We start from the raw sequence: 72,089 nt of genomic DNA on the forward strand, positions 1-72,089 counted from the left end.
TGTATTAACACCATGGGTAGCAGACTTGATAGTATCCCAGTCAACCTTCAAAGCATTAACCACATGGTGTGAACATTCCGCGTATCCGTGGGCATAACCATCATTCCGGGCAGCAACCAACAAGCGCGCAACCGTTTTGTCTAGCTCCTCAGAATTCAGAACTGATTCAACAACCTATACAAAAAAGAAAAAGCGAATAAGAAGAAGCGCAAAACATTTCCGAAAGTTACCAAAGGAAGAAGAAACTTACACTTGCAGCCACAACATATCACTTTTCAGCGGTTCAAGCTCACTCTCCGACGTCGCCCGCGCAGTTTCAGAATTTTCTAACTTTTCTTCGGTTTCTGAAAGACGGCGGGGAGTTTCAGCCTTCTCAAACCGCTCAAGCTCCAGGGTTTTTTTAGCGGACTCAAGTTCCGCCTTCAGTTGTTGCTGCTCAGATAGTAAAACAATAAGTTCTTCTATCACCTTATCCCTAAGGGCAAGAGTAGCGCAGGTATGTATCTCTCGTTGTTCACTTCTTTCCCTATGCGAACGCGCTTCGTCCCGCACGGCTTCAGCATCATCTTTTTCTTTCTTCAATTTTTCGATCTCCACATCCTGTTTCTTCAACTTTTCATCTTCCGCTTTAAGATTGTTGATAACATTGCGAAGACCCATCTTCTCAGCATTATCCTTCTCACAGATCTTTTTCCAATTTTTGCGCTCCTCGGAAAGAAGGGCAGCTTCAGCTTTCGCCTTTTTCTTTCATCCCGCAGCAGACCATTCCTCAGTTTTCCGATCATTCTCAAATTTGGTCTGATCAGCTTCTAGTTTAGCCCTCAACTGGGCAGCTCAGGCCTCATCCTCAGCAGCTTTCTTCTTAGACGCCTTAAAAGCAGCCCACTCCTTATGCATGTTATGCCATTCACGCACTATACGGTGCTTAGTGGATGTATAGCTAGCAGCCTCCTCAAGGTAGGCATGATAAGTTTGCTCATGAGGGCGCCCTTCTTGGAACTTGATCTCCCCGGGGGGAAGGTCCCCTGCAACCATTCTCGTCACACATGCCAATCAGAAAAAAAGTGTCTCCTTTCTTCAACTTCCAAACCGGAACGTGAACTTCATCAACTTGCTTCTCCGAATAACATCTATAGTAGTAATCCCCCGGAGTTTCATCCGGGCGGATAGTAGAATTTTCATTAGATTGAACAAAAGAACCTTGGTTCCCACCAGGATTCTTTTCAACATTCTTAAAACCAGAAGCCGCAGAAGGAGACATTGTTACAGGGACCTCTTGAGCAGACTTCCCTTTCTCCGCGTCTTGGGCGGCAAGTTCAGGAGTTTGTGGGCAACCAACACCAACATCCACAACCCCCGGGCTGGTAATTTTCTCCGCATCGACAGCAGCATCAGCTGGTTTTTCAACCTCAGGGTTTTCTGTCCCAGTAGTCTTCTCTGCCTCATTCTCAGGAACTTCAGCGCTCCCCAAAGACTCGTTAACTGGGACGCGAGGAGGAGAGGGCGGAAGCTCCTCATGGATCGCAGACGATGGCTCCGTTTGAACAGGAGAATTTGGTTTTTCTGTAGAAGCAGAGATATATGTTACAAATATTCAATACACACAAAAGAAAACAAAGAAGAACACTTACCAAGAAGCGGGTTCGCGGTAAAGGCATCAAGATTGCCCTTTCTGGTGATTTTCTTCCTCCGGACCTTCTTATCAGACTGACCTGCAGCTTCAGCATCAGTTTGCTTTCTTTTTCCCGCCTTCCTCCTCAGCAGATGCTCAGGACTCGACTCTAAGTCGATAGGATCACCTGGGTTCGACAGAGGGATGTCAGCAGTATCCCTCGGTTCTGGTTTAGGTTTCCTCACAACTGCAGGTGCAAGACCATCCAAGGAGTTAGATACCACCACATAATCACACCAGGAGTCAGAGGAATGGCGCATACCTTTCTTCTCTCCTCCTAGATTTTTGGCTCTAGAAGATTGAGTTTTCTCCACGTCACTCTTTTTTGGCGCAACAGTAGCAGCGAGCGCACATCTTTTCTTTTCAGGGCCTATGCCCAGGTTAGACAGCTCACCTACTAAAAAGCAGAAAGATTAACTTATTCAATCACGCAAAAACAGCAGAAACAACATTATGATAAAAAAATTACCAGCAACAGCAGCAGGTTGCGCGGCCAAATCATCATCCCGCGGAAGAACAAAATTTCTCACAATGCGGTGATACCAGAGCTCCTCATCAGGTTTCTTGGGAATAGTAGCCATCTTCCCACCTTCTCTCTCAAACGCAACAACATACAAAGAAACAACTGCAAAAGAAGAGAAGCGAAGGTAAAAAAAGGGAAATTGGCATGTAATAGTCCCACCTAGACCTTATTGGCCATTAATAATCCCACCTCAGAATATTCCCCCCACCAGTCCCACCCTTCACCTATTTTTCCTACAATGGTCCCCCGTTAAAAAAACTTAACGGAGTTAAGCTTTTTTCCAAATTGCGAACAGATTTTTTAGGGCTTTTGATTAGAACAACGGTACAAGTCCATTGATGTAAAACTTGCCTCGAAATGGTGCTCCAAACGATGAAAACGACGCTTCAATTCGGGTGTTTAAATTTTCAATTAACCAAAATCAAGTCACTTGGAGCACCATTTCGAAGTAAGTTTTATATCAATGGACTCGTATTATCGTTCTGATCAAAAACCCTAAAAAATCTGCTTGTAATTGGGAAAAAAACTTAACTCCGTTAAGCTTTTTTAACGGGGGACCATTGTAGGAAAAATAAGTGAAAGGTGGGACTGGTGGGAGGAATATTCTGAGATGGGATTATTAATGGCCAATAAGGTCTAGGTGGGATTATTACAGGCCAACTCCCCAAAAACAAGAAGAAAAGAAAACACAAGAAAGGGAAGCAAACAGGGCAAACCCCAAATCTTACTTTTGCCACCCTCCATATAAACCGACTTCTCTTCACGATTCATCCGCCAGTTCAAACTTATGCTAGCACCAAACAGGGCCTTTTCCGGCAAAGCAATTGACAGAACATCCTCTTTCCCCCTAAAAGTCATCCTCATCGGGATAAACCCAACTTTAATAAAGAAGAATTTTTGTTTCCAGTCATGAAACGGCTTTGGGGGTTGAAGCAAGATCTTTTTCGCAGATGCCCTTTGAACAAAAGAGTAGAATCCCTAAGAATAGTGCATTTGATGGAACACTCGAAATCGAGGAACCGACAGTTCAATATGGATTGTGCGACAAACAAATTCGAAATGACGAACCCTAATCATCCCAATAGGGTGCATCTGGGAGATATGAAACTAGTAATAATCCAGAATATCGAGAAAAAAAATCGTTGCAGGCAATCGAAAATTGCCTGCAGAGAAAAAGTCCCAAAATAAGGTGATATACCCGGCCGGAGCATCCGCCGCCGTCTGACCCTCGTCAGGGTACCGAGCACCCCAACTTTCTGGAAATTTAAAGTTTCGAATCAAACCATCGAAGGTTTCCTTAGACCACTTCAACGGTGGAAGTTCGACAACCACTTCATTAGCAGAGTCTTCGTGATGATCTCCGGTTAACATAGAAGGAAGACATTACAAATTCTTTCAAGAAACTAATAAAGGAGACGATGAAGAAAAGGGTTTTCAAGAAAGCAATGATTAACGAAAATGAGCAATTGAGAAGATTTATATACTCACCGCCATAAATAATCTAGGTAACTGCACCAACACCTTTTTCGGGGTTGGCACAGTTATGCAAACGTCAGGGGCGAGTGGGAAAGAACAATAAACGCGAGTTCACGCGCGCGTGGGAAATACGGTCAGTAACGTACAACTGACAATGACAGCCTGTCACACGTCAACAGTCATGACTGTACCTTTAGACAGGCCCAAAGTCAAGATTTTCAAAATTAGAATAATGAGCAAGAGTATCTTCTCCAAAAAGATTCTCCACTTTCGCGCCAAAAAACTCTACAACAAAAAAGTACCTATCTCTCATAGTCCAGTGCTCCACTTATTTGCATAAGAGCAACACTAGACTGGGGGACTTGAAGGGGTAAGGTCCCAAAAACCTTGCTTTAAGTACTTAGAACCATACCACAACCTCGTCCTTCTAATCCTCTTTAGATATTGCGCGGCCGCGCACTGGTCCTATAAAGAGAACTTAGAAAGAAAACGATATCTTACACTTGCGCGCCAAAAGGAAACTAGCTAAACCTTGCGCTAATCTCTATAACAGCTAGGATAAAAATCTTAGCTGACACTTCCGCATAATCAATATCCAGACTTGGATAAAAACAACTTCTCTGCTACCACAGAATTAACATGAAGAAGAGCCACACAGGATTACAGCTGTATCCTTCTAGAAGGCTCCATCGTGCACCACCAGTCAGTTATAACCGAATGGACACGTGGCATCATCCCAGGCTCCCTTGAAGTCACGATGATGGCACGGAATTGAAGAGAGATCTTCACTCGCCCATTTTCCACGTGGCAATACCCCAACCGTTGATCAAGATCGCGATCCGTGTGCTCTCACACTCGTTAGTGATTAACGGAAGAAAAAAATAACCGCTAACGAAAATAGTACTTTCCGTCAACTTTTCACCAACAGGTTTTCCTGCCCAAACTTCGGCTATAAATAGAAGAATAATTCAAGTATAATCCTCAAGTTACATTCACTTCACTTACACTTCTTCTTCTTCATCAAACCTGTACTTATTTTCACACCGGAGGGTGGTCACGGAGAGAACCCCCATTCTCCCCGTGGCGAGTCTAACGGTGGTTGTTTTGCAGTTACTGTGAAGAGAAGAAGATTAGTCACCCACGAACCTAACGAGAAGAGATAAACCCTTTTTATGCAGATTCAAACCCCCTAGTTCAGTTGATTCCGGTTAATTAAACCAGTGTTTCTTCATATTCAATAGTTCAAAAGAACATATCCAAAATAAGCTCAACCTAATACATACATGCCAAAATCAAGTTCAATAACACAAAATAAGTTTTAAATTTTAACGAAATACCATATAGAGTAAATTGCAAGTTTTGTCCTTTATGTTTACAACAAATTGCAGGCGGTGTCCTTTACTTTTAAAATTGACGGGTTTTGTACTTAATGTTTCAGAATCTTGCACGGTATGTCCTTTGAGCCTAACCCAATTTATTTTTTTGTTAAATCTGGTCACCTAGGGGTATTTTAGTCTTTTTACCCAATTTATTTAATATCATTTTAAAAAATAAAAAAAAATACCCCCAATTATGAACCCACTCGTTCTCACCTTCTTCTCCGTTAACTCCCCTCTCCGTTCTAACCTTTTCCCCGTCTCCGTTTTACCGGCGGTCTCAAATCAATGGCTACAAACTCTAGCGGAAACGATACCCCCCTCAAATCCCAACCTGAACCTACCCCTGCACCGTAAAATCAAAACCCCTAACCTTTTGATTCGTCCCCAAACCCTATTCCAGCCACCGATTCCAACTTTCTGACTACTGCCACCGTTAATTCATGGCCAAAGGAAGTTAATTCGGTGCCTGAATCTGATGTTGCTCCGTTCCGGTGTTCTTCGCCAATCCGACGACATCGATTTGGCCACCGGATGGCTCTTAAACCAGCTTAACGACCTCGATTTGTTGCTCCGTTCCGGTGTTCTTTGTCAATCCAACGCTATTGTTCTCTCACATCCTGCTCCTGGATCTGCTAAAGAGGATTTGAGTTTGTTTATTCGAGATGTGTTTACACGGTTGCAGATCGGAGGTGTGGAGTTTAAACGAAAGGTTGCGACGTTAGTTGCCAAGGAAAGTAATATTGGATATTTGATTAATCTGTTTGATGTGAATGCTCATCGGGAACAATCAGTAAAGAGTGGATGGATAGGGTGGCAGGGAGGAGGGTGGAGAGGAGGGTGGTGGTTAGAGTAAGAGAGAGGTGTAGAAGAAAGAGGTAATTTTTTTTATTTTTATAAAACAGTCCATATCTATATATTATTTACATAATAACACCTAGAATGGTCAAATGACAAGAATGTCCTCATGTGTATGGCACATGACCAGATTTGACAAAAAAATAAAATAAATAAACTGGGTTAGGCTCAAAGGACATACCGTGCAAGATTTTGAAACACTAAGTACAAAACCCGTCAATTTTAAAGGCAAAGGACACAGCCTGCAATTTGATGTAAACATAAAAGACAAAACTTGTAATTTACTCTACAATATAAGTTCATTAGCATGGTAATCAATCTACAAATATGCTATAGATAACAAATTATATTCCTAAATATATGTAAATAATATTTAGTTTTTTGTAATATATTATAATGTGTAGAGTTAAATGCCTGGCTGGTCTCTGTGGTTTGTAGATATTGCAGACTTAGTCCTAGTGCTTCTAGTGGTGGCGGTGGTTTGGGGAGTTGGTGATGGGTGGGTGGCTTTAAAGGGTGGGGTGGGGAAGAAAAAGTGAGGGATGGAGTGGGGCCCACTTATTTTTATTTATTTATTTTTTAATTTTAGGGGTAAAATAGACATTTCACACACACTTAACTGGAAAACATAACATGGGTTAGTTATAAGGATCACCGAGTGCGAAAATTACAACCACTAGGACCAAATCTGTAATTATTGAAATAATGGGACCAAGTATGCAATATCTGCAAATCACAGGGACCAACCAGACATTTAACTCTAATGTGTATAGAAATAAAATATATTAAAAGAAAAATAGTTCGAACTAAGCCGATCCGAGCTACCAAGCCAGCCAAACCGAGTCAATCTGGCTCGTTATGAGCCGAGCTGAGCTAGGCTCGCTTTCTAACCGTGGCTTGGCTCAGTTTCAAACCAAGTCATATCAAACGAGCTTTTTTCGAGCTAAATTCAAGTAAGTTTCGAGCCGCAAAAATTTATAGACAACCCTAATTATTGTCGACGGCTTTCGTAATGGGGGGCAATTCCTTCTAAGATATATAAAACTTAACAGTAACAATTATATGAAATTCTATAAAACAAATTCTCCTATATATTAATAATCCAAGTTAACGAACAGTAACCAAGTCAACAAACGAAGGTAATCTATATATCTATATATATAATATATGAATAAAATGTGGGACACGTGTCAAGTGGTGGTGCAACCACAATAGATTTTTGGCGGGAAAAATGTGAGAAACCTTATATTTTCACACGGGATCCGCATGTGGTATATCCATACCCGTTTTTTAGCCCCGGGTATAAAAACTATCTAATTAGACTAGATCTCTCAAACACATCATTCTTCTCATTCACGCTTTCATTCAAGCGTACAAAACCCTAATTTTGTTCATCGCCGACAAGCAAATCTACCACCATCTCTTTCGATTTCATTAGCATCTGGTAAGTCAATGAATCTATTCTTTTTTCCTATGATTTCTTGTATCTTTCATCGATGATTTCGTTCAATTTCTTATGATTCTTCTATCATTCATCCATGATTCGTTCGGTTTCATCTAATCTTAGTGTTGATCGAGTTTTTTTTATGCTTGAAGCATTGTTTTGGGTTTTATCTCATCTTTTGTGACAACCAATCTATGGTGCTGAGTTGATTGATTCAGTTCTGGATTTCCAACGAGCGATATTGAAGTAGAGGTAAACTTGCAAAACCCTAAATCTAAGGTCTTCATCGTCGTTTAACCCATAAATATCATCGCTGTTAATCACTTTTTCCTTTTTCACATCTAATATGAAACCCTAGATCTCTAAAGCAATGGTGTGGTAACTCAAGTGGCGGCGGCGGTGGTGGTGTAATTATTTCGATTCAACCAACCATCTGGTAAGCAAAGCATCTTTGGTTAATTTTTTTTAGAGAGCTTGAAAATAAATGTGTTTTGTTTTCATACAGGAAAGAAAATATCTGAATCATTTCGATTCAACCAACCATGTGTTTTGATTAATATGATTTTTTAAGAGTTTGTTAACATATTTTGTTGGACTGTGTGAATAGAGAAATTGTTTTTTTATAGTAGATTTGATAGCAGGTTCTGGTATTGTTATTACTTGCTATTGTTGTAGATTTTGGATTGGTGGATTATAACTGATGTTGTTAATAAAGAAATTAAAAGTAGGAGTTATTGTTTTTAATTAGTAATTTAATGATGTAAACTAACATAGGAAGTAAATATACTATACTGTCAACTGGAAACAAACAGATCAAAGCTTAAGAAATAGCTTCTTTGAATGTTGTGTCTATTGAAATTATATGTATGATTGTTGGACTGTGGTTTATGCAGATTGGGGGCTCTTTATGGAATGAAATATTAACTGACTTCAATGTTAAGTTTACTGAAAGGTACTATTGCTAAAGGGTGTTCATTTCTTAAACCAGACTCACGAAACTGAAATTCAAACAACTGATGATTCTACCGCAGCTTTTGATGGGAGGCATTAGCATAAAAGCTTCTGGTGGTCATTGATATCTTTTAGTGTTGGTATGCCATTGGCTTGCTACTTTCTTATTTTAAAAAAGTAACTATAAGTGAATTTACCATCCTGCTTTATCTGTTAATCATTCGGCAGGTAATATCATATTCCTTTTCATTCCTAAATTTTCTGATGAGCTGAAGGAGGAAAAGCTGCCCGTTTACCTGGACTATTTTTAAGGATTTGAATGGGAATTTAGATTAGTGAGTCGGAAGAGACAATGTTTGATTTGTTATATGATTCCAGAGTAAAAAAAAGTATGGGGGACCACAAACGTGGGCGACATTGGCTTAAATAAAATCAACTGGGGTTCCGCTGTTGGATATGTATCGTGCTGAATCGTCAGGACAACATGTGAGAGCTCTCAATAACCAGTTTGCTGATCTTTCTTTGATAATTTGATTGGTTATATGATAGTGTAGGCCAAGTCTATATTTTGATTGTGTTATTGTGAGCAATTGGGTTCAGTCTTAGTTACATAGCCATCCTGATGAACTTTGATTTGGTTGTAGCAGGCTCAAATTAAAATGGTTATAGATAGTGTAGGCACTTCTGTTTGTTGAAATCCGTATTATTTGTGTAAAATGATACTTTGCCTTGTGTCAATTAGTTCTTGTTTTAAAGATACTGCGACATTATAAATGGTTTCCGTTTAAACCTGCCTTATTTTCAGGGAACTTGATGAAGTTGCGCGTTTGGACAAAGAAAGTAAAATACGCCCCAGTCCTGAAATTGGTATGTTTATTAAGGTTACAATTCTAAGATGACTCTATTTCCATGCTAAATACGTTATAATCTGAAAGTATTTTTTTTCCTTCAATTAGGCATACTCTGTTGATGGGGAAATGCATAGCATCTCAATAGATTACATAGTGATATGCTCAGGTGGTCAGAGAAAGAGATACTACAGGCCAGTTTCTCTCTTTTCCTATGTTGCATATATGTTTTCTGCTTGGGGTGTTTTAGGTTTTAACATCCAGGCCTCATTGTACATAGGCAAATCTGTCATGCATATTTGGTTACTGTTGTGTCCGCATGGGGTTATGTTTTTCTTAAACAATAGCTGATAAAAACATGTAATTGTAGGTGAGATGGTGGTTGGTCCAAGACCCTTTTTAATGGTTGAGATATCAACGAGACTAACTAGCTCAACTAGATACCGAAATGTGAAGATAGTTTTTTGAACAGATTCAATTTTTTATCCCCTTTCAGGACTTCCAGAGTGATTGATTTTTTCGTTTCTTAATGGATAATCAAGGAAACCCAGATTAAAAGCACATGTCTCTAGAAAGAGAGAACTCTTATTTTACATGTCACCCGAATGTATTGTTCGCATTCGCATTTACAGTCAGAAGCTGGATGTCTAATGCTTTACTTATTTATTGATCAATATGCATAGAAATATCCCATCAAGTAGCATCTGGTCCTTCAAGTCACCTGTTTTATAACTTATAAACATGTTTTGTTGTGCAGCATCGAGATAACATTAAAAAGTATGGCAAGATGCCTCTTGGACTACCATCAGATGGTAATAAGAAGAAGCCATCTCAGGATCATCATGTAAGCCATGCTTTTTGAATATCCAGAATTTTTTTAAATTAATTAATTAATTAATAATGAATCAGAAGAGGAATTTAATCCTTAATTTGCCTTGCCTTCAGCTTGAGGACAGGTTCGCCAAGATGCGTCTTACACCATCTGGTACGCATTGATGGATACATATGAATTGATAAATGATAATTAACTAATAATATAAATTCTCTTTATACATACATACATAGATGAAATTCCACTTCCTGTATATACCAAGGTTAAGAAGGCAGTTGACATCATGAGTGGTCCTAAGGAAGCCAGTAGTTATCTCGATGATTTGGAAAGAGCTGAGTATGGAATTCGCGTGGCTACTAAGGTCTATAGATGTTTTCTTCCACTTGGCTGGAAATAGTATGTCCCCTTCCTAATTACTCATATTTTTATTATTTTCTTATGTTTAATGATCATTCTATTTTCCTTTTCTTTTTGCAGTGATCGAGAGAGTGCTAGCTTCTTTATTACCGGCTATGACAAGATTTATACAAGGAAGGACGGGAAAAAAATCATTATGCGTTTAGCTTCATAAATGTCAACAAACTATGTTTTTTAATCAATGCATGTCTTGTAGTTTTCCAGTCACATTCAATAACCGACAACAGGTATTATACCATTGCTAGAAAGGTGCATACTTTTCACATGAATGAATTATAAATTAACTTATATTTTTAGTGGTTTCGTTTTAGGCCATAGAAACTAGAAAGGTGGGTACTTTTCACATGAATGAGGTTCTAGCCAAGAAAGGTGGGTACTTTTCACCTGATTCGCCAAGTGGAAGTGCATCACTACTGCGGCCATCTGAACGAAGACACGTGACAATGTCTGGTCTACGACTGGCCCGATGCCGATGCGCGGTTGATCGGGCTGGAATAAATAGTAACTGAAGAACAGTTTTTAACTCTTCCGGACACCAAAAAACCGATGTGGCATAGCCACGAGTGTATGGTGAAGAGCGGCGTGCTCTTCCTTCCCGGTGTTCCCGGTCCGGTTGAACGAAAAGATCTTGAGAAAGTGGCGAAAACATATGGGAAGACCATACACTTTTGGCAGGTGGATAGAGGTGATGAACTGCCGCTCGGGTTACCACAGGTGATGATGGCGCTAACGCGAGACGGGCAACTCTACCCGAGCCTCGCCATCGTTTCGTTTATTCCAACTATAGGGGTGTTTGTTTTTCGGTTTTAAACCGATTTAACCAAAAACTGTTTAAAACCGAAGCAAATTACATATTTGGTTTTGTGGTTTGGTTTTCGGTTGCAAAAGTCTGAAACCGTTATAAACCCGAACAGAATTACATGTTTGGTTTTCTGGGTTCAGAAATCTAAACTGAAATCGACCAAAACCAAACAATATTACATATTTGGTTATGGCGGTTTGGTTTTTGGTGGTTTTCTGGTTCAGAATTCTTAACTAAAACCAATGTGGAATATCTCAATACGTGACTCAAGTTGGTACGACCATCGGGTACACCATTACTTCGGCGATCAGTATGGCGTAAGCGATAACTAAAAACTCAGAACTTATAGTTTAAATGTGTTTGTTTAGCTAGCTAATTTTGGAATATCTTGTGGTTAACCAGGGCGGTTAAACAGATATTTGTTTCTCATGGTAGAAAAAATCCGCGATCTTTTGTTATGAGAATCTGATGAAGAACTATCATCATTTTTGCAGGGTTTAACAGGGTTTAACGAAGATAAAGCGATGTAGAAGTGTATCTTCAGTACACGCAAAAATCTCTTGAAATGCTCATCAAGATCTCAAAGATTTGAGAGCTTTAAAGACCAAAGGATTAGAACAAATTTATATTGTATTTTTTGATATCGTATATTGTGAATATTAAATTCAGTTACTAGCATGTTTTAATAAACCTTTGGAAGGAGTCACCTTTGGTATAAATATAGCAATTGTTTTTTACTTTTTAGCATTTCATAATTTTTGTTTGGTTTATGTTTTCCATCAGTTTTGTTTTTGACTTTTAAAAGTCAAACTCACAGGCGGATCTATTGCATTGTGATAAATCATAAAAGTGCAAGAAATCCGAGTCTCAAATCTTTATGGAATGTAGTCAAAAATGCTATAAGATGGTATATAGAAACCGATATGTTTTAACTTTTATGGCAATTTGTGGGATTACCCGCACTCCGCAGCGGGTTTTGGGTCGGTATCGGTATCTGTTCGGTTCGGGTGGGCTCGGCTGGGTATGATACAGAACTAGATACAACAATGGAATCGGTTCATCACGTACCATTACCGTACCGGTACTAACTATACTTTACAGTACAAAAAAACATTCAACTGTGCATGCAACTTTGTATTCAACAACATGTCGAGAAAACCATAAAACGAATATGATACCGATACTGATGTTCATACGGTATTGATTATGTCCTCACGGTAAAGAAAAAAATCACATGCATCTGACCCTTTCAAATAAAACTTTTATTGATTCATAGTAAATAAAAATAAGCCCGTCACAATAGTACTTTCGAAATTTTTTTACCATACTTTATTACTAAAATAACAAAAAAGATAAACGACGTAATTGTATATTTAAAAACCACGAGGAAACTTTTGACTTGTACGTTTGTGCTTAGATCACTTGTACAATAATATTTACAACTTGACGTAGACAAAAATAGTCACGTTACAACAACATAGTCGGAATTTTATAAAACATTACATTTTTAAAAAAAAAATTGAAAAAGTCTTAAGAAAAAACAAAATATGATTAAATATAATAATAATAATAATAATTTGAAAATAACCAACTGGAATTAGTGTTGGTTATGCTTATGGTGGAATGATATGCACCTGATCACTCTTTCTTGTGCACATTGACATGGAACCAAATAAAGAATAACTAGAAAAGGTCACACTAATGGCTGGTGTTCTTTATTTTGTAGGTTGTAGGTTGGAGGCAGTCTTGGTTGGGGCGCTATATATGCCACTACAAAGTTGCTGAAGTAGTCAATGATGGTTGTACAAACTTATTTAGTTAGTTTGTCAAATATGACTAAACTTTAGTAGAGTTGAATAGAATAGAGTTGGTGGACTTTTTTCGAATGGTTTAGAATATGAAAGAATGAGTATTATGACATCAAAAGATGGTCGATAAGAAGAAAGAACGATTGATACTTTTTGTTGAGAGTGCATAAGGCTAGAACCAAATTCACAGTAGCTTTACGTTTTTTCATTCTCTGATTGAATAAAAGTTATAATTGGTTGGATTATTCAACTTCAACTCATCATTTTTGAACTAAACCGACATGAAAACTCATCATTTAGATTACAAAAGTAATAATAATGCAGTGTGTGTATATCATGTAAAATAAATGTTATGTATATACTTTATTATTTATGTTCAGCTACTTCGATTTCGTTAGTGAAATGGGTTTTTTATTAAGTTTTGAAGTTTTTTTGCAGGTGAAATCAAGAGTAATGGGAGATTCAAGCTACACAAGCACGATTGATTGTTTTATTAAGACTTAAAAAATGACTTAAGTTGTTATGTTCTTTTTTTTTTTTCCAGGTTTCGTGTTTTGAGGTTTTCGGGTCGGGTTTTCGCATGGAAAAAGTGACCCGATGACCAACCCATATAAGGTTCGGGTTGGTTGGGTTTGGGTTTTTTGGGTTTCTCGGGTACTATCTAATTCGGGTTTTGGTGGCTTCGGATTCGGGTCGGGTCGGGTTTAGGATAAAAATGAACAACCCTACTCATGTATTTGGAATCTTTATATGCAAAACCAATATGATCAATGATTGATTAGATGTTGATATATTGTCGTTTTGTGATAGTTTTAGAATAGTTGTTGATATATCACCTGCTAAAGGAGAGTCATGTGTGAAGGCCTGCAATGAAATAAGATCAGAAAGAATTAAAGTTGAATTTAGAAGTCTAATTTTTTTGTGCAGAAAGAGTATGTGACTTCCAAGGTCCATTTGGCTATTCATCCACCATGGCGTGTCTTCTTAGGCGTATGCGTTCGAAAACATTCTTATACAGAGATCTCATTATGATTCAAAGGGAATTAGCTTTACTTGGAAACTTTCAATACATATTGAGAAGGGAAAGAGGATACTTTAGAGGTTCAAAGTGTTATTTATGTATTTTTGTTTATTGTAAATTAAATTATCCTAGCCCGGGATTTTCCCGGGTGATAGCCTAGTAATAAATAAACACTTAAAAAAGACACCTGGCTTCCTTTTGTCTTCACCTACAAAACAGATTAAGAGAAAGTGAGAAACGAGACGAAAAGAGACGAAAAGAGAAGAAGCTGTAGAAGAAAGAGCGGGTGTTCAGGAAACGACAGGTCTCCGACGAATGGCCTTACGAATGCTCACCTACCACCCATGGAACCTAAGATGCACGGGATGAGAGCGGTCATGAGGTGGTGGCTCGAAGTCGAAACAGAGACGGAGACGGAGAGGGTAAAGACGGCGGCGGCTCAAGGGTTTTCCGGTGGTCTCCATCTGTTTCCAGCAAAGATGGTAAGAACCAGAACCTTAGTTCTTTTCCCGGTGAACTAGATTCTGTTAACGATCGATCTATGGACTATGGTTGCATGTCATTATTTGACTCGGACTTGAAACGAACGTGTTGCGTTATTGCTATCGGCCGTCTTCTCCGACGCATCGGAGGATTAAGGAGTCCCCTCTTAGCTCTGATGCTATTTTCAAGCAGGTTTTGTTTGTTTATTGTTTAGTTGATACTTGATAATAATTACTCTTGAAGTCATTCTTGGCCTTTTTTAGGTTAAGTGACCTGCGTTAATTGAATTTATGTATATTTTTTGTTTTTAAAGTTTCAAATTTAAACCCATTATGTGGTTTTTTTGTGCTGGTAGAAAGTGCTATGGTAAGTGGAGTGAATTATCCGGTCGTGGTAGCAGGTGGTGTAGGTTGTCCGCTCACAATGTTTTCTGAGGTGAAGTTCCCCTCCTTATTTATAAGATGAATTTGTTAATTCAATCGGTCCGAAGCCTTTAGTGCAGTTCTTAATCGATATGCAATTTTGTGCTCTTCCTCTCCACCGAATTGCAGGTTCACTTGGATTATTTAGAATGTTTTCATCGACCTGAATGTTGGGCTTTTGCTTTGAATGCTTGCATTGGACAATATTTCATTTGTGGTATGTTTTGAAGGTTTGAAATTGCTTTCGCCCAGGTTTGCATTGTCATTTCTGAATATCATTTTTGTTGCGACTAATGCTGCAATTTTGTCGTTTGTAGAATGTGTGGGTTGTTTTTCATATTCTATGTGTAGTTTGTAGAATGTGTTGGTTGTTTTTCATATTCTATGTGTAGATTAGCAACTTATGAATGAATCATCTGATACCGTACATGAACACCAAGGAAACCACCTGAATAGCAGCTATCAACGTCAATTACATTTTTATAGGGAAAGCAACTCCAATTCAAATGGACTGAACTGGTTGCCTGATCCACTAAACTATTAACTGTTTTCTTATCTTTTTAACATGTAAATAATTAATACTTTAAATATTATTTCAAAAACTATGTTATTGCATAAATATATATATATTCAACCTTTGGTTGGTCCAGAACGACTTCAACGTATTATCGAAGATTGGTTTTCAACATACAAAATTACACTTTGTGTTTCATTTGTTATCATGATTGTTGCTATTTACATGTATGTCCCTGTGCATCCAGACTAAGACCGTGAGGTATGGTGGGGCGGGGGTTTGGGGCATGGGTTGATACGTTGACTTCGAGGGGCACCGCTGGTCAGTTGCATGTTGGGTCGATATGGCGGGGCGTGGCTAGCCCGCGTGGGTTGGCCACCACGTATTATAATTTTTTTTCAATTATTATAAAAATACACACAAAATAAAAAAAAGCCTAGCCACCTATAGCCTAGCCAACCCAGCCAATGAGAGCCGGCCACGGAAGACCGCTAGGCCCGCCCAACGCCCGGGCTGGACCCCCGCCCAAGGGGACACGCCGAAACCCAAGCCCACCCGGGGTGGTGACTTGGGCGTTTGTACCCAACCCACGCCCCAACCCCCGCCTCATACCCCATAGTCTAAGTTCGCACAAATGTGACTATGTACGTTATTGTTTTTTTAGTTTGTTATCATTATTGTTTTGCAATTTTTGATGTTCTTTTTGATGTTTCAGTGGTGGTGAAAAAGGAAACACCAACCTGTTTCCTTTTCCTAGGCAGAGCCCGTTGTTGCTCTCTTTTGATCCCCGCCTAAGGATTGTTTACGCTGCTTGACGTTGTGGGATAGCCATTGGGTCTCACATGAAATGTGTTGTTAACAAATTTTTTTACACAACCATCGAAGCCGATACAGCAAGTTCCTACCTGCTGAAAAAGGAAACGTCAAAATCGCAGCGAAACAACAGTTGGAATTCATTGGTAAGCAAACTGAAAAAAAACCCACACAAACAACCACAACAAATATTGACATCAAGCATGTACTTACTTGACTTAGATGGTATTGGTGGCTAGGCGGAGTAGACCTCAACTCGCATAGGACAGCCCTTTTGTCCACTTATAGGAAGCAGCGAAGCGAAGGTGTAATTGCAGTCAAGAACTAAAATCACTGGAAGCCTTCCTTTTGTTCAGATCATCCTTCGACAAAAAGCACATCTACGACTGCCCATTGCCTGCATATATAACCACGACAATGTGGACTGTAGATTAACAAGTTGTATGCTCAGACATACCCGATTTTGTTTGTTGCATATATAAACTGCAGTATGATAAAACTAATGACAAGTGGTTATTAACGTAAGAAATGCATCCAACCGAATGTTGCGCAACGCGCGACAACGAATACCCCTAGTTGTCTTCAATAAAAAAAATGTATCTGCTAGACATTATAAATCATTTAATTTATGTATATGTATATATAATTTGAAAGTGGGGTAAGAATAGTGAATGGAGTTTTTAAGCAATTTTTTTTTTAATTTGTTTATAATATTTTATTCACCATATGAATATAAAGTACCCATCAATAGTGAATGTATTTTTTTAACTAATTGTTTTAATTTTTTATAATATTCTATTCATCATGTATTTGATATTTTTTCTAATAACATATGTTTTGTATTTATGTTTTTTTTCAACATTGCGATATAAATTTTATAGAAAACGGATATTGTGTCACTATCATACCAAACCAAATCCTACCGAGCCAAACAAACAATATATATTGGGGAACCGAGAAACACTCTTAAAAATTCAACTTAACATGTTAAAAATCAATTTTTTAATTTTTTCGGCGCTTTTCCTTATAAATACATGTAGAAGCATTTTTAATAAAAAATCAAAAACTAAAAATATAAAAAAAATGTTTAAAAAATAGTTAAAAACTAAAAATATAAAAAAATGTTTAAAAAACAGTTAAAAAAGGCTAAAATATTTTTTTCTACAAAAATGAATTTTTATTGGAATAGTTTCTACCCATTTTTATAAGGAAAAGCGCTGATTTAAAAAAAAATTGATTTTTAACATGTTAAGTTAATTTTATAAGATATTTTTATTTTAACTGTTTTAAACATTTTTTTATACTTTTAGTTTTTTATTAAAAATGCTTCTACATGTATTTATAAGGAAAAACACTGATTTAAAAAAAAATTGATTCTTAACATGTTAAGTTGGATTTTTAACATTGTTCTCTGGTTCCTCACATTTTTAGTATTTCCCAATGAACCTCACACTATATATATAGATACTGTATCGCTACCTTACTGTACTGGTCAACATGGTACTTGTACTTAGAGGTGTACAAATCGGTTAATCGGTTTTTAAAAAACCGGTTAAAAAAAACCGGTTTTTTCACCCAAAATAAAAACCGGTTTTTTTAATAACCGGTTCCGGTTACTAACCGGTTTTTGAGGTCCAAAACAATAACCGGTATAACCGGTTGGGACCGGCTTTTAACCGGTTTTTCCCAAAAAACCGGTTTTTTTCCGGTTTTAACCGGTTTTTTAATAACTGGTTCGGTTAATAACCGGTTTTTGAAATCAAGAATAGTAACGGGTATAAAAACCGGCGGTTAAAAAAACCGGTTAAAAAAAAACCGGTTATAAAAAAAACCGGTTAAAAAAAAAACCAGTTTCGGTTTTTTTTCCGGTTTCGATTCTAAAACCAGTTTTTTTGTACACCTCTACTTGTACCCGTATTCATTTTTATGGTTTCCTCTTTAATAACGGATTTCGTGACACTACCGTAATGAACCGAACCAAAACCGAACAAACAACATCGGTACCAGTACCTGTATTTTATATTGTTTTTGTGTCCGATAAACTGTCACCGTATTACTACCATACACTATCGAACAACATCGGTATTGGTACCTATATTCACTTTTATGCTTTGCGATTTCGATGATTTTTGTTAATAAAATTTTGTCTGCAATGAAAATGAATATCGGTACCAGTACTGTGGCGATATGAACCATTGGTATGGTTCGAACAACATCGGTGTCGGTACCAGTGTTCGTTCTTATCATTTTCGGTCGATGTAAAACAAGTGTTGATTTCTATACCGAATGCATGTGTCGCGCCAATTAACAAACCGAACTAATACCAATCAGATGCCTGCGATAACGTACTGCCGTAACGCACGGGCAAATAATCTAGTATATATATTGTTTACAAACAACCTTGAATGGTAATTTTAAATTCATAATTAGATATAGTTTTTAATTATTTATTATTTTAATATTATAATACTTAACTATTATATTTGATTTTAACTTTTTAACATATTTTCATTTTTTTTCTTTTCTTAAACCATATTTCCTCTATCACTTATTTTCTGTTTTTAATAATTATTTTTTTCCTTTTTCAAATCATATTTCCCTTTTTAGTTAATTTGATATTTTTTAATAACTTACGCTCGTTAATTTTTTTCCCTTGACATTCCCGTATAAGTTTTGTTAAAAACAAACATGTATTTAAAATATAATATTTATTTGTATCATAAAATGGTACGATGATAAACTGAACAGATTATAACGGTTTGGCTTTCTAAACATGTTTCTTTTTCAAATAACGTTTGTTTTACGTTATCATTTGTTTCGTTTCACCGCAACACACGACATCAACACTCAATCTATTAAAATACAAAGGTTAGGAATAGTAACTTTGATCATCCTGACTGGCCAGTTGATCTCTTGATCTCATGGTGATAGCCATTATTATGAAAAACTTCACTGTGCACTAGTCAAACCTAATGACGACTCAAGTCAGTTAGTCAGATGAAACTATTTTTGTTTCACAATTCCAATCAGATAGAAGAATATAATGTAAATATTAGAAAAAAAAGTCAAAAGTATACATAACTGAATGTGAACATGACAAATTGTTTGAATGTGTGCAATATTCCGTAGAGTTGTAAAATTAATTGAACTAGCTTTATGCGCAGCGCCGCGTTACGGCGCACTCAACCAAATCATTCTTTGCTAAACCGGATCAATCATTCTTAGTGTTTACGCTTTACATCACAACTCATAACACGATGATGCTAAACTTAATCATTCTTGGTGTGTACGTTTGACATCACAACTCATAACACGATCATGCTAAACCAAATCATTCTTGGTGTAATCACATGATATGTCGCCAATAATACTCTACGACTATGTTAATTACTATGAACACTTCAGTTCTTGAATGTATGTTCCTGATCATGTTATTCCTTTCTTCTTGGCAGTTCCTGGAGTTCCACATCTATACTTTATGACCTAGAATTTTCATAAACCAACTATATTAATATAACAAAAAATATGTTCGACATCACGTGTTTTTTGTCTAAAGCATACAGTTATAAAATCGGATGATAAAGACCTTTGTAAAGGCAAAACTTTAATGAAAGGGAATATAGCATACCACAGAAAGTTTTCAAATTATCTTGGTCAATCACTGCCTCGCCGGAACCCGCAAACTCACCATCATACCGCCCGATGACCATCCCTCCTCTTCTGTCGATTTTAGTAAAGTAATCGGCTCAGTAACAATATGATTATCAACAATCACCCCCTCATAAGTGTAAATCATACCTTAATGTCTTTTCAGGACATGTAACTCTAGTAAAAGCTCTTTTCTATCTTATGCAATATCCATATACTTTTTCGTTACATTGAAAGAACAACACTCTTCTAAAGTTCATGATCAACTACCAAAGACTTTTCTTACTATAAACACATTATACAATAATGCTTTACTCGAATATCATCAACTACTTAGGTTTGCATATACATCTAACCTTCTAATATAATATATTTTTGATTGAAGCACAGTTACTTTTCAAGACTCTTTGTAGATTTCACATGAAATCGTTTAAAAGAATTATAGAAAAAAATTATAGATACTTTATTCTTTTACTTTATGTGGAAATCAAGGTGCCAACAATACACCTAAGAAGAAAATAAGGATCAGAAGCATGGAATCTTCATATCAATAAAAGCAAGAAGAAAATAAGGAAGTTAAAGTTACCTAAAAACTTGGCAAGAAGTATCCATTGAATGACACAGCGAAAACAATCTTCCCTGTTGTCAAGGAAAAAAACACTAATCAAATTTCACATATCTTAGATCTGTAAGTTGCTTCATCGAAACATAAGTCAAAATCAAAACACAAACTTGACAAACAAACTTATCAATCCATTCTTGGTGTTAGGACAGTGGTAAGTGGATTCGGTGTTTTTGTGTATTCTCATTTGTCTAAGAACTTGTTTAAAGGACAATTTAGTTCTCATGAGAGTATGAGACATCCTAATTCCCTAACAAAAACGTGCACGTCTAAACACTCGATATGCCAAAAATTTTTAAAAAGTTAAAAACTTGCAAACTTGACAAACTGAGAAAAAAAGGATGCTTACAGCATAAAGTACTGTCGAAAACTCAGATTCAGTCAAACTCCAATCAGTTGACTCCTTGTTGATGACAAATGCTGTTGAGACCAAAAAATAACGCACAATCTAGGGGTGAACAAGTTTAGGTCCAGACCGAAAATAACCGAGAACCGAACCGAAAATATACCCAACCCGACCCGGACCCGAACCCGAACCCAAGTACCTAGGTATTTAGATCGGTTCTAATTTTTCATATAAAATAGGGTCGGGTCGGGTCGGTTCTCGGTTCTTTTCATGGTGAAACCCGACTTGCACCTATGGACCAGAACCGACCCTATATTTAGGGTAGTGAATCGGTTCTGTATTTTGTCAGGTCGGGTAATGGTCTGATCGGGTCGGGGTTTTCATTTTGCTCACCCCTAGCACAATCTCTGTATGTTGTTCATGAAAAATGCTGGAAGCATCATTTTTATTTCCACATCACGCACAACCAATTCAGAACATAGAGACCAAGCAACAGTGATGCACACCGCCCTAAACTATTGAACACAACCAATCGATTGCTTTAGTACCGATTTCACTTACCACTGCCCTAATAGACAATCGAACACCACCGATTGATATGAACACCGCCCTCTAGATGCACCACAACCTATTGTGCTTGCCGGATGCGTTCCCCTTTTTCATAAACACTAATATTTGAAGTCCCAAAAAAAGCCTAACTTGTTAGATATGAATACATGGAACGCCCACTTTGACTATAAAAGAATACATGCATACCTGGTTCAGGAAAGCAGGTTCTCACCGGAGCTAAGCTGACTCGTCGGAACCCTAAAACTTTCAGATCTCTCACCGGCAGAGATCCCGACACCCGTGGTGTCGTCTGTTCATGTTGATCCCGACACTCGTGGTACCGTAATTTTGCCCGACCTTCACCGAAACCCTAGCATCTTCTCTACGCCGCTAATCACCACCGGAACCGCACCCTGATTCCATGACCACCGGAACCGCACCGTGAATCCGGCAACACCACACACTGATAATATCTCTAGTCACCACCACACCACCAGTGATAGGCAACGCCGCCGTTCCGACACACACCGTTCTCTCTCTCCTTTCTGATCTCTCTCATCGTTCTCTCTCCATGTAATCGGCGGTGTGTGTGGAGGTGCAGTAGGTTTGGGGTTTGCTTGAATCACGTATCAGGCGTGGAGGAGAGGTGTACCTCTATTTACTGATATGCCCTCTGTTTACTGTTCATTCAGTTTAATTTTTATCAGTATATAATTAAATTAAACTTGTAAGATTAAATATATTTATTCTATATTTAATCTAGTAGCCATTATAATCATTTACATTATATGGATCAAAATATATAACAATCCTATTAAATAATTAGTTGGTAATTGTTGATGGGCCTAATTACCCTTATTAACTAATTAGGGTTTCCTCCTGGGTGCATATATAAGGAGAATAATGTGGAGGTTAAAGGGTTAGACAAATTCACAAACCCTAATAGCACATAACATCAATCTCGCCTCCCTCTCCATAACCGATTCCCTTGTCGGTTTATTATCATCACCATCATTAGATTGCACCCTAAGGAGGAACCAGACCAAGATGACAATCATGTCAAAACTTATTGCTGTGTCTCCATCTGGATTCTCTGTTGGCTTGTACTGCTGCAATCAGGTATGTTTTCATGTTTTCTATTATGCCTAAAACAGAACTGAACCAACATGTGGTATCAGAGCATATGTTGATTAATCAGTTCTGTTTTCGTATTCATTAATTCTGGGATTGAAATCTGGAAAACGGAATTTTGAAAGCCTAATTAAATTCATAGCCGGTTTCGAGTCACATAACCCGAGTCCACTGTTTCGCGGAAAAAGAATGTTTTTAATGACTCGGAATCATAATGGTAAATCTTAACTGTCCGAAATCTGTATAAAACTCTTAAAAATTCAGGTTTCGGGTTCCAGAATTATTATTTTATTTATTAGGGTTCTTCATGTTCTTAGTGAAATTCGAATAAATTCCCTTATTTTGGAATGAATTAAGGATTAGAAGGTGTTTTTCCTGTATTTGATTAATTTTTATCCCTTAAGATTTCGAAAAATCTGTTAATGTTATTAGATATAATTTTCGGAATTATTGAATAAATATAAAATATCTTTTAAAACAGGAAATAATATATACCAAATCCCTTAAAATTCGAATTTCAAACTTATCACACTAACAGCTGTTAACATGAGTTTCGAGATCATTTGTTTAACGACTCGAGACCATAAGGTCTCTACTCGAGACCATAAGGACTCTACTCGAAATCATAAGTGTTCTCAAATGTTTATAACTCGAGACAACGATTTCGACTCGAGATCATATGGTCTCGACTCGAGACCACTAAGGTTTCGACTAAGGGCTTAAATCTGTACAACTCGAGACAAAGGTCTCGACTCGAGACCATAAAGGTCACAACTCGAGACCATGGTTGCGACTCGAGACCTCATAAGGAGTCGAGATCTCATAATTCACAGCAGTCGAGACCATGATTACGACTCGAGACACTGAGGTTGCGACTCAAGACCATTAATGAGTCGAGACCTCATAATGTTATAAGCTGAGTCGAGACTTGACTCGAGACCTCATAACTGACTCGAGATCTCATAACCCAGTCGAGATCTCACTCGAAACCTCATTATTTTAGGCTGTTTAATGTGAATTAAGATTTAGCTCGGGGCTCTGCCCCGAACCCCGTGCAGGGGCACGCTGTCCGCCTGCACCCCCCCAGCGAACTCACCGCGGAGTTCAATCCGCGCTAACAGGTGGTTTGCTATTAAATGATTGGTTTTTGTAATTACTTAGTTAATTAATGAGGATCAAATAATGTTTTACAAAACCAAAATGGCTTAACTTGAATGAGCTTCTGATGTATCACTTCTGGCCAAAGCTGATTTGATGCATCTACTTATCGTTCAAGTATTACGAAAGCTATGTTAAGTGTGCATCATAAACATGAATGTCTTAATATCTGGCCAAAGCTGATTTAATTCCTTCATAGATGGCATACTTAACAAGTGCATAACTAAAGTGATTGTCTCAATTTCTTGCCAAAGCTGATTTGTTACAACCACTTTGCACACATGCTTAAATGATTACACTGCTGGCCAAAGCTGTTTTGTCTTCGTTTAAGTAGAACTTTAAGTAGTCTATTATTTTGATATTAGTAATGGACATATCACAACCTCTTCACATAATGATCCTTATATTAATGATCCTCAATTAATTTTTGTGATCATTTTGTCTGCCTTATTCTTAGTACCCATAATTTTACTCACTATGATTTTCTTCTATAAATCTATATCTCATCCACTCTAATTCCTAAATCTAATATGTTTTGCTTAAAGTTTCTATAAGAATTAGCTCTTAAATTAAATCCTTGATTATCTCTTAAGACACGATGATCCTATTGCTCTCTTCTAATAAAGCACTACAGAAGAAAAGTAGAGCATGATGAATAGGACAAATCAAACATGATGTCTCTTATGATAATCAAGAACTCTGTAACATAAGTGCTGTCACTAAAAGGTTATTCCAGATTAGGTCTTTCCTAAGACTAATCTATAATTGTGGAATAATCACTAGAACTCCTAAGATGCATGCCTTCATTTAAAATTATAAATTATAAAGCTAAGTGGTATATGTGAATACCTAACAATGTACAATACCATGACCCATAAAGTTAAGGGCTTACACATGGAAATAAGTATATTTTTCCAGTACATTACATACTAAGATTTTCACTTGTACAATTTGATGCCTTATAAATCAACTATAACACTCAAAAATACCAAAGTATAACGAGTGTGTTGATAAGCAACATATGTACATAGAAATAAATGTTTGAAACTGGAAAGTAAGATGTTATTCACCTTACAACCACTAAAACCTTAAGAGAGGATTGTTCTAAGGTCCATAGACAAATTACAAGTGCTAATCCCAACGTTAAGGTTCTTCAAGGGAAAATCTCACTGTATAATTATGTCATTAGACTAGGCATAAGCAACGAGACTATCCATTATTCTAAAGAACAGTTGGATAAATTAATTAGATAGTAACTTACTAATGATATTTAAGTCTGATAATTCTTTAATATTCCTACTAGTCTAAGTACCCGTGTAATACACGGAAGGCTAAACAACAAAAAAATTTATACTTTAATACGTAAATACTTTATTACACGTTCGTTCTAATATTAAGATAAATCATAGAAAGTACGTGAAATAACGAAAATACATGATAAACATAAAAATTTCACAAGTTATTGAAGATCTCTTTATATACAACATTCATTGTTTTATTTGTAGGTCTGCCTTCATTGTCAAGTATTAGTAGCTTGATTCCATCTGGTCTTGTAACCCTCGATAAAGCTACGTACAATTGACCATGTGTGAAAACTGGTTGTCTCAAGTACAAAACAACCTTAGATAGCGACTGGCCATGGCTTTTGTTGATCGTCATCGCAAAACATACAGCTATCGGAAATTGCCTTCTTTGAAATGCGAAAGGAATCTTTCTGTCCGAAGGTACCAAATTAATTCTAGGTATGAATGTCCGAGAACCAATATTTCCACCTGAAATTATCTCAGCTTCAATAACACGGCTGTAAAGTTTTGTAACCTTTAACCTTGTACCGTTACACAAACCATTTCGTTGGTCAATATTTCGTAACAACATTATTGAAACACCAACTTTAAACACCAACCTATGATTTGGTAAACCAGATACTTTAAGACCGTTTAGCACACCGAGTCAGTATATTTTTTGTTGATCAGCATTGGCATCTTCGGTAGGGCATAGACTGTTAGAACTAAGATACTCTTTTTCTTCACCTGGGAACAGTGCCAACAATTTGTCATTAATCTCGTGCACAACCCCATTCTTAGGCGCAAGTATAGCCCTATTACTAAAGTAATTACGATCATTGTAGTTTTCCATGATTGATGGATAGACAAAATCAATCAGGCTAGAAATTGTGTCAGATGTGCTGTCAATTAAAAGATCGGGTGGTATTCCAATTGTTGCTTCTCCATCATTCGAACCACCAACATTTCCCTCACCCACATCCAACAGCCATTTAGCAAAATTATTTACCTCTTCAACTTCAAATGTAGGTCTTCCAACGGTTAACCTCATGTTTCTAGTTAAACTCAACAACTTACATTTCCTCCATAGATAAGACGAACATAATGAGGCATTCACAATTTCTTGTCGTCCACCATTTGGAACAACAGGTAATATTTGTATAAAATCACCACCAAAAACAATAACCTTACCTCCAAACAGAACATCAGATCCACATGAATTAGAGATATTGAAAATGTCATGCATCGTTCTATCCAAAGCCTCAAATGCATGTTTATGAACCATAGGTGCTTCATCCCATATAATGAGTTTGGTCTGTTGTAGTAATTTAGCTACATCATCGTCTGGTTTAATGTGACAAACGAAACCCTCATTAATATTCAAAGGTATATCAAACCTAGAATGCGCCGTTCTTCCTCCATCCAACAACAATGATGCAATTCCGCTAGATGCGGCGGGAAACATATCACTTAGATTGGTGATTTGGGGCTATGTACGGGGCATTTCGGTTTTGAGCCATAACCAAAACCAAATTCATGATGCAACAGAAAACACAACACTTGTTAGTAATTCTAAGGGTGTGCATGAGAAGGTTCAGTTCAGTTGGGTATTAACTAAAATCAAAATTTTCGGTTAAGGTACTTCAAAACCGGCGGGGTTATAATTTATGACGCGATACTCGTTTTCTGTTAGTTTATCAATCCTCTTTTGATATATTGCTTACTATTTCTATTGGCTTACAAAAATATCATTTTCTATTATGAACTTTTAGTTAAAATTGAAATGTGATCTTCCTCCAACCATTCTTCTTCCTCTTTCTCATTGCATTTTTTTTCTTTTACGGGGTACGTAATCAAGTAATCAATGCTTTAAAATAAAAGGTTATTTTTCATTTTGTAGGAATTTATTATCTAGCCTCTAAATCATAAAACTTTTAATCATTACCCACTTATATTAGGAGCATTCAATCCACCCATGCAGGGGCGGACCTAGGTGAAGCCTAGAGTGGGTGGCCGCACACTTTGAAAAAAAAAATGTAGTGTATTTTTTTATTCATTAATTACCCTTTGTATTTTATTGCTAGGCCCACATTCACGGTTAACCGACCATAACCGACCCGCTATAACCATCAAAACCGATTAACCGAAACCGCTATAACCGATAAGGTTATGGTTATCCATTAACCCAAATCACGGTTATGGTTATGGTTTTTTGACCAAAACCGACCCATACACATCCCTAGTTGGTTTTTGGCAACATTATTTACAACCATGATGAAAGAATGCAAATTTCAATGGAAATAGTAAATTCTTGAGTGCTAACATATTACATTAAGTTACTATCATATGTAAAGCTATTATTGTCTAGCAAATATTTATAGTACTAAATCAAATATAATTAATGTAGATACATACTAACACGTCCCAAATGGATTAAACGGGTAAAAATCTACACGGAGTATATTTTATTATTATTACTAATGATATAGTTTGGTTATCATGTATGCCAAACACCAGTAAGAAGGTTATAATGTTTGGTTAGACACTACATCGATATAATATAAAATTACCTTGGTCACGTAACTTAGGAAAAAGGACCCAGACACATCAAACTAATGGCTTCAATATTTCAAGTTTTAACCGGTGGCATCCTAATCCTTAAAAAGAAATACTTTTATGTTCAAACAGTGATGATTATTAATTTTATATATAGGTCCAACTTCTTAGAATTTTATATTTGTTTAAGCACATGTATTACATAAAAAAAATAGGGTGTTAAGTATAAAAGAAACCATATGGTATCCTATTTATGTTAGTGAAGCTTAGTAACAGTCAAGAGTATAAAAGAAGCCATATGGTATCATATTTATGATAGTAAAGCTCAGTAACAGTCCTTATTCCAATGAATCTATCCACAAATTACAAAACAATACAAGGTAACTTTAGAAGTCCGAATTAGGGCCCAGGCCAATTTCACAACATTAAGAAACGAAACCGAACTCTGATTCAAAGCTGCAAAGTCCAACTCCTTCCACCTACAACACATCACCCAAATTTTAGAAGAAATAAAAAAAGAACACCAACTTTGATTTTGACTTTTTTAGTCAAAAAAAATCAAATTATTACCTAAATTGGTGTAAACTGATATAATACCCAAATTGGTGTAAACTAATCATAATTACCCAACAACAACACAATCTTCTAAATTTTTTCATCGATAACTCTTGTATATTTTCTGAATTGTATTCGCAACAATATTGAGTTCGCTAATGGGTCGAGGCGATACAAAGAAACTGACCCATGAAAAGTCAAACCATCTGTTTTCAGATTCGACTTTGATAATGTAAATATAATCTGATACTACGACAATATAAACATTAGTTCTCCGCAAGAATAATATAATGAGCTATACACACACAATTGCAAGCACACATACAATTCGACTGCAAGGGCTGATGCAATAGAAGCAAGTCTAGGACATGTAACCATACATTGTTGTTCCAAACTGTGGTTAGCTGTTGACTGCATGAGTTTGGCAGTTAGCAAAAAATTCAACAAATTCAAGAATCAACAGAGGCAAAAAAAACCCTAAAATGTTGCACTGTACGTCTTGATACTCTCGAATTCATATATGTCCAGCACTTATAGAATGTATTTTGAGTCTGGGTCCTTACCAATTGAGCTATTATTCCTATTAACAGGTCTACAAGGCAATATGTGTAATATAACCAACAGTGGAAAACATGAACATAAGCTCAGTAAGCGGTTTTTAATGTCTGAATAAGAACATTATTCCTATGATTATCGAGCTATTTAAAGTTCAAATAATTAGTTTCATACAGGCTACAACAAAACTTATGATCTTACGACAAACTGAAGTTACTTGTTTGCCCATTCTTTTACTCACATTTCACAAAATGTTCTGTTTTTTTAAAATAAAATGCCTTCTATGATCATTTATTATTATTATTATTACAATTTCAAGTGGAAGAAGCATATCCAAACACCTTAATCTGCTTCTCATTTATAACATCTGAAACTATTTTTTCCATTATATTTACCAAGTATCACATAATCACTTATAAAATGTGCATCTCAAACGCCCCTACACTCGTTTAATACCTAGTTTATTACCACGTAACAACTCTATAGCAGGATATAAACTTACCAATCAAATAACCTTGAGTGACCCGTAAGGATGTACCCATTTATGAAGTGATGATAACATCTGCTCTCCATGAGTTTCGGTAGATATTGGAAACTCTCCACCTTCGAATTATAAGCTTCAACCAGATCTACATTACACCAACCAAACATGCTTTTGTTTGTTGAGAATATATTTTCATGGTCAGCTTTTGACCAGTTAACTGCCTTTGGTGCACAAGGTTCAGAAGGTAAGCGGTAAGCTAGTTAAGAGGGTTGGTTTTATGAATCGGTAAAGGTGGCAATTCTGACTCACCTAATTATGAATGGGTCGATTTGAGTCACATCATATCTCAGATGAATCAAATATATATATACTTAACATATTATTTTAATGGAAAAAATGTTTGTGGGTCAACCCAAACCCAACCGCCCAGAACGGAAAGCTATAATTCATAGGCTTACTATATTTGGAACCCGCATGACTCAACAACAGGACGATTCAGGTATTTGGTTCCTTCACCACAGAAGCACATGGCTCGTGTCGTGTCGCAATGTGCAGAGCAGATGGACACAACCCATCGACCGTATGGTTGCTCCTCTGTTGCAAGGTAATTGCAACTAAATTCTTGTCTTTCAGAGCATCCATCTCCTTTGACTCCTCGTCTCTGATTGAGTGCAGTCTAAATCTACCCTTTGTGTCGTAAAGAAAACCAAAGGCTTTCATTGGTCTTGGGAATAGAAACAACATCTGTTCAAACAAAAAACACCAGCATAAAGTGAACAAATTAGGGCACAAAAAAGCTTCCATTATAAATATGTGTTTATATAAAAATGACTGTGAAGCCTAAATATTGTCAAATACACTGACCCATGAAACCAGCAGGGTACGTCTTGTCAGACCTGATCTTGTTGTCAACAATCATATGCCGTTGGAGCTTCCAATATGTTTTGTCAATTAGTTGTGATATAAACCAACTTTTAGATTACTCAGAAGCATATATTCACACAAATCATCAGAAACTATTATAGATTAATATCAAACACTTCCATGCAAACCCATTAAACACATGACACAAGTTAGAAATATTTTATTAAGAGATAACCCAGCGACGCATTTCATCAAATACCTTATAGACATGATCAAAGATTGCGAAAATTAAGTTACAAAACACAAAAATTATGGAGAAAATCAGAAAAATGAAAGAGGAAATGTTAACCTAGTTATAAAATTGGCGGGGAAGCCGACATGCAGTTCTGTATTCTGAACCAGGTGCCTTCCATCCTCACGGTCGAAGTCAAAAACCATGCCGCTAGTCAACACACTCACCAATCTGTAACCCGGAGATCGCGTTTGGAACCCTAGTTGCTTGTCACTGAAAATCAACTATCACCAAAACCAATCATCTCAAGCCGCCGCTGATTCGCTGAACACCATCACCGCCTCTGGCTTGGCTTGAAACCACCAAACCATCGCCAGTGTTGTAACAACTAACAAAAAACATGTATTTAGAATCCTTTATAGCTAACAAAGCACGATTTTGTTCAAGATGTCAAAATAAACTAACCTTTCGGTCTGATGGCAACACCATCTTGCCTGATTTTACCAAATTTCCATCAGTCATCCCATGTTTGACGAAATTCCTATCAGCATTTCTACTTCCAACTATCACAAACTTGAAAGTCTCGAGCAACCAGGTCAAAACTTCTTGTTGTTACAACTTACAACAGATGATGAGAAGGCAATGGATATAGAATAAATGATGCAGTTTAACCAGACCTGTAAATATATATTTTTCCACTCGAGTTGAGTCCGTTGATGGCCTAAGGCTCGAGCAACCAGGTCAAAACTTCTTGTTGTTGTTGAGATCTGCACCAGTATAAATAGCATGGTCAATAAGGTCAACATTGACCACCATTTTCATTAGCTTCTCCACATTCATATGCAATAAACACATACATAACATCAACACAACAATCAAAATAGTAACCAATATGAATAGACATCAAAAAAGGGGTATCACAGTTCATCAGTTAAATCAAATAAGGATTCAAAATAGGGGGAAACCACAATTTAGCAAATAAAACAGGGTTCTTGACCAATTCAGATTTATGATAACGCTATACAACCAGAATATGATAAAGATGTGAACATCAGTAGGCTTACAAACTTATAGCACCTCAACTACGACACTCATTATTGCGAAACAAAGCATTTGAAAAAAGAAAACCCCAAGTAAACCAAGCTGCCAGCCGGTTTGTTCACATAATCTTAATCAACAACTCTATAAACTCAATGAATTGATCATAACTTCAAAATTAAACAACAAATTTATTGTTCTCAATAAACAAAAACCACCATGTTACCAGCGAAAAAATAACTATTTGCATCAGTAATTTAGGTTCTAATAAAAATAACATATCACTTCACAATATTGCATCCACTTAAGAAACTATAATATATTAAAAAAAAAAAACAAAAAATCACTACTAAATCAAACATAAACCCTAAAACACAAATATCAACTAAATGATCCATTGGTGAAGCTCGATTTCGATATAAACAGAGATGAAAAGTGTACCTTTTTCCATCCGGGTTGAATGCCAAAGCATTAATTGGCCCGAAATGTCCTTTAACGCCTCCAATCTCTTCTTGCAGAACCTGAGTGATTTTACATACACCATTAACTTAGAGCTATTATATATAGACGGATATAAAAAATCAAAACTTGACAAAAGATATTGTTTACCTTGTCATAAAATTTGGCTTCAAACTTTCCCGCACGATGATCGGTTGTGGTAACAGCAGATGCATCCTGGCCACCCCCAAGCACCACCTGAAAAGCAGAGACATAATCTTTATCTTATTTCTTAATGACTACAATCTTCTGGAAATTCATCTAATTAGTTTATGTAAGTTCAAAATACTCTGGCATAAGTTTGACCGCAAAATTATAAAAAAATATTATATAAAATGAACTTTATTGAAAGTAAATTATCAAACTTACGTGGTTAAGAAGCGGGGACATTGCAACAGCGTTGATGGATGTTCAGTAACATATGTCTTGATCAGTGTCAATGTTCTGTTGTCCTATAGCTAATAATTTTGAAGAAAATGGGGCAATAAGAATGTTGTTTTAATGACTATGAAAACCATACGAAATGAAAAAAATACCTGTGCAGACTTGTCTAGAGACCCTGTGATAAAATGTGAACAATCAGTTGATTTTTGCAAGTGATGTGACTGTCTTCTTGGTGCCAGTTTTGCAGCATTAATATGAAGAACATAAATACCAAGATTGTGACTTTCCCGAAAGAAGAACGAATATTGGCTGCAAAAGGTTTGTTAATTGAAATTTCAACTAAAAACAATTTTAATAGTTTCTCCAGATCCAGACTTTCAGGCCTTGAGCCAACAAAAGGTCCACCTGCTGCGGAAGATATCCTGTAGAAGAGCTGCATAAATGGTATAGCCCAAACACCAAAGATGCAGAAATCACAACCCTTTTGATGCAGAAATCATAATAGGGTTAGTGACTGAAGCTAGAAACTCTTTGGATTCATTGGTTTCCAATACATGAATTGTAGGAGCAGATGTCTGCATGCCAGCATCAGATGCAAAAGTCAGCAACATCGATCACAAAAATCATCAGTAGAGAACTGCATTTCATTTCCCTCTCCACTATATGTTTCGATTTCAATTGGAATTGCTGACAAAAGATGGTCTCAGGAATGAGGCGGAGGAAGTCGGTCAGCATCAAGCATTAGATAGCATGCTTCACATAAATCAAAATCAGGGTAGACAGTACAATACCATCTACGCCTGAGTATAGGGACAGTGGAACAACCATCACAACAATACTGAACATATGAAGTGATGGAGTCTTCCTCAACCATAATCCGAGCATTTCCACCAGTGGACCTGTGCAAGCATTACAAAACGGGTGTCATAAAACTGTTAATATTTACCCAATCTCTGACGCCACGCACTCCCTCAACGCCATACTCCATTCCAACATATACTCCAGCTATAGTTCCTGTCAAGGTGGGATGATATTAATTTTACGTTTGAATCAAAAGAATTGCATCAGAGTGGTGTATTATGAACACTTACCCCAGTATGCACCTTCTTTACACATCTTTTTTAACTGTGATAACAACAACAATTGTTAAGAATTCTGGTTTTAACCGAATATATATGTATCTATAACCAAATGAAATGTTTGGCAAGCCCGGCCAAACTGATTTGATGAAGTCTTGCAAAAGACTAATAACATGACAAATAAAACAGATAAGATCTACAGTGTCTTACCGAGTTCTCCAAGTTATGTTTTGAAACACTCCCTGAAAGATTGAGATCAAAACACAATCAAACTTCAGTTTAGATGGTGAAAAAATAAATGCAAAATCGAAACAGCAACCAGATCTAAAATAAAACACAAATGAGAAATCAAATTAACCTAAAATTGAAATCAAACCTGGGAGTTTTAACGAAGCTGACACTCGGCTCCATTCATGGCTCATTGAACGTCATTTCTTGATTTGACTGGAATCAGGGATCCTCTTGTGTAGCCGCTATTGAAGGGATTGTTGGAGAGCACAGCGGCGTGGAATCAAAACAATCGATTATAGAAAATAAGAACAAAATATGTAAATAAGAAACTTACAAAGACATGAAACACAAATCAACATAAGAAACTTGCGTGAATTAGATTACGGATTGAGAAAAAAAACTTACCAGGTGATGTGGCAAAGGGTTTTCAGCATCTGTATTCATTCAGCCATATCTTGTAATTGTAAAATCAACCAATCGATCACAACATCATGGTTCAATTCGAACATATTAGGGTTTCAAGGTAGAAGAATAACCCTTTTGACTAATTGCAAAAGATTGGAAACGCTTCCATATGACGTTCCAGTAATTGAAGAATTATTCAAGTTTACATATATAATCCAAGGAGCGTGTGAAAGAAGAATGAGGGAATTGTAAGCGGTAAGGAGAATTGAATGAGAATAGAGAGAATAGAGAAATGGCGCTCAAAAAATGAATTCTCTGGCCAAAGAGAGTTGCCACATCATGGTCAAATAGTCAACCATTATTTTGCTTTAGTATAATAGATAGATTAACACATGATTAGTTGACTCTAGTTTTAAACGTTTCCTTACCAGAAGTCAACAAATAACTAACATGAGAGTTAGTGACAAAATTAATTGTTAAGGCTATAAGAACCATAATAAGCAGTCTTCTAACAACGCCTTTCGATACCTTATATATTCTGAAGATTAATCAGAATATAGTATCATGATTAAGCAATGTTATGAAGGTTGTGAGGTTTGCATAGTCAACATAAAGTCACACTTATCTTAAACTCACCTCTTATTTGTTCTAAATATCTGAATAGAAACATTACTAAGATGAAACTAGATGATACCTTACTTTTTCACAACTTTTGTCATCATGCAAATGAGAATTTGACAAAAGGAAAATGAGACTTATAAATTTCATCCATTATAACCAAAATTCATGAGAAATCAGAACATGGTTAATGAGGATGATTTTTTCATCTAATCTCATTTTAAGTGATTTTAAATCATGACGTTAAAGCCCTAAAATATGACTTGGCTTAAGGAATAAGCATGGGTCAATCATAAGTCATTCATTGACATTCGTGGAACTTATTCCAAATGGAATATTCAGACATAATTCATTTATCATTTAACAGACTATCAACTTGTATCAAAATTTTGTTGCATATGGCACACGGTCTTAGAAGAAATCTATTCGTGTATATACTTAATAAGATTTCTATTAAATATGTCCCTAAAGTTTCTTATGATATCTGGACATTAAAGAAATCAAATAAAGTCTAACGTATATGTGATAGGTTCCTACATCACGTAGCTCATTGAAACTTCTCTTGTAGCATTCTAGAGATATTAAAGATCAGTGGGAGCATTAAGTGTCTTAATAATAACTTGCAATAGTTGCAAGAGGTGGGGGAGTGAAAATTTTACATTACCTAAATTTGCACCTCTTGTACAAGACACCGCTCCATCATGACACTGTTCCATCAATACTTGTCTCCTTAAAATCTAATGCTACTCTTACAAAAGTTTCATTGTTGCTTAATTGTGGGCACACTTAGATTTCTTGCCTAAACTAACATAATCCTCAACAAGAGAAATCACAATGACTAACGTCATTAACTTGTTTCTCTATTAGAATTTGTTGGTCGTTACATACTGACCCTAAGCATGCTGAGTTTCTAAAGATTTCTAAGGTCGGTGGGAGCAGTTAAAGTTCTTATCATGACTTGCAAGGAATACAAGAGGCGGGGGGAAGAGTGTCATTAAATTTCACTCCGAATTTAACTCCGATTACACCTCTTGTACACCATACTGCACCAACTCTTACAAACTTAGAATGAAAATGATAGCAACCTAACCAAGAGCTAATCCATAAAACTGAAACTTCTAACAAACCCAATAATCAACTCAGGAGGTCATCTAGGTTTAAAAGCCTACTAACTTTGATGATTACATAACCTCCCTAATGAAGTTGAAATGGATTTTTGGACATGTTTAATGATCTTATCTCTTAAAATCAAGCCATTAGCGTAAATCAATCATCTGAATGGAATAAAACAGTTTTCTAGTAAAACTGATTTTATGTGTTCGTGTAACGTTTGGGATTTGATTGAATTACCTAAGAGTGTTCATATCTAAACCAAATCCTGATATAAGCGTTAAGACACTAAGAAGCATGATTGATTGTCAAAGGTTATACTTAGGAAGAGATAAATTATCAAAGATTTCTTTGAGGATCATCACTGTTCTAGTAGCTTATAATGGTTTAAAGCTACATTAGATGAACATTAAAAACAATTTTTCCTAACAAATGGCTGACACATTTACATGTTCATTAGATAACAACCTAAAGTTTCAAACTGAAGGTTAAAGAACACTTTATTTGTAAGCCAATAAAATCCATGTATGGGTTAATGCAAACATCATAATGTGATGAAATCTTAACATAATTATTTTCATCTTCAATCAAGTGGATTAATGTACCTACCTCAAAATGAGTGGGAGCAACTAAGATAAACTTGTCTATATAGATGATATTCTTTTGACAAGTATATGTTACATAAGTCAAAGCATTGTTAACACAAACTTTGATATAATAAATCTCAGAGATATCTCTTATGTAATTGATATCATAACATACTGAGATAGACCCAATGGGATATTAGTTTCGTTCCATAAGTTTAACATTAAATGGGTCCTTACATATGTAACAAAATACTGCTTTCCTTTAGAGGATAATAGGATAAATGAAATTATTTCCTCATGCTTCATTAATTGGAAGCCTTATGTAAGTTTAAGTCTATACTCGTTTAGATATTACTCACATTGCAACACACTAGATATGTCTAGATTAATGTGAAGCATCTAATGGAGTATTACAATATCTTTAAAAGAAACGAGAGACTACAATTCAAAGAAGAAGTGAGAATTAAAACCGGTTTATTACTCTAACTTTGAAATATTCAAAGATGATAAAATGTAATTTCGGGTATATCTTTATGTCAGCAGACAAAACCTATCTCATGGAGGAGTCATAATGCACTGATATTAACAACCTAAGTTATAACGACATAATATAATCACTAAATGTTGTTGGAAATTTATCAGTGGACTCATAAGTTTATTAACTCCATATAATTAATGTTTTGAAGAATTAGTGTGATAAAGTCAGCTACCATGACTCCTTGAACAGTAACAGTTCAAGAGGTGCTGCATTAAATTTCGATACGCAATTAATTATTCGTTTATGAATGAATTGAGGAAACTAAGTTTTGTATCGAATACATTCATGATATGCTTAAGGATCCTATAACTGAAGGGCTATTACCCATAAGTCTTATTAGGAGAGCTCATAGACGGGTATTAATTAATGGCCGTGCGCAATTGCATATCGTACTATGAATGACTAAGTATTAGTTAATTTTCCTCATCAGTTTGATTTTGTATGTCTCTAAGAATATGTCAAGCCGGCATAATGGCATATAGACAAATAAAGTTACAAATCAAACAAAGGGCTTATGCGTATTTTGATCATAATGATTAGGTTTTAAATTAAGGCTATAGTATGATTAATGGGGGTCCTGAGTCGCATAATGATTCAACGGCTGTATTTCTCTGCTATAGTACTTGTTTAAGGCTAAAATGAGTGTTAACTCCTGATCAGGCTTATCTAACACTCATAGTAAATGATTACTCGGCTAAGTGGGAGAATGTAAGATTAAATATATTTATTCTATATTTAATCTAGTAGCCATTATAATCATTTACATTATATGGATCAAAATATATAACAATCCTATTAAATAATTAGTTGGTAATTGTTGATGGGCCTAATTACCCTTATTAACTAATTAGGGTTTCCTCCTGGGTGCATATATAAGGAGAATAATGTGGAGTTTAAAGGGTTAGACAAATTCACAAACCCTAATAGCACATAACATCAATCTAGCCTCCCTCTCCATAACCAATTCCCTTGTCGGTTTCTTATCATCACCATCATTAGATTGCACCCTAAGGAGGAACCAGACCAAGATGACAATCATGTCAAAACTTATTGCTGTGTCTCCATCTGGATTCTCTGTTGGCCTGTACTGCTGCAATCAGGTATGTTTTCATGTTTTCTATTATGCCTAAAACAGAACTAAACCAACAAAACTAGCACACACACACACAATCTATTAAAAAACACAAAGGTTAGGAATAGTAACTTTGATCATCCTGACTGTCCAGTTGATATCTTAATGCTAATGGGTGTAGAGGAGGGTAGTCCTTTGAAAATGATCCGTCACGTAGGCGTCCACGTTAGGGGGTGTGTGGGATGAGCCTAAAGGGATAGGCCTAGAGTGTGGGGATGAGCCCTTTTGTATATATATATACATGTATACATGTATATGTGTGTTGGAGGACCGTCAAGGCTGGCAAGGGGAAGACGAACGCAACGGGGACAACCCAAGTGGTGGCGGTGTGGACGGGGCCCAACGTGGCTCTCCGATCCCGAGCCAACCCTCACACCACTAAGCCTTAATCTCAGTACAGTGATAGCCATTATTATGGAAAAGTTCATTAAGCACTGGTCAAACCTAATGACGACCCAAGTCCGATGAAGTCATGAAACTATTTTTGTTTCACAATTTATACATTTATACACTATTAATTTAAAACAATGTTAGGCATTAGGTAGTTGTACTTCCTGCTGTTAAGGTTTTTCCAGCTATTTGTATGTGTTGAGCTATGTGGTTTGTAACTTCAATTTAGAGAGACACATGTATTGTATTAGCAGCCACGTATCTTTCTCTTCTGCCACGTGTAACACAAACCCTCAAGAAGCCCCAAACAAGAACACACAAACCCTCACAAACAATCCAATCAGTAAACCAAATCTCACTCTCAATCTTATTCTTGCACCAATTTCCTATTCGATTCTCTGTTGATAGAACCTAAATTACGGATTTTGGCCCTAATTTGAAGTCATGACGCAAGCAGAAGACGGAGGTTCGAACAAGGAACTTTATGCTCTACTTCATCTTCTCGCCTCCGACTAACAGGTACAAAAGCACAACCTACATTCCGAATTCGAAGTTTCTAATTTTTGAATTATTGTATTCTAGGTTTATCTTCGATTGAATTAGTGGCTGTTATTATGTGTTTTGAGTTATTATCAGCTTTTAAACATGTTATTTGACCATCTTAAATGTAGACAAACACTATAGTTATGTTAAACAAGACACGTTCTTCAATTAATATTCAGTGTCAGTTGACCAAGAAGTATCAACGAGTAAGTAATGCCTTTATGTGTAGATTACAACATATGTTTTTGTCTCTTTTGGTCAAACTTGACCCTAATATTTTCTAGTTTTTCTTTTTTTAGTTTATTTGTTGTACATATAGCTTGGTTAGTTGTACATTGAATGTATTAAAGAGTTTACGTGCTTCGTTATGTTGTAATCGTACCACATTATATTATATGGTACATCGTACTGAAGCGATCTGAAATGAGCCTACCCCCTTGTACCGAATTTTAGGGACCTAGCAAATTGCGATCCCGTTCCACGTTCCCGTGCCGGAGCGTACCGCGAACTATGTGACTATGGATCTCATACTAGGAGCGTACCGAATTTTAGGGACCTAGCGAATTGTTTGTTATAAGAACCTTTCTTTCCCTAGAAAATTAGATGGACTAAGAGAAGCTAAAGAAAAGGCTGAGAAGGAGGTTGCTGCATTTTGGGTTCAAATGGAAGCTGATTTTGAAAGAAAGCTCACAAAGTAAGCTAAAACACAATCAATAACTACAGAATGTCTTGACAACATAATCATTTGTATACACACAATTTGAATTCAGATGGAAAGAGTGTTAATTGTTGGCACTCCATTTTGCATAATACAAAATGTCAAGATCTTTAGAAGTCATGACATGAAAACTTAAACTACAACAATTTGCAGTTTGGGATATTTTTTTCTTATATTGCTTTACCTCCTATTAGGCATTGATGATCATGGGTTTTTGATACATAAGTTTGCTCTTCTTGGATGTTGTTATGCCATAGTTATTCCTTTGGTACTTTTTCCTTCTGTTAAGAAGCTTACTTTTTAGCATGTTCGTCTTTTCAGGCGTTTAACTTTGTGTTGGCAAGACCAGTTTTTATATGTGGATATATGTGATGATGGTGAATGGTGATACCAATATATGATTTAAGCACATTAGATATTTAATTTTGGTACCATGCTTTGAATTAAGCACTCTTTTCTAATGTCAAATAAGTTTTCATATCTGTTTATTGATTATACATAAAAATAAGTTTTCATATCTATTTATCGATTAAACATAGAAACAAGTTTTGATATTTGTTTATTGATCAAGTTCTTAAGGATTATTTTTGTGTTTGTTGATGTATATTTTTTTTTTTGTTACAATGTGGCGTTGTCCAATGAGATACAAGGGATAACGGCTGATGACTCCCCCCCCCCCCCCCCCCCCAATTTATTGTTAGATGGTTAAAGTAGCAAGGATTGAGCCGGTTAAATAATTGAACTACAGATAGTGCAAAATCCAACCAGGTACAATGTTTTGTATACCAAATATTTTATATTAATATATTTTTTTGGTTTTACTGTTCTTGGTTAAACTTGTATAGATTTAAAGGTCTTTATTTATCTATGTAGGAATGTGACACTAGGCAGATTGACAAGAAGCACCCTATAGTTTACAACAGGTTCACCAAGTCTCTTTCTTCTTCAACCTTTTCTTTTTACCATTTCACTCTTATAAAGATGGATCTGGTGTCTCAATGCCTACCAGGACCATGAAGATTAAAAGAAGGGGTTGGGTTGAAAAAGATAGTCCGGTGGGGGCTGAATATTGTATTCTTTCTGACTAATCAGCAGAGAAACAAGTATAGGGCCCGTAAAGCTTGTTAAAATGTTCGGAACTCGGTTGTGTGAGTGTTAATATTATTGTACCCAGATGAAGAAAGAGCAAGAAGTTTTAGTAGTAGCTCTATAATTGTGGGTTGTATTCTTAAGGAGTTATCCAACACTTGCTTATGTGCTCTTTGTGGGGTTGGAATCTAGTTTGATCGATAACATTAAGAGTCTGCTAAGATTGCCTCACAAAACGAGCGGGCTGAGTGACAAGTAAAAAATCGGTTCATTCAAAGTAGGTTGTGAGCAACAACACATTGCGCCTTAATTTGTAAGCCCTAACCGTAATACTGCAGGGCTTACACCTAGTTCCAATCAAATAGAAGAATTTAATGTAAATATTAGAAAAAAGTCAAAAGTGTACATAAGAATTTAATGTAAATATTAGAAAAAAATGTCAAAAGTGTATATAATTGAATGTGAACATGATGTGTGAATGTGTACAATATTCTAGAGTTGTAAAATTAATTGAACTAGAGGATTACACCTTCGCTTCGTGGGGTGGGGGTTGACCCGACTTTTTAATAATAAAATATCAAGTAAATACAAGTTTTGTACTCTATTTTATTACACAAACAGTTTTATGAGGTACCTTAAAAAATTAAATTGTGTTTTACATAACAAAAAAAATAAATACCGATGCTAGCTCGGATAACACTGATACCGGTACCAATGTTGTTCGGTCAGAACAGGCTCGATTAATTCGTCACTGTCACTCTACTGCTATTTCAAATACAATTCTGTTTTCAATAAAACGTATATCCTAATGTTGAAAAAAATATTAAACACAACTGCGTATTTAGTGGGTGAAACCCACACATTGCGACAAGTTGTAAAAATTTCTAAGGCCCGGTTTCGACAAATACAAAACTAAGTAGTTTTAGAAAGTTGGGGACTATAGGTGAAAAAAGGCGAAACCACAGGGACTATCCGGTAATTTTATTACACAAAAAAGTTGCATAATGTAAACTGCTGATTGATGTGATCAGGTATAATTGATGTGATCAAGCATGTTAAACTGCTGATTTGTTCAGACTTGAGACAAGGTTTTCCCACTGATGTGATGTTAAATTGAGCTTTCAGAACATCTTTCCTGTTTTCCTTCAAACTTTTTGCAAAGGGCATCCTACATGTCTTATACTGCTTAAAACTAGTGTAGATCTCGGTTGGCAATGCCATTGTGATGTAGCGCGTGATACGGAAATGAAGATCGAACACGTTGATTCTAAGAATACCCGCGAAGATCTTCCCAACCCCCAAGATTCCTCTCAAAAGGCACGGAATTTGAAGTGAAAATTCAAACAATTATTTTATAAAACTCAAAAACTATCCCCCAATACAAATTACATGAGAACTTATATAGAGTTTTTATAATCAACTCAATGGACATAAATTAAAACAAAACTTAATGAACACTAAATGTGGATTTATTTCATTACATAATTGAGTCGAAACTTGATATTCCCGCATCATTCTCCCCACCTTTGGAAAAACTCGACCTCGAGTTTTGTCCCAGGCTAAAGCCACCTGGATCGAAAGGAACATCAATCCGATTCTTTTCGGTTATTATCAAGGCCCGCCCAAGTAGTTCTACTTCACGGGTTATCTCATTTGACTCTGAACCTGTACCACCTGGGTCGAACGAAGCATAGGACCATTTATTGTTCACTATTGTCTTGACCCTCTCAATTAATATAGTTCCAACTAAATAACCATATAGTCGTAAACCATGGACCTCGTTGTATTTTTTTACAAAATACCCATCAAGTTTAACAACTTTTTCTTCATTTTGATCAATATGAGGGGCATCTTTTGACGACATAGCTTCTCCAACCTCCACAATCTGGCCATCAACCAAATTTTCAAATAGAACCTCGTACCAGATTTTTACAGCATGAGAATTTTGTATACCCTGGTTTTCATCATCCAAAATAATTTCCTCAAAACTATTTGTTGGAAAATTACCTTTTAAAAGTATACAAAAGTAAATTTGAGAAGCACCAAAATCTATTGTGTTTCTTAATGCCTTCGACTTCATTGCTTTGCTCATGAATTTTTTTTTGCAAGCCCCCCATGCTAACAGGTTGAGTTCCAAATGTAGCCGCTGGACCACCCGTTACCATAGTAGGACCATCACCCTTAACGCTATGACTTTTGAAACTTGATTCGTCATCACCGGCTCCCATGATCGTCGACTCTTTTTTGTGGTCATGTCTAATGGTGAGCACACTACTGGTACCACCCGAATCATCGTCGCATGCCCAAGAATACCATTGCTCATCCTCGTATTCATCAAAACATGGTAGAGTGTGGTACAAGCGATAATCCCTCTCACAAGCCATTTTGAGCCAGGAATTTAGCTCTGATACCAACTGATGTAGCGCGTGATACGGAAACGAAGATCGAACACGTTGATTCTAAGAATACCCGCGAAGATCTTCCCAACCCCCAAGATTCCTCCCAAAAGGCACGGAATTTGAAGTGAAAATTCAAACAATTATTTTATAAAACTCAAAAACTATCCCCCAATACAAATTACATGAGAACTTATATAGAGTTTTTATGATCAACTCAATGGACATAAATTAAAACAAAACTTAATGAACACTAAATGTGGATTTATTTCATTACATAATTGAGTCGACACTTGATATTCCCGCATCACATTGTTTGTGATACTTCCAGTGCTTTGCAGTCTCTTTTTTTTTATCATATTGTTATGCAGTCTTGTAAACCTTTCCAAGATTTACATCATCCATCTTAGGAATAAATCGACCATTCTTAACAGAATTCCATAAGTTGTAATAGAAACTACATTTCATTGGTTGCTTCTAGTCCCAGTACCAAGCTCATTGTCATAGTTGATGTTTGAACCCATGTTGTACATTTGTGCCATTTTAAAATGTATCAAAAGTTAACTATGTTGGACTCAGAAAGCTTTTTCGCTGACAGAAACTTTCGTTGAAATAACAATTGGCTGATCCAACCTTTCGTTTAACAATAAATTCGCTTATCTGAGTGTTCGTACGCTAACTAATTGAAGTTGGGTAATTGAGGGCAGACCGTTAACACCAATGCCCCAAGGCACATGGTTCAGGATGTCGTGAGTTTCCATTGTACTTTACAAAGAAAGTTTTTCTACCCTCACAGAGATCCATATGCCCAAGAGGTTGAACCATCTGCCAGGTAACCCAACCGATTCTTCATCCACATGGAGGCAGAAATGTAATAAAGATCATGTTCTCTATATAGCTTTGTCCATCCACCATATTACATCTACAACAGTAATTAGCGAACCCGTCTGGATGGGAGGGAAATGTTCTCTCTTATTCCATCCAATGCCCCATATGATCTATTTTCCACTTCATGCCCCTTTGGCCTTCTTCAAGTTCATTTCTTCAGCACCACAATTACCACCAACTCTATGCCCTATATCTATGGGTGCGTTTGGGAAATCATAGTCATTAACATTTAATTTGTATCCAAGTGTGACATTCGGGATCGCATCAAGTCCTATAAATATGCCCGCCATATTTTGTAAAGGATCTAAATATTATAAATGTCGTGGGATCATTCCCATAGTAAAATCGTGTATTTTGCTCATGACATACCCTACGTTAAGCTACATGTTAGAACATTTATTTATCTAAAATTTAAATGCAAAAGAAATGACAAAAACAACGTACCAAAAGCTCAAATCTTCCGGTTCATATGCTACAAATGTTGTGGAACATTTGTACTCTAGGTTAGGTTATTTGAATCATTGCAGTACAAGTGATCAACAGGCTAATGTGCTGACTAAGGCATTATCACGAGAACAAAGAATGTCGTTAGACATCAATGAGGAAGGTAATGAAGTTATTCAAACTCGTAAGATGGATTCCAGGCATGCGATCACAAACGACTAGGAAGCTTCTATACTGCAAGTGGTGCTCGATGGAGTTTTAGCTCCTTAATTTGAAAAAAAAAAACTTCTATCATCAAATTTGTTATTACATAAAGTTCGAATCCTGTGTTGACTTTCCAGCTATCTCGTTTAGTTGTTTGTTTTTGTATTTAAGCGTCTGTTATATTATGGTTTTGATCATGTGTTTATTAAGAAACATTAAAAGCTTCCAGCCATATCTGTCTATTCTATATTAAGACTTAAGAGTGTGTGTGAAATTGTTTGCTTAAGTTTTATTGATCACACGAAAGCCTTACATAGACAAAGCAACATACAACGGAAATAAAAACAAACCAAAAGAACCGGTTAACTACCATTGATGAATTTAAGAACTCCTCGATGAAGACCAGGAAGTTCATAGACTTATTAAAAGTTTTAAAACTTAACTTGGCCACCAAATGTCACTTGGGAGTTGCACCAATTGTCAAACCGGAACCTTTAAATTTGTCGTGAGTAATTCCATCAATTTGGTCTTTCATCTCCTTGGTTAAGTGAGATTTCCAATCTCCGACTTCACCTCTTCGGAAAAAAGCATGATTTGGTACAACATGCCCACTGCTAAACCTTTGAGCCCCAATCTTATTTATCTCCAGGCTCGTCAAATGCTCAAGACTACAAAACTCAACAATCTTTTTCACCATTCCATTATCCTCTTCTTGAACCGAAATTGGCATTCCCATGAACTCAGCTAACTTCTTTACATGAGCCTCCGGGTCCCTCTTAATCTCCTCATACTTGAAGAACAATATCTTGTCCGGAGATTCAAGGGCCGCCTTCCAAAAGCCTAACACATGATCCCAATACGGCCCATACTCCATAACACCGCCACAGAACATCTGAAACACTTGATCCAACGAAATTTGAGGGAGTTCTTTAGGTGTCATTTTATGTATGAATTTCCACGTTGAGATCAACACGTCTTTTGGATCCCTACACACGTAAACAAACTTGCATCCGGAAGAAGGATCTGTGATGGATGCAGGTAACACATTATGTGCAAAATGGCTAGCAAAAAGTCGAGGGAAAGAAAGGTCTTCCGTATCGCTAATGGGGTAGTCTGTGGATTGGAATAGGTCAACAATCGGAAAACATTCATGGGGTCCCTTACGGAGCAAAGGGTGGTCTGAAAAATCAAAGCGAGATCGATTGAGGATGGTAAACATGAGTGATCTCAGCCATGTGGTGCCACTTTTCATGAAAGATGATAAGAAGATATCTGTGGACCGATGCTTGAAGTGGGTTTGCATCAGCATTGCGGCTAACAGGACAGGGGGAGGCAGCCAACTGCCTTTGTAAAGATGCAGATGTGTCCCGAAAGATCCAACAGCTCTTGGAAGCTCCGTGAGGAGCTGGGCATACTGTTGCTTGATCTTTTCTTCTTCAATGTCACTTTGATCAGTTGACATGGTTTCTTCTACTTGGATGATCAATGTAGTGCAACCCATCCACCTATATATATATATATATATATATATATATATATATATATATATATATATATATATATATAACATAGATTCATGTTAACTTATAAGAAGTATATATTTTATCAGTCGCACAACGTGAACAATGTTGATTTCTGACAAATAAAATATTTTTCGTCAGTTTAAGGAGCCTTTTCTTTGTTAATTCAAAAAATATATGTGACAGTTGACACAAATCTACGAACGTACATAGATGATTAAGATGTGTGAGCTAAATATCTAATATATAAGTTTAATATTCCTCCACAGTTCAACACCTTTTTCGATATATATACCTAGATTTTGTAGGATAAATAATTGTTAATTATATGGACAGCTTGCTTATTCAGATACTATCGTCTTAAAAGCTTTTATTTGCTATTTAAACTATTAGTACCTAAGTATGTTACTTTGGCCAATAATTGTTAATTATATGGACAGGTTGCTTATTCAGATACCATGTCACCTCCAAACGTTACAAAATGAAAAGTTAATACCCTAGAATGTGATTTTAAACTATTAGTACCTAAGTATGTTACTTTGTGCAAACCATAGGGACTAACTATGTAATTAACTCTATTAATTATAATAACTCTAATATTAATTATAAAAAACTCATATTAATTAAATAACTCTAATATTAATTATAAAAAACTCATATTAATTATCATATCATATACTTGTTATTTTTATTTATTTAAAATGGAAAACTTGTTTCTGTATAAACGTTTTCTAAAACGATTAATCTATAATACTATATAAAGCATTTCATTGGGATAAGAATGTAATTTTACCACGTGTACTGATTTTGAAGCAGGATGTACAAAGGAGTATAAACCATTTGAGATGGGTAAATTAGTAAATTCCATTCGGATTTCTGGGTATATATTTTCGTAAGTTCTTTTTTTAAGGTTTTCACACTTTTTAATTTAATGAGAATAGTAATTGTTTACTGATTAGGTTTTGTTGATGTGATTCACATTTTCAAATTTACCAGTAAGTATATTGTTTATGCTTGTTTGCTTGGGGGATTGGGATTTTATCATGAAATTAAGGTGTTTAAGGTTGGGTTAATCAGCATACTAAGTTGTTTATTGATAGATAATGAGTGGTAACTTGGTAGCTGGTACTTATTTTGACTTGAACAAGTCATCGACCCATTTGATTCATCTATTAATTTGTTCACACCTATGTGTTGTTCTTCTCCTTTAATTTGGGGGTGATCTCGAACCAATGATTTAGGGTTCCACACACTTCACACCTGCTTCATTATGTGATAGGAATCAAATCGAACAAGAAGAATCGTAAGAGAGGAAAAGCTCAATTCATTATCCAGATGATGATTACAACTGACTCAACTATCTCATATACCGACTCAACATCCCTAACCAACTATTTACAAACAAGTCCCTGAACTATGACAACTCTACATACAATCCCTCTACTTATTTGAGCACATTTACTATTATACCCCTGACTATTTTTAACATGTAACAATACTCCCTTCTTTTAAAAATTCTTGTCCTCAAGAATTAACGTCAAACTCTGGAAATCTAGTCACAAACTCTGAAGCAACTACCCAAGTAGCATCATGTAGGGGTAAATCCTTCAACTGAACCAAGAATTTAACCACCGGTCTTTGCCCTTGTCTTGCCAGCTTTCTCTCTAAAATTGCAAAAGGCTGCAACCCTGTTGGTTCTGCATTAGGCAACTGTATTTGTTGTGCAGGTGGACCGTAGGCCTGCTTTAACAAAGAAACATGAAAGGTAGGGTGAATTTGGGAACCAGCTGGAAGATCCAATGTATAAGCAGCTGCACCAATCTTCTTTATTATTAAAAAAGGCCCATAGTACTTCTGAGACAGCTTAGAGTACTTATGTGTTCGTAATGAAGACTGCACATGTGGCTGCAGCTTTAAGTATACCCAGTCTCCCACCTTGAAACTTCTTTCACTTCTTTTCAAATCTGCAAATTGCTTCATACGATTTTTTGCTTTCTCCAATGCATGTTTAAGAGTTGTGATCATTGACTCTCTATTTGAAAACCAAACCTCCAAATCTTCAACTTGAGTATCATAAGGAATGTGTGGCAAGTGCATTGGAGCTTCAACACCATACAGAGCCTTAAAAGGAGACATACGGATGGCAGAATGCCATGTGGTATTATACCACCATTCAGCAAGCGAAAGCCATTTTGCCCATTAAGCTGGTTTAGTCATCACCATGCATCTAAGATAGGTCTCTAAACATCTGTTTAAGACCTCCGTTTTCCCGTCAGACTGCGGATGATAAGCAGTGGAAAGAGCTTGATCTATACCTTGCAATCTCAGAAATTCTTTCCAAAACAAACTCAAAAACAAGGGGTCTCTATCTGAAACAATAGTCTGAGGACAACCGTGTAGTTTGATTACTACTTGAGCCACATGTACTGCCGTGAAAGGATGCTTATGTGCCATGAAATGTCCATACTTCGTAAACCTATCAATTACCACCAAAATGACATCTTTACCCCCGGACTTAGGTAGGCCACTTATAAAATCCATAGAAACGTCTGTAAATATGGATTTAGGAATAGGTAATGGTTGTAGCAGTCCCGGAGTGGCTACTGTTTCATATTTAGCCTTCAAACATACATCACACTTCTTTATTAGAGACTTAATATCTTTAGAGGCTCCTCTCCAATAAAACATGTCTTTGAATCTTTGAATAGTTGGTTGGACACCTGAATGCCCCCTAAAGGTGAAGCATGACATAGTAACAAAATCTCTTTTCTTAGACTATCATCTTGCCCAATCCATAATTTCTTCTTTCTGGTTACAAACTGCCATTCCATTCCATATTCTGAATGGCTTCACCTTGTGACAATTTTTGAATCAATTGCTGGGCACTAATATCAGTCTCCCAATGAGCTTTAATCTTTTGAAGGAGTAAAGGATCATAAGAGGAAACTGCCAACTGAAAAAGTGTGACCCCATGAACTCTTGATAAAGCATCAGCAGCATTGTTCTCCACCCCTTTTTTATACACAATATCATAATCATAGCCCATTAACTTGCTTAGCCAAGTATGTTGTAATGGAGTGGTATTTTTTTGTTCTAGCAAGTGTTTCAAACTCTTCTGATCGGTCTTAATAGTAAAGTGCTTCGTAATGAGGTATTGATGCCAATGTTTAACAGCTAGCAGAATGGCTAAAAGTTCTTTTTCATAGACAGATAAAGTGCATTGTCTAGTAGACAGGGCTTTACTTACAAATGCAATGGGGTGTTTATCTTGCATAAGGACGGCTCCCAATCCTTTTGAGCTTGCATCTGTTTCAACTACAAATTCTTTTGACCAATCCGGTAGAGCTAAGACGGGTGCATTAATCAAATCTTCTTTTAATCTTTCAAAAGCCAGCTGAGCTTCGTGTGACCACTTAAAGGCATCTTTTTGTAGTAATTGAGTGAGTGGTTTAGCCATAGAACCATAAGAAGCAATGAACCTCCTATAGTAACCAGTAAGGCCCAAACAACCTCTTAACTGCTTAACATTTGTAGGGTTAGGCCAGCTCTTTATAGATTCTACTTTTGATGGGCCAGTGGCCACCCCTTCTTTAGAAATAACATGCCCCAAATACTCAATTTGGGACCCACCAAAACTGCATTTAGACTTTTTCGCAAAAAGCTGATTATCTCTGAATAATTGCAAAACTTCTCTAAGATCTTGCACATGCTGCTTCATAGACTTGCTATAGACTAACACATCATCAAAGAATATGAGCACAGATTTCCTTAATACTTTTTGGAACACAGCATTCATAAGACCTTGAAAGGTTGCTGGAGCATTTGTTAACCCAAAAGGAAGAACCGGAAATTCAAATAGACCTTGGTGGTTCTGAATGCAGTTTTATGGATATCATCTTCATGCATTCTAATTTGATGATATCCTGATCTTAGATCCAATTTTGAAAATACTTCTGCTCCTCCCAATTCTTCCAACAATTCCTCAATGAGAGGAATAGGAAATCTGTTTTTTATAGTCTGATCATTCAACCTTCTATAATCAACACAAAGTCTCCAAGTTCCATCTTTTTTTTACTAAAACTACTAGAGAAGCAAAAGAGCTGACACTATGCCTTATAACCCCCATATCTAACATCTCTTGCACCATCTTTTCTATTATATCCTTCTGGCCCACAGGATACCGATATGCTCTCTGATTAATGGTGACCTTCTCATCTATCAACTGGATTCTGTGGTTACAACTCCTGTCAGGAGGCAAAGTCTTTGGAGTTTGGAAAACATCCTTGAACTCTTGCAACAAGGCCTTCATTTCATCATTAGGTTGACAACCAACTACTGATGATTGATGTTAGAAGGACCCATTTTCTAGTTGCATGCTATATAGTTGCACCTGTACCATAGGGTTATCCTTCTCCAACATATTTGTTAACCTCTCCACTGAACACAAGGACACCTCATTGCTATTAGATCCCTTTAACATGATTACCTTTGAATCCACCTTAAATTGCATGGTTAATGCCTTGAAGTTCCAGACTATATCATCAAGGGATTGTAGCCATTGAACCCCAAGAACCATATCATAATTGTCTAGTGGTAGGAGTAAAACATCTGTTTTAAACCACACACCTTGCATAAGCCACTGAAAGTCTTGACATAACTGGCTGCAATCTAAATTCTTCCCATTTGCCACTCTTACTTTCATGGCTGGCACTCCTTTTGTAAAGCATTGCAGTTTGGATGCAAGCTTAGAATTAAGGAAATTATGAGTGGAGCCCGAGTCAATCAGAATCTGAATTTGCCTAGTACCAATAGTCCCCACAATTCTCATAGTTGAAAAAGAATTCACTCCCATTATTGCATGAATGGAAATTTGAGGATCTAAATTCATAGCTACTAATTCTCCAGAAGTGTCTTCATTTTCATCTTCCATATCATCATCTCCATGAATTTCTAACACATATAAGTGTGTGTTTGAACTTACAATTATGTGTTGGTGTATATTTTCCATCACACCAAAAACACTCATTTCTGGCCCTTTTTTCTTCAGCCACTTTTGCAGGTACCTTTTTAACATTTTTAAGCATCTTATTGGCAGGGGGTGTAGGTAACAGTGCTAATGTATTGACAGGGTTTCCCCCTACCTTGGTATTAGTACTATTAGTGTGATTGCTTGCATTAATAGAACTGACCTTCTTATTTTCTTTATCCCCAAATAGTATTGCATAGACTACACTCTGCTGCTTAGCCATAGTTATAGCATCTCTCATGGATCTTGGCCTAAAAATTTTGACTAAACAACGAATTTCCGGTTTTAACCCCCCCCCCCCCCACAAACAAACTAGCAGCATATTCATCTGTTAGTTTGACTCTATTAAGCAATGAGTCAAACTCTTTAGTATAATCTTGTAACGAACCTGTTTGATGGAGATTTTTCAACTTTTCCATAGGATCTTGTGAAAGTCTCTCAGAAAACCGATTTATAATGGATCTTGAGTACTAATCCCAAGTAATGTCTTCAATTTCTCGATCTTGACTATCAAAATAACCTTGATGCCAATCTAGGGCTGCACCTTCCAAATTGATAACTGCGTAATGCACTTTCGCAAATTCAGGAGTCTTGTCTACTGCAAAGTAATGGTTGCAGCGTATCACCCAACCTTCCACTTCATTACCATCGGATTTTGGAAAATCTACCTTCCCGGGCCGTATCAACCGATCTTGGTGACCCCCACTTCGATCATGGGTCATCTTATTGTTAATTTCTGTCATCTGAGTCACCAATGTTGTCATACTGATCTGTAACAACCGAATAGCCTCTGAATTCTTGTCTAAAATTGCTTGCTGAGACTCAATCAAGCTAGCATTACCCTGCGTTAACTTCTCTAACCTTTCCATTTCTTGTTGCCTGGTTGCCATCTATGATCATCAAAATTGATTGAAGAACTACCACGAAAATTGAAACTGGAACAATCAGTTTCAACGATTGAAATGAAATCGATGGAAAATTGCTCGAGCAATCAAAGCAATTCAAACGAAATTGAAGGAAAGAACGAATTAGGGTTTGCAATTCGAGCGTGTCCAAAGGATTGAACAGCTTTGATACCAATGATAGGAATCGAATCGAACAAGAAGAATCGTAAGAGAGGAAAAGCTCAATTCATTATCCAGATGATGATTACAACTGACTCAACTATCTCATATACCGACTCAACATCCCTAACCAACTATTTACAAACAAGTCCCTGAACTATGACAACTCTATATACAATCCCTCTACTTATTTGAGCACATTTACTATTATACCCCTGACTATTTTTAACATGTAACATTATGCGACTTTGTTCGTTAACTTTGCATAAAGTTATTGTTTTTTCGTACGTTTTGTTTGTAATTTGAGAAATGGTAAACAGTAGGGCACAACCCCCCACCCTACATGCTTTATTTCGTCTCGTAACTGTTTGATTGAATCTGCACGCTTCATCTTTCGCTTTTAGATTTGAGTTTTAATAGTATTTGCAACATTTAGGTGCGATGGAAAGGCTTTGGTACTAATTTTAATTTGCCCCTTTATATTGTTGTTTTTTGTTATGAAATTAAGGCTGTTTTAACAATTATTGTAGCAGAATTGCCAAAACAGAACACCACTGATGGAATAAGAGAGATTCTGCTGGGCAAAAGCCGCTGAATCTTGTTCGAACTGTAAGTTCTTAGTTTACCAGAAAATATTGTGAAGTTTTTTAGGTGGGTCATTTATTTTTGGGTTTTCAAATTCTAACTTGCAGATTTGTGGCTTGCCAAATGAGAAAGAATCTAAATATGGAGCGCTTGATAAATGAACAGCTTAGGAAATAGAATTCCCAGTGATAGGAGTAGCCAAGGCTCTTAATATCCTAAAACAATGGAAACCAACTATTCAAGTAGAAACTTATATCCTAATTCATCAACTAGCTATTTTCATTGCTTTAAATGGAAAATAACAAATCTATCAACCAATAGTATGTATGTCTTACGGGATTGCAGTTTTATAAAAAAACAGGTGGCGAAATGGATATTTGGAAAAGGTGAAGGAATGACAATGGGAACATGATGGCTTTCTCCAGTAACTATAAAGACCCAGGTCGTCTATTTGGGGTGTGCGTTGTTACTGTTGGTTATCAGGCCCAAAGATCAAACAATTAAACACTCACAAACACTCACAAACTCACTGCTTGAAATATTATCGAATGAATATGGGTACAAAAAAATATCTACTACTACACCCTATTTATAATAATAAAACAAAAATAAACACATGCTAAATTAAACCATATTCTCCAACTTTCTAGCAACCACCATGCAACGTTCATATGCATGAAACTCGGTCAAATCCTAGACCAAATCTTCAACTAGCCACGTACACACCTGTTGACCCGAATTGAACCCGTGACCCGCAATCCGTAAACGAAACCGATTAACCCAACAATCACCCCCTTAATCGGTTTGTTCATAGCCCTCGTTCACCGCAGCGCCGGATCGCTTACTCGAACCATCACTTGGACACTTCCAGTATCTTCTCGGTTCAACCCAAATCAAGTCCACCATACTTGCAACTCTTGCTACGAACCACACATGGCATACTTGCTACACAAACCTCGTAGGTCGCTCTAGTTTCGGTCTTCTCTTTCTTTTTAACGTGAACACTTTCGGTCTTCGGTTCACGACTCGGTCTAATGTGAACTCACGGTCTTTGTTCACAATTTCGGTCTTGCGGTCTAAGCTTTCTTCATTAAAAGCTTCTTTCGGTCTACGATCTTTCTCGGTCTATCTTGGTGCGAACCTTCGGTCACTGTCACACCCACGGTCTCGGTCTAGCTGCTAGCGGTCTTTTGCAGCTTGTCGGTCTTCTCGGTCTTACGCCAGAAATCAACATCCGGCCACGGTCTCTTTCTTCTTTCTCCCGTCGGAACAAGCTTCCCACCAGAATTCTCTTTCCGGCAGCGGTCACGATCTTTCTTTCCGGATGAAGAACTGGTTCGGTCTCCGTCGTTCGGTCTATCACGACATTGGTTCTTCTCCGGTAATGGTCTTCCTCACGCCTGCGATCTTCCTGGCGAGTTCTTCGGTCTTTCTTTCAAGCCACCGATCAATTATGGCTTTGTTCTACTCGCTGGCATCGGTCTGCGAACTATTTCTTTCGTCTCACCTTTCTTCGTTCTCTTTTCCCTTCAAATTGAATCACACAGATTCTTTGCTTATCTACATCGAAACCGTAAACAGTTCCTTCTTTGGATCCACACAGGATCATGTTCGGACACCGAACCCTCCTACGATCACACAGATCTTTCTCTTGCAACATCATTTTCTTTCACCATCGTTCCTTCTTTCTTACTTTCGGATCGGTGGCGGCTCTTTCTTTATCACGCCGATCACGACTTTCCTTCTTTCTTTACTTCCTTTCTCTATCGCTCTTCAGCCCTACAGCCTATGGCTGTGCGCACTTCTCGTTGCCGACTCTCAAAACGGCTTCTCTGGTCTTCACCCGCTCTGATACCAAATGTTGGTTATCAGGCCCAAAGATCAAACAATTAAACACTCACAAACACTCACAAACTCACTGCTTGAAATATTATCGAATGAATATGGGTACAAAAAAATATCTACTACTACACCCTATTTATAATAATAAAACAAAAATAAACACATGCTAAATTAAACCATATTCTCCAACTTTCTAGCAACCACCATGCAACGTTCATATGCATGAAACTCGGTCAAATCCTAGACCAAATCTTCAACTAGCCACGTACACACCTGTTGACCCGAATTGAACCCGTGACCCGCAATCCGTAAACGAAACCGATTAACCCAACAGTTACATGCATGTTTTAAAAAAATAAATGTTTTTTTTTGTTTTCGTATTGATGATGTTGACTTTATTTCCATGCTAATTCATCAACTAGCTATTTTCATGCAACATAACTATCTTAAGGTAAATTAGACTTTTTTCTAATAACTATTTCAACGACGGTCTGAAGTTGAAAATATTTCAGTGAAGGAAGTTAGATTAGATGAGCAAACAAAGTTGTTCACTCGCCAAAACCCACCAGAAAGAATGTCAACGGGTTGCGAGTGAGATATGTCTCCTAAACTTAAACATGATATTATCGACTCTAAACGAAGGCTCTTTCTAATTTTTGCCTATAAAGAAGCTCGTTTTGTGTATATTCATCCTCTTAAGTTCTGCAGTTATAATGTTGATCCACGGTTGAGACCTTGTGGAACTATAGTATACCCAAGTTGAGGGAAGGGCTCTTTTAAGGTCCCTCTACTCAGTTTATTATGCTCTAGATTATATCTTTTATATATCATGGTTATTCTTAGTTTGATGCAGTATTTATCATGTCACCATCAAAAGTTTGTAATGTTGAAGATTTCTCCCCAAAGAATGTGAGGGAGGTGGAATTTTAACTACTGTAAATTATAGAAAACTAAAAAAATGTATGATTAAATTATGTTAAGGAGTTTTTATGCCCTTTTGCTCATTGAGGAAAAATAGTTTTTTGTCTGCTTTAATGTCTTGAACCCAGTCCAAAGCTTATACCATTGTCCATACTTGGATCCAATTAGAGTGTGTACCAATGTATCATTTCATTGTATATTAACTTTGTGTATCATGTGGTTTTACAAATGAAACAAATTGGGGTAAAGAATAATGGAACGCCAGGGACGCAGAGTAGTCAAATTTTCATATTGTGTAACAAATTGAGGTAAAGAATAAGGGAAAGTCAGAGACGCAGCGTAGTCAAATTTCCACATTGTGTTGTCGACTCCGCCGCAACGCGCGGGTTACCCACTAGTATTGTATAATATGTTTGTTAAAAAAAACCTTATATACGCCCCATATAGGCCTATACGTAGCATATATGGGGCATGGGTCATATATGAGACCTATACGAGGGGTCCTATACGTTTTGTATAGGCCTATACGTCCCGTATAGGCTTATACGAGGCATATAGGAGCGGTCAAACCAGAACTGACATGAGTCAGACAATGAATTTGATGTAACACTATATGTAGGCCTATACGAGACATATACGAGACAATTGTCTTTACAAATAGACAGATAGAATGTGTGGATAGTTTTAGCCTTTACAAAATACCACTTGTATTGTCAAATGTCACATTTGCGGCATCCACCTATAGATATATTCATAATCAGATCCCGCTTTTTAAGGAGGTTGGCCAAGTTTAGCCCTACCAATTAAAAAAAGATATTTTTTGTTTACTTTGAGGGTTCTTGTTTTTTAATGGTATCGTGTACATTGAAACCTCATGATTGAATAATCAGTGTGTGCACTTGATAGCTCATGATTGAACAATTTATAGAATATGTTTTTTTTTTTTCTAAAGATAAATTTTATTAAAAAACACAAGCCAAAACCAGACCGCGCCACACACTACAACATATACAAGGGATACTTACATCATTCTATCCAAACTACTTTAATATTCTTCGATCAATGCTTTAACCAAAGAACCCTAAGGATCTAACCTCCCCAAAAATCTCATCCCTGTCTCCTTTCCCTTTAGAGAATAACTTTCCATTTCTTGCTTTCCATATACACTAACACCCCACATAAATTAGCCCTCGGATGATATCCTTCTCATCTTTTCGGCCCGTCGTAAAGAATTGGGTCTCCATAAGATCTGCAAACGAAAAAGCAAACACATTTTGGAGTTTCACCGTTCTCTCTAAATCCTGACCCTATACACACACACACACACACACACACACATATATATATATATATATATATATAGGGTAGGGTTCCAACGTGAACAACCTCCCAAGCGTGAACTGATCTGGACCATTGATCTCCTTTTTAGTTGTTAAGGGTATGATTGTAATTATATAAAAAATTAGATTTAAATCATTATTTTAATAATTGAATTAAGTTACATCTTTCCTATTTTAAATTCATTATCCACAATATCTTTTATTTCATTTTTATTTTTTCAGATTTCACCACCAGAATTCGGATTATGCTTTTTAAGATCCACGTAACCTTCATATTTCAACGGTGTACACATGTGTACTTGGATATGAATTGAACAGTACACATGTGTACTCAGCATGGTACATATGTGTAATTAGCTAGATAATACATACATATAAACAAAACCTGTAAAACTAGTTTATATTAAGCAAACAACAAGTTACATAATGTTTGCCAAACAAAAAAAAACATACAATTACAAGTTCCAGTTTCGTGAAAACAATAAACGCAACATAATCGGAAAAATAAAAAAGACATAGTCTTTTACAACTATTCGTCGCGTTGTATGCTGAATCATCCTTATCGACCAAACAAACAAACATACTTGAATCATCCTTATCGACCTCATACGTGAATCATCCTTATCGACCTTCCATCTCCACTTTTCTCGTTTACGACGTCTCCTATAATAACACAAAAAACTCAGCAATTAGTACTTTGCATAATTCACAAGGGTGCATCAACAACTTTACACATTCAATACACAAAAAAAAAATATGAGATATCACAAAAACAGACGCTATACACATGTGTACATCGCATTAAAAACAAAGAAAAATCAGAATACACATGTGTACAGCGCCTTAAAACCAGATCAAAATCAGAATACACATGTGTACAGCTGTCACACCCCCAATTTCCACGTGTCACCGGTGGGCCCGGTGTGGGGTACAGTGACGTAGTTGGCATCGTCATAGACAATCAACACAATATAATAATGCACAGCGGAAGCAGAATAGAAACATTTCAACTTTAATTAAAGTGCAATAATAAATATCACAGTCGTTGAAATGGATCCACAGGCGGATCAAATAAAATAAGATAAAATAATAGTTCAACAGATAAATGTCGTCCGAGTTTGCGAGACTATTGTGGACGCTCTCTAGGAAACAGCCAGCCTATTTCCGTATAGTACCTGCACTTAATCTTTTGGGAAAAATACGTCAGTTTACACTGGTAAATACAAATCGACTGACTCATTTTGAAAATGATTGAAAATTTATTTAAATGCACAAGGCATAAATATTTTATTAACTTGGGATAATTATAAAATATAAACTTGTGAACGATTTACATGCACTTATATCTCTGGTGGCCCGGGATCTACTGTCCGGGCTAGAGATTTAATTGACACACCACATCAAAGAGTTATACACGACGGGTGTACGCCTACACCCCGTGCTCTGGTCGTGGCCATCTCGTAAGAAAATGCCAAGGATATCCGGGACATGGTCAATAACCCCCCAAAGCCTTTAAGTAAGACAAGACTGTTTAAACGAAATCACACAAGCTATTCAAGACTGAACACCCATAGGGAGCAGGACTTGTGCGCCCGATCAAGCGGTATTTTAAATACCGTACCCCAAGCCCGTATAGGGAAAATAAGTCAAAATGTATTTACCTGAGCAAGTATAAGTCACAAACGATAAGTGGTGGTAGCTTTTACCGGGCTTCCTAATCTGGAACAAAGGTTTATAATTAACCTATTAGATTCCTAACGGCCTTTTATTTAAGCTTAAGCTTTGACCGGTTAGTTTTAGGAGTGATACGGTTTACGCACGATTAAGCGAAAGACCGGATAGAATGTGATTTAGACCCGACAAGTTTGAATACTTGTATAATATGGGTATACTAAATACATTCTGGATTTTGAAGCAAAAACGATATCGTTTGACCCGTTTCGGTCAATTTACGCAAACTAGTTACGTAAACCGAACCGAACGCGAAAAGGGCGGTACGGGTAGCCAAAAGATTCAAATGCAAGTTCCCTGAATTAATATGCTTAGAGTATGATATTATATCAGTAAGTTATGTCCTATATTGCCCGGGATAATTTTAAACTCAATTTATGCCTTAGAAGGGCATTTTGGTCATTTAAAAGATAATAAAAGGGTAAAATTAGAAATCTGAGTTTCGGGTCTGGTTCATACAGTAAATATACTTAATATAACATATTATATCAGTGGGGTATGACCCATATATCAAATATATCATTTAAAACCAACTATGCACCGTAGGGGCAATTTAGTAATTTCACAAGGGCTAAAAATGCCAAAACTGGAAACCTGAGTTCAAAATATCATACTTACTGTTATTATATGAAAATATGTGATTTACATCAGTAGGTATAAGTCTTATGGGTTTAAAACAAGTACAACGCTTACTATGCGCTTAAAACGCTAAAAATACGATTTAAGGGCGTTTTCGGGTTTTCGCAGTAAATCTGAGATTTTTATATTTCCAGAAGTCTTATAATAATTTATTCATCATACAAAATCAGTAGAAAAAGGTTTCGGGTCAAATGGATGTGTAAAACTCGTTTTATGGCTAAAACGGTCAAAACCGACATAAGCCGAAATGGCTAGGTGATCGAGGATCCGTTCAGCCAAAAATTAATTAAAAATCATCAAAATTCCCAGAATATTATATATAATCAGTTGGTAAAAAGTTTTGTACCAAAACGTGGCCAGAAACGGGTTCTACGCAAAAAGGACCGTTTATGTAAATTTATAATATAGTTTACGCTAATGGCCATAACTCACAATCTGGACCACCAACTGATCCGAAACTTTCGGTGCAAGTTTATATAATAAAAATAAAGATTTCTATCCTTTCACTTTTCCAAAAATCCCGTTTTAAATCAAAAAGGGCAAAATAGTCAACTTTATGCATAAACCGGAAACAAGCATTCGAATAGGCTAAACATAGACTCAATCAACGAAAATTCCAGAAAGTTTAACTAAAATAAAAATAGTCAAAATACTTTCCAATACAGATCTTGAACATGCATGTACGAATCCGAATCGATAGTCTACGAAATAATCGTTTTACAAGACTTTCGGTTCCGATTCGTGTCTACACTATGGATTGTCGAGTTGATGATGATTAAAACACATTTATATATATGTTACAAGTTATTTTCAATGATCAATCAGGTTGCATGTCATCTATATCATTAATCATGTTATTTTTCACAAAGATTGCTTCTGTTGACTTTTTAGAACCATGTTTGACTCGCCATTAAGCATGCATGTAGTGGGAATCAGTTAGTACCCTTTAGAGGGTTTGTTTCCCACATAAATACTAATCTATAACAAGTTTCAATTCGAGAAAATACTGAAAGAAATCCGTTTAATCAGAAAGTCAAAGGTTATGAACACCCAGTTTGACTTTTACTAATAATCACAACAAGAATGGATTAGAGAACGAATTGAATGCTTACAATGGTCCTATAGATGTTAAATGGTCACTAGTAGTCGACCTTGATCTTCAGAAATGCTCCAGAAAGCCTGCTTGAAGTTCTTGAATGTTGAGAGCTTATGTTCTTCAAGTGCAAATGATCAAAATGAGATCAATTCTTGTTTTAAATCAGTATTTTCGAGGTTCCTGTAGTTGTAGGCATGCAAGGCATGCTATTGGGTCGATTGGAGGTGCAAGTGAGCTGGATTCCACTCAAAATCGGAGCCAAAACAGCCCAATTCGCGACTGTTGTCGCTGGGCGCTGGGTCGCGGCCCGCGTGGCACCTCAGGCGGGGCGCCTGGGGGTCAGCTGGTCAAACTTGGCTTATTTGTTGCGCGTTTGGTCCTTGAACTTTAGATGCGATGGTTTGGCTACTTATCTTGATCCGTAAACCCCCAACCTTGGCTTTTAAGGACCTTAGGACTTTTACCTACATGGTAATGCTCTCGGATAACTTTGCGCTCAACCGAAAAGCCCTGAATTCGACGTTGACGCTTCTAGTCCCTTAAGTACGGTTTTGGCCATAACTTTCTCATACGTTGACGAAACTTCATGAAATTTTAACCACATATTCTAGTGAGTATATTTTAGCTATACAAAGCTTCGGGTCTGCCAAAAGTTCACTCAGAGGTATAAATTAAACATGTTGACACTTTTGGCCCCTATAGTTTACAATACTTCACTTTTAGGCAATTTCCGCGTCGTATGATCCATGAACCATCCGTTAAAGGTTATAAACATTATGTGGGGTTATCATAGAGCCTATTTCTCCATTGTCGACACTTTGGACCCTTACGTTCCATAGTTTTCACTGTTTGTCACTTTTAGTCCCTTTAAAGTATGTTTTCACATAACGGAACCTTATGACACGTGTCAAGACATTATTGGACGAAATTTTTCGAGGTGTTACATCCTCACCCCCTTAAAAGAAATCTCGACCCCGAGATTTATTCAAACAAATGGGGATATTTCTCTTGCATCGTGGATTCCACTTCCCACGTGTATTCGGGACCTCTACGGGCATCCCATTTGACCTTGACAATAGGCACGTGCTTCCTTCGAAGCTTCTTCACCTGTCGATCCTCGATCGACAAAGGTTTTTCAACAAACTTTAGACTTTCGTCTATGTGTATATCTGTATGCGGTATAACCAGTGAATCGTCAGCGAAACACTTCTTCAAATTACAGATATGGAACACATTATGAATAGCACTAAGCTCTTCAGGCAAGTTTAACTTGTAAGCGACTGCCCCGACACGTTCGATTATCTCGAAAGGTCCTATATACCTCGGGCTTAGCTTGCCTTTCTTTCCAAATCGCATTACACCTTTCCAAGGTGATACTTTAAGCAACACTTTTTCACCCACATCGAAGTGAAAGTCTTTGCGCTTAGGATCCGCATAACTTTTCTGCCTATCCCTGGCAGCTTTCAAACGATCACGGATCTGAACGATCTTGTCTGTCGTCTCAAAGACGATATCTGGTCCAGACAACTGGACATCTCCAACTTCTGTCCAACAAATGGGCGATCTACACTTCCTACCGTATAGGGCCTCAAAAGGCGCAGCCTTTATGCTGGAATGGTAGCTATTGTTGTAGGAGAATTCAATCAGTGGTAGGTGCTTATCCCAACTACCACCTAAGTCGATCGCACATGCTCGAAGCATGTCTTCCAAGGTTTGAATAGTACGCTCACTCTGACCATCGGTCTGAGGATGGTAAGCCGTACTAAAATTCAAACGAGTGCCCAACGATTGTTGGAAACTCTTCCAAAAATGTGACGTATATCTAGTATCTCTATCAGAGATAATAGATATAGGTATACCATGTAGCGCTACTATCTTATCGACGTATAATTGTGCTAACATATCTGAGCTATACGTCTCTTTGATGGGTAGAAAATGAGCTGACTTAGTCAGTCTGTCAACTATGACCCATATGGTATCATTTCCCTTTTTCGTTTTCGGCAACTTGGTGATAAAATCCATTGTCACCATTTCCCACTTCCATTTGGGAATTTCAGGTTGTTGAAGCAAACCTGACGGTTTCTGATGCTCAGCCTTGACTTGCGCACAAGTCAAACATTTGGCCACATACTCGGCCACGGACTTTTTCAAACCAATCCACCAGTAGTTTGACTTCAGATCCTGGTACATCTTATCAGCTCCAGGATGAACGGAATATTTAGAGCTGTGGGCTTCCTGGAGGATAACATCCCGAAGTCCTCCATATACTGGAACCCATATTCGTCCGTTTAGGCGTAGCATTCCATCTTTGTCGTGGGATAACTGCTCCTCAGTTACTCCCAATTTTTCTGCAGGATAGTTAGCTTCCAGCACAGCTTCCTTCTGTGCAGCTAACACCCTTTCATTCAAATTATTTCTAATTTCAATGCGCTTGGCATTGATTCTGATCGGTTTAACCCTTTCCTTTCTACTTAAGGCGTCGGCAACCACATTTGCCTTGCCTGGATGGTATCGTATCTCGCAATCATAGTCATTGAGAGTTTCCATCCATCGCCTTTGGCGCATGTTCAATTCCTTCTGATTGAACAGATGCTGGAGACTCTTATGATCCGAATAAATTATGCACTTGGTTCCATACAAGTAATGTCTCCATAGCTTTAATGCAAATACAACCGCACCCAATTCCAAATCGTGGGTGGTGTAGTTCTTCTCGTGCACCTTTAGCTGGCGAGAAGCGTAGGCAATGACTTTGCCTTTCTGCATGAGTACACAACCCATGCCAGTATGCGATGCATCACAATACACCACAAATTCATCTATACCATCTGGCAATGTCAACACTGGCGCATTGCTCAGCTTCTGCTTCAGAATGTCAAAGGATTCCTGTTGCTTAGGGCCCCAATCAAACTTAATCTTCTTACGGGTCAACGAAGTTAGGGGCGCAGCAATCCTTGAGAAGTTCTCGATGAATCTCCTATAATATCCTGCCAATCCGAGGAAACTGCGAATCTCGGTAGGAGTCTTCGGCTCCTGCCAATTCATGACTGCTTCGACTTTAGCGGGATCTACTTGGATACCACGCTCGCTTACAACATGTCCAAGGAACTGGACTTCTCGAAGCCAGAATTCACACTTCGAGAATTTGGCATAAAGCTTCTCTTGATTTAAAAGTTTGAGAATACAACGAAGGTGTTTCTCATGGTCAGCTTGGCTCTTCGAGTAGATAAGGATGTCGTCAATAAAGACGATAACGAACTTATCTAAATAGGGTTTGCAGACGCGATTCATGAGATCCATGAACGCGGCTGGTGCGTTAGTGAGCCCAAACGGCATCACTAGGAACTCGTAATGTCCATAACGAGTCCTAAACGCGGTCTTGTGTACGTCTTCCTCCTTGACCTTCAACTGATGATAACCTGACCTTAGGTCAATCTTGGAGAAGTAACTTGCTCCTTGCAACTGATCGAACAGATCGTCGATCCTGGGTAACGGATACCGATTCTTGATAGTAACCTTATTAAGCTCACGGTAATCGATGCACAGACGCATCGAACCATCCTTCTTTTTAACGAACAAGATTGGCGCTCCCCAAGGAGACGAGCTAGGTCTAATAAAACCTTTAGCTAATAGATCATCCAACTGCGTCCTCAACTCCTTCATCTCCGTTGGTGCCAATCTGTATGGTGCTCTTGCTACAGGTGCAGTGCCTGGAATGATATCTATCCGAAACTCTACTTGTCTATCCGGTGGCAATCCGGGTAGTTCTTCAGGAAATACTTCAGGATATTCTGATATAACAGGGATATCCTCAATCTTCGGCTTCGGCTCATCTATGGTAACTTGTGCCATATAAATGACACATCCCTTCTGCATGCATCTGGATGCTTTGAGCATGGACACTTGCTCGGGCAATCCATGCTGGGTATCTCCTTGAATAGTAAGGAACTCACCAGACGGAGTCTTCACTATCACCTGCTTTCTATTGCACAGAATCTGGGCTTGGTTACTTGACAACCAATCCATGCCTATCACTATATCGAATCCAGCTAGCTTAAAGGGAAGCAAGGATAACGGAAAGGAATGATTCCTAATGGAGATAACACATCCATCTAGAACAGTCGAGGCGGTTTCTATGGTTCCGTCGGCTAATTCCACCTCATATTTCACACTTAAGGTTTTAACAGGAAGGTTTAATAGTTTACAAAACTTATTATCTACAAATGACTTATCAGCCCCCGAATCAAACAAAACTCTAGCAAAAATATCGTTTACAAGAAACGTACCGGTAATGACGTTATCGTCAAGGACTGCTTCCTTTGCGTCCATTTTGAAGACTCTCGCATTAGTCTTCTTTCCTTCCTCGGCCTTCTTTGCAAACTTTGGGCAGTTGGGCCGAATGTGCCCTTTCTCGTTGCAACCAAAACATGTTGCATCCTTCATCTTCTTGCAATCCACAGCCTTATGATCGGTGGACTTGCAGATTCCACATCGCTTCTCCGAAGACTGGGATTTTGTTTCAAACCGACACCTCCCAAAGTGGTGTCTCCTACAAAACTTGCATCTGGGTTTTTCACCCGACTGATGATCACTTTTCCTAGACCCCGACCCTTTCCTGTGGTCGTTGTTCCCTCTATGTCGCTTTTCAGATCTTCGTGAGGTGTCGTCCTCACGTTTTCGTTTGTTCTCCTCAGAGCTCTTCATGGCTCTCAATCTAACCACGTCTTGAGTGAGGGAGAGGGATAGATCCGCTACGGATCGAAATGTTGTAGGTCTTGAAGCTTTAACACTCGCCTTTATTTCCGGTGCCAGACCCCCGATAAATCGAGCAATCCTACGCGGCTCCGGGGTCACCAAGTAAGGCACTAAACGAGACAGCGTGTTGAACGTAGTAAGATACGTTTGACAGTCGAGGTTCTTCATGACTAAGGATACGAAATCCGATTCGATTCGCTCGACCTCGTGCTGCGGGCAGAAGTTCTCTTTAATCAGGGCCACAAACTGTTCCCATGACAAACCGTACAGTGTGGCCTTACCGGCAGCTTGTAGGAGTGACCTCCACCATGCTAACGCATCTCCTTTGAATGATTGGGACACGTACTTAACGACGTCCCTATCAGCACACCCGCTGATATCAATCACAGTGTCCATCTCGTCAATCCACGTCATGCAGTCGACGGCTCCTTTTTCCCCAGTGAAATCTCTGGGCTTGCAAGATACAAAGTATTTGTACGTACAGGACCTGCTGTACGTGTCATGCTTCAGCTCGATCTCCTGCTTTGGGACGCTGCTGTGGTTGGAGGAATGATTATCATCCTCAACTTTCTTTGGCTCACTCTTTTTAGACGGCGGCTTACTATGAGCCCCAGAATGAGTCTTAGCCTTGACATGCGTCACTGAGCGGGTTCTACTCTGAGTACCACTAGATTCTCTGAACTGCCTGTCCATAGCCTTGGCGACAGCATTATCAATCAGCGCTTGCAACTCTGCACCGGTAACGTGAATCTTTGCATTATTTGAGCGTTCCCCAGAATGACTGTTGGTTTCTTCCGATTTGGCCATCGTAGCTTTAAGCTACAATAAAGGACAAGGTCTTATTTAGAACCTAACAGTATTATCGTCCTAGACGATTTATTAACCATGGTATCAACAACCTTAGCAGTTAATTTAATAGATTTCATTCAGGCTCTTATTAGCAATCAAGGAATGAAAATATATATATTGGCACCATAGGCCTAGTCACATGGACAATTACTAAATTATAAATTTAGATTTTTATAGGATTATAAATTGTATAATTAAACAAATAATCCTTTACTAGACAGAGAGTCGTAAACCACAACTGTCCTTATATAACATAGTTATAACCCGTAGGTATCAAGCCATTAATAGACTTGTGTACAGATATAATCTGTAGATAATTCTTTACTAGGCAGGGAGTCATAGACCACAACTGCCACTATATGACATAGTCATAACCCGTAGGTATCAAGTCATTAATAGACTTGTATACAGATATAATCTGTAGATAATTTATTAAAAGGTGGGTCGTGTGATTCTACAGATCACGCTTAGCCCAGAATGTTAACATGTTCTCAGATGTTAACAGGGAGTTGAATCTTTTCAACCAGGTTTTACCATCAGGGCCAGGCCTGTTAATAAGGCATTCAGGCTAGGTTATACCTTACTAAGATTCTTATAAAATGGCAAATCAAATAAAAATTGATATCTTCCATTATTTTAATATTATTCATGCATATAAATAAAATGATAAATTCAAATTAACCATTTAAATTTCCAATAGAATACCAGTACATAATTGCCCTAAACGGGACTTTGAAATAACATAACTAGCATGAATAACGTGCCCGCGCAGGGGCTAACAAGTACAACAATAACAAAATAAAATAAAACAAACCCACGCAGGGGTTAACAGGATAACATACCCACACAGGGGTAGAGAAAGATAGATATACCCACGCAGGGGTAGAGTACTGGAATAAATGTCCACGCAGGGACATGAGTACATGTAATGATAATCGAAGGATTCAACGATCCTTCTTGCTCTTACCCTTGAGCAAATCGAATACCTTCTTAAACATGCCACTGGTGCGTCGGCGATCCTCTCGCATATTGTGCTGAAACTCGCGTCGCATGCTATCGATCCCCTGCAGGATCTCCTGAACCTGCGGCGGCGACATCATAGGCGCCGGTGGTGGTGGCTGGTAGTGCTGCGGCTGCGGCGGCTGGTAAGGCTGCGGCTGCGGTGGCTGCTGGTAACCCGGAGGGTAACCAAAAGTAGATGGGCCAGCAGCCCAAGGGTCTCCAAGTGGACCACTATGTGGGAGTGAGCTGTAGTTCACAGCTTGCCAATAAGGGTCTCCCGTGTAATCATAACCCTGAGGGAATACCTGCTCGAACGGGTTGAACTGAGCGGCACTAGCATAAGCCGGAATCGGCTCTCCAAAATTCTGCGGCGGCAGAGGCGGGATCGGAACAGAAGTAACCTCCGATACTGGATGCTGAGACTCCCCTGTCTCAGACTCCCCGGGTAGCGACGTGTAGCGGCTGCTACTAACACGTGGAGGGGTGCCTATGCGAATCCCTCCGCGCGTCGACATGCGCGCATTCCTCCTCGGCCTCTGAGGCGGAGGAGGTAAAACTGGCGGCGGCGGTGGTGACGGAGTGATCACGTCACGCCACAGGGCCTCAGATAGGTCCTGTGGTAGAGGCGGCTGCTGCTGGAGCTGCTGCTGCTGCGAGTGGTGCTGTGAATGCACCGGCGATCCATGGAGCGATTGGAGCATCGGAGTACCATGGAGTGACTGAAGCATCGGAGAGTTGTGGCTAGGGGTGAAGTACCAATCATGCTGCTTAAACCTCTCCTGGAAGCTGTCCACACCATTAAATGGTGATCCTGTGTATGGCGACCCATCCGATATCTCAATCGGGTGGTTTGGTGTACCTGATGGTGGGAGCGAAGGGTCCGTCTCCTCGTCCACGTCCATCCCGTGACCACCAGAAAAGTGGTCCTCCTGTCCAAGTGGGTTATGGCCCACTGGCTCCTCCACATAAGCATTAGGGTTATACAAACCCTGGTAGGCTGGCGCTGGGTGCTGGTGCGGTGACTGGTGCAACGGTATGTATGATCCAAGCGAATCATGGGGCCCGTTCTCCGAATGGGGCCCAAACGAGTGGGGTAATGACGGAGAAGTGCTCGCGGAAACCGAATGCCTAGCAGGCTCGGCAAAAGACCTCCAAAGGTCGTTGGCGGCTGTGTGGTGTGTAGCAGATGGGGCCCGCCTATGCGAGGGACCAGCCTCATGATCATGGGATGTAGGAAATCCTCCACGACCTCTCATCCTTGGCGGCATCCTGATCCTGTCAAAAATCAAACAAGTTGCACAACATATATATGAGACAATGCAATAATAAATAAAAATAAATCAAACGAAATGTTGAGCATTTCCTAAGTTCTTTGTCTAGACTCGAAAATCGAGAATGTGCAATTGTGTAACTGAGATTAAACACATTAGGATAGTGTTTAATTCACTCAGCGTTGGCTCTGATACCAACCTGTCACACCCCCAATTTCCACGTGTCACCGGTGGGCCCGGTGTGGGGTACAGTGACGTAGTTGGCATCGTCATAGACAATCAACACAATATAATAATGCACAGCGGAAGCAGAATAGAAACATTTCAACTTTAATTAAAGTGCAATAATAAATATCACAGTCGTTGAAATGGATCCACAGGCGGATCAAATAAAATAAGATAAAATAATAGTTCAACAGATAAATGTCGTCCGAGTTTGCGAGACTATTGTGGACGCTCTCTAGGAAACAGCCAGCCTATTTCCGTATAGTACCTGCACTTAATCTTTTGGGAAAAATACGTCAGTTTACACTGGTAAATACAAATCGACTGACTCATTTTGAAAATGATTGAAAATTTATTTAAATGCACAAGGCATAAATATTTTATTAACTTGGGATAATTATAAAATATAAACTTGTGAACGATTTACATGCACTTATATCTCTGGTGGCCCGGGATCTACTGTCCGGGCTAGAGATTTAATTGACACACCACATCAAAGAGTTATACACGACGGGTGTACGCCTACACCCCGTGCTCTGGTCGTGGCCATCTCGTAAGAAAATGCCAAGGATATCCGGGACATGGTCAATAACCCCCCAAAGCCTTTAAGTAAGACAAGACTGTTTAAACGAAATCACACAAGCTATTCAAGACTGAACACCCATAGGGAGCAGGACTTGTGCGCCCGATCAAGCGGTATTTTAAATACCGTACCCCAAGCCCGTATAGGGAAAATAAGTCAAAATGTATTTACCTGAGCAAGTATAAGTCACAAACGATAAGTGGTGGTAGCTTTTACCGGGCTTCCTAATCTGGAACAAAGGTTTATAATTAACCTATTAGATTCCTAACGGCCTTTTATTTAAGCTTAAGCTTTGACCGGTTAGTTTTAGGAGTGATACGGTTTACGCACGATTAAGCGAAAGACCGGATAGAATGTGATTTAGACCCGACAAGTTTGAATACTTGTATAATATGGGTATACTAAATACATTCTGGATTTTGAAGCAAAAACGATATCGTTTGACCCGTTTCGGTCAATTTACGCAAACTAGTTACGTAAACCGAACCGAACGCGAAAAGGGCGGTACGGGTAGCCAAAAGATTCAAATGCAAGTTCCCTGAATTAATATGCTTAGAGTATGATATTATATCAGTAAGTTATGTCCTATATTGCCCGGGATAATTTTAAACTCAATTTATGCCTTAGAAGGGCATTTTGGTCATTTAAAAGATAATAAAAGGGTAAAATTAGAAATCTGAGTTTCGGGTCTGGTTCATACAGTAAATATACTTAATATAACATATTATATCAGTGGGGTATGACCCATATATCAAATATATCATTTAAAACCAACTATGCACCGTAGGGGCAATTTAGTAATTTCACAAGGGCTAAAAATGCCAAAACTGGAAACCTGAGTTCAAAATATCATACTTACTGTTATTATATGAAAATATGTGATTTACATCAGTAGGTATAAGTCTTATGGGTTTAAAACAAGTACAACGCTTACTATGCGCTTAAAACGCTAAAAATACGATTTAAGGGCGTTTTCGGGTTTTCGCAGTAAATCTGAGATTTTTATATTTCCAGAAGTCTTATAATAATTTATTCATCATACAAAATCAGTAGAAAAAGGTTTCGGGTCAAATGGATGTGTAAAACTCGTTTTATGGCTAAAACGGTCAAAACCGACATAAGCCGAAATGGCTAGGTGATCGAGGATCCGTTCAGCCAAAAATTAATTAAAAATCATCAAAATTCCCAGAATATTATATATAATCAGTTGGTAAAAAGTTTTGTACCAAAACGTGGCCAGAAACGGGTTCTACGCAAAAAGGACCGTTTATGTAAATTTATAATATAGTTTACGCTAATGGCCATAACTCACAATCTGGACCACCAACTGATCCGAAACTTTCGGTGCAAGTTTATATAATAAAAATAAAGATTTCTATCCTTTCACTTTTCCAAAAATCCCGTTTTAAATCAAAAAGGGCAAAATAGTCAACTTTATGCATAAACCGGAAACAAGCATTCGAATAGGCTAAACATAGACTCAATCAACGAAAATTCCAGAAAGTTTAACTAAAATAAAAATAGTCAAAATACTTTCCAATACAGATCTTGAACATGCATGTACGAATCCGAATCGATAGTCTACGAAATAATCGTTTTACAAGACTTTCGGTTCCGATTCGTGTCTACACTATGGATTGTCGAGTTGATGATGATTAAAACACATTTATATATATGTTACAAGTTATTTTCAATGATCAATCAGGTTGCATGTCATCTATATCATTAATCATGTTATTTTTCACAAAGATTGCTTCTGTTGACTTTTTAGAACCATGTTTGACTCGCCATTAAGCATGCATGTAGTGGGAATCAGTTAGTACCCTTTAGAGGGTTTGTTTCCCACATAAATACTAATCTATAACAAGTTTCAATTCGAGAAAATACTGAAAGAAATCCGTTTAATCAGAAAGTCAAAGGTTATGAACACCCAGTTTGACTTTTACTAATAATCACAACAAGAATGGATTAGAGAACGAATTGAATGCTTACAATGGTCCTATAGATGTTAAATGGTCACTAGTAGTCGACCTTGATCTTCAGAAATGCTCCAGAAAGCCTGCTTGAAGTTCTTGAATGTTGAGAGCTTATGTTCTTCAAGTGCAAATGATCAAAATGAGATCAATTCTTGTTTTAAATCAGTATTTTCGAGGTTCCTGTAGTTGTAGGCATGCAAGGCATGCTATTGGGTCGATTGGAGGTGCAAGTGAGCTGGATTCCACTCAAAATCGGAGCCAAAACAGCCCAATTCGCGACTGTTGTCGCTGGGCGCTGGGTCGCGGCCCGCGTGGCACCTCAGGCGGGGCGCCTGGGGGTCAGCTGGTCAAACTTGGCTTATTTGTTGCGCGTTTGGTCCTTGAACTTTAGATGCGATGGTTTGGCTACTTATCTTGATCCGTAAACCCCCAACCTTGGCTTTTAAGGACCTTAGGACTTTTACCTACATGGTAATGCTCTCGGATAACTTTGCGCTCAACCGAAAAGCCCTGAATTCGACGTTGACGCTTCTAGTCCCTTAAGTACGGTTTTGGCCATAACTTTCTCATACGTTGACGAAACTTCATGAAATTTTAACCACATATTCTAGTGAGTATATTTTAGCTATACAAAGCTTCGGGTCTGCCAAAAGTTCACTCAGAGGTATAAATTAAACATGTTGACACTTTTGGCCCCTATAGTTTACAATACTTCACTTTTAGGCAATTTCCGCGTCGTATGATCCATGAACCATCCGTTAAAGGTTATAAACATTATGTGGGGTTATCATAGAGCCTATTTCTCCATTGTCGACACTTTGGACCCTTACGTTCCATAGTTTTCACTGTTTGTCACTTTTAGTCCCTTTAAAGTATGTTTTCACATAACGGAACCTTATGACACGTGTCAAGACATTATTGGACGAAATTTTTCGAGGTGTTACAACAGCGCCTTAAGAACAGAGCAAAATAAAAAAAATACACGTGTGTACATTGCATTAACAACAACCTTCAGAACCTCATAACATTCTTCAAATTCTCAATCAAACAATAATAATTTTCAACATCAAAACAATGAAAAATTGCAAACTTTTTTTCTCAATAATCAAACACATAAAAAAATCTTCAGAAC

The 72,089-nt window shown here is 37.5% G+C and overlaps 2 protein-coding genes and 5 long non-coding RNA genes across 22 annotated transcripts; 3 read left to right on the top strand and 4 right to left on the bottom strand.

Annotated features, from left to right (window-relative positions):
• Positions 1-7,208: 7,208 nt before the first annotated feature.
• On the top strand, positions 7,209-11,936 carry LOC110894528. Of its 8 annotated transcripts, XR_004874732.1 has the most exons (13): positions 7,209-7,349; positions 7,502-7,601; positions 7,708-7,785; positions 8,243-8,301; positions 8,381-8,440; positions 8,529-8,786; positions 9,106-9,167; positions 9,257-9,992; positions 10,094-10,133; positions 10,214-10,376; positions 10,458-10,624; positions 10,709-11,111; positions 11,694-11,936. It is a non-coding gene; the product is annotated as an uncharacterized LOC110894528 (long non-coding RNA). The 8 variants fall into 8 exon arrangements; XR_004874727.1 differs by having other exon boundaries at positions 10,458-11,516; XR_004874731.1 differs by having other exon boundaries at positions 10,458-11,111.
• A 2,284-nt stretch (positions 11,937-14,220) lies between these two features.
• LOC110894527 lies at positions 14,221-16,948 on the top strand. The gene is made up of 4 exons (XR_004874733.1): positions 14,221-14,703; positions 14,867-14,946; positions 15,063-16,406; positions 16,500-16,948. It is a non-coding gene; the product is annotated as an uncharacterized LOC110894527 (long non-coding RNA).
• Positions 16,949-19,306: 2,358 nt separating this feature from the next.
• Positions 19,307-22,078, bottom strand: LOC110894526. Of its 3 annotated transcripts, XR_002566400.2 has the most exons (6): positions 21,633-22,072; positions 21,438-21,544; positions 20,880-20,950; positions 20,495-20,547; positions 19,889-19,980; positions 19,307-19,743 (listed from the first exon to the last, which is right to left on the bottom strand). It is a non-coding gene; the product is annotated as an uncharacterized LOC110894526 (long non-coding RNA). The 3 variants fall into 3 exon arrangements; XR_002566399.2 differs by having other exon boundaries at positions 20,880-21,544; positions 21,633-22,078; XR_002566401.2 differs by lacking the exon at positions 20,880-20,950 and having other exon boundaries at positions 21,633-22,071.
• Positions 22,079-25,664: 3,586 nt separating this feature from the next.
• Positions 25,665-26,462, bottom strand: LOC110892665. Its single transcript, XM_022139815.1, has one exon. It carries the CDS (start codon positions 26,460-26,462, stop codon positions 25,665-25,667), a length of 798 nt encoding a protein of 265 aa, XP_021995507.1.
• A 1,374-nt stretch (positions 26,463-27,836) lies between these two features.
• LOC110894525 lies at positions 27,837-34,149 on the bottom strand. 6 transcript variants are annotated; one of them, XR_002566392.2, is made up of 13 exons: positions 33,619-34,147; positions 33,453-33,484; positions 33,255-33,288; positions 32,316-33,177; positions 32,149-32,237; positions 31,891-31,977; positions 31,723-31,802; positions 30,709-31,010; positions 30,361-30,631; positions 30,012-30,078; positions 29,606-29,891; positions 29,166-29,292; positions 27,839-28,032 (listed from the first exon to the last, which is right to left on the bottom strand). It is a non-coding gene; the product is annotated as an uncharacterized LOC110894525 (long non-coding RNA). The 6 variants fall into 6 exon arrangements; XR_004874735.1 differs by having other exon boundaries at positions 27,837-28,032; positions 29,166-29,891; positions 30,012-30,631; positions 33,619-33,715; positions 33,879-34,149; XR_004874738.1 differs by having other exon boundaries at positions 29,166-29,891; positions 33,619-34,148.
• A 4,204-nt stretch (positions 34,150-38,353) lies between these two features.
• On the top strand, positions 38,354-41,053 carry LOC110894524. 2 transcript variants are annotated; one of them, XR_004874740.1, is made up of 3 exons: positions 38,354-40,282; positions 40,388-40,437; positions 40,524-41,053. It is a non-coding gene; the product is annotated as an uncharacterized LOC110894524 (long non-coding RNA). The 2 variants fall into 2 exon arrangements; XR_004874739.1 differs by having other exon boundaries at positions 40,388-41,053.
• A 3,939-nt stretch (positions 41,054-44,992) lies between these two features.
• Positions 44,993-45,997, bottom strand: LOC110892663 (cytosolic sulfotransferase 8). Its single transcript, XM_022139814.1, has one exon. It carries the CDS (start codon positions 45,995-45,997, stop codon positions 44,993-44,995), a length of 1,005 nt encoding a protein of 334 aa, XP_021995506.1.
• Positions 45,998-72,089: the final 26,092 nt, after the last annotated feature.

Source organism: Helianthus annuus, chromosome 12 (assembly GCF_002127325.2).
Source record: "Helianthus annuus cultivar XRQ/B chromosome 12, HanXRQr2.0-SUNRISE, whole genome shotgun sequence".
In the NCBI taxonomy this organism is placed as follows: Eukaryota; Viridiplantae; Streptophyta; class Magnoliopsida; order Asterales; family Asteraceae; genus Helianthus; species Helianthus annuus.

Bases quoted from the DNA above. Each gene is read 5' to 3' on its own strand.
- LOC110892665 (XM_022139815.1), bottom strand. From the start codon at position 26,462: ATGTTTCCCGCCGCATCTAGCGGAATTGCATCATTGTTGTTGGATGGA.
- LOC110892663 (XM_022139814.1), bottom strand. From the start codon at position 45,997: ATGTCAACTGATCAAAGTGACATTGAAGAAGAAAAGATCAAGCAACAG.